At 40.7% G+C, this 63,625-nt stretch overlaps 4 protein-coding genes and 1 long non-coding RNA gene across 8 annotated transcripts; 3 read left to right on the forward strand and 2 right to left on the reverse strand.

The window, feature by feature from the left end:
- Positions 1-3,157: 3,157 nt before the first annotated feature.
- On the forward strand, positions 3,158-13,279 carry LOC309692106 (F-box only protein 15-like). 3 transcript variants are annotated; one of them, XM_082510319.1, is made up of 10 exons: positions 3,158-3,718; positions 3,806-3,871; positions 6,308-6,412; positions 6,827-7,048; positions 7,249-7,425; positions 9,773-9,896; positions 10,957-11,039; positions 11,218-11,363; positions 11,810-11,928; positions 12,769-13,279. In XM_082510319.1, exons 1-10 carry the CDS (start codon positions 3,516-3,518, stop codon positions 13,039-13,041), a joined length of 1,518 nt encoding a protein of 505 aa, XP_082366445.1. In that variant the 5' UTR covers positions 3,158-3,515; the 3' UTR covers positions 13,042-13,279. The 3 variants fall into 3 exon arrangements, with proteins under 3 accessions (XP_082366445.1, XP_082366446.1, XP_082366447.1); XM_082510320.1 differs by having other exon boundaries at positions 3,161-3,718; positions 3,809-3,871; XM_082510321.1 differs by lacking the exon at positions 11,810-11,928 and adding an exon at positions 11,647-11,762 and having other exon boundaries at positions 3,164-3,718; positions 12,769-12,858.
- Positions 13,280-17,892: 4,613 nt separating this feature from the next.
- On the reverse strand, positions 17,893-24,862 carry LOC309692620 (putative E3 ubiquitin-protein ligase TRIML1). Its single transcript, XM_082511284.1, has 4 exons — positions 24,737-24,862; positions 21,968-22,220; positions 21,079-21,361; positions 17,893-20,950 (listed from the first exon to the last, which is right to left on the reverse strand). Exons 3-4 carry the CDS (start codon positions 21,350-21,352, stop codon positions 19,887-19,889), a joined length of 1,338 nt encoding a protein of 445 aa, XP_082367410.1. The 5' UTR covers positions 21,353-21,361; positions 21,968-22,220; positions 24,737-24,862; the 3' UTR covers positions 17,893-19,886.
- A 1,369-nt stretch (positions 24,863-26,231) lies between these two features.
- Positions 26,232-41,239, forward strand: LOC309692621 (tetraspanin-8-like). 2 transcript variants are annotated; one of them, XM_082511286.1, is made up of 9 exons: positions 26,232-26,252; positions 27,417-27,524; positions 36,309-36,371; positions 36,905-37,024; positions 37,376-37,450; positions 37,528-37,623; positions 39,244-39,381; positions 39,541-39,624; positions 40,023-41,239. In XM_082511286.1, the coding sequence occupies exons 2-9, from the start codon at positions 27,468-27,470 to the stop codon at positions 40,095-40,097; spliced, it is 708 nt and encodes a 235-aa protein (XP_082367412.1). In that variant the 5' UTR covers positions 26,232-26,252; positions 27,417-27,467; the 3' UTR covers positions 40,098-41,239. The 2 variants fall into 2 exon arrangements, with proteins under 2 accessions (XP_082367412.1, XP_082367411.1); XM_082511285.1 differs by having other exon boundaries at positions 26,250-26,337.
- LOC309691833 lies at positions 29,026-31,023 on the reverse strand. The gene is made up of 3 exons (XR_014272132.1): positions 30,712-31,023; positions 30,425-30,512; positions 29,026-29,732 (listed from the first exon to the last, which is right to left on the reverse strand). It is a non-coding gene; the product is annotated as an uncharacterized lncRNA (long non-coding RNA).
- Positions 41,240-48,588: 7,349 nt separating the features above from the next.
- LOC309691692 (uncharacterized protein) lies at positions 48,589-57,306 on the forward strand. The gene is made up of 9 exons (XM_082509559.1): positions 48,589-48,887; positions 50,438-50,500; positions 52,095-52,220; positions 53,251-53,325; positions 53,550-53,645; positions 53,845-53,945; positions 54,357-54,432; positions 54,859-54,942; positions 55,654-57,306. The coding sequence occupies exons 1-9, from the start codon at positions 48,828-48,830 to the stop codon at positions 55,774-55,776; spliced, it is 804 nt and encodes a 267-aa protein (XP_082365685.1). The 5' UTR covers positions 48,589-48,827; the 3' UTR covers positions 55,777-57,306.
- Positions 57,307-63,625: the final 6,319 nt, after the last annotated feature.

Here is a 63,625-nt window from a genome sequence, read left to right on the forward strand (position 1 = left end):
TAAGGGATTATATTAGATTTTCAAATGATAAATAGTACATTGGTGATGATGAATATTAAACACAGTAATTAATCATGTAAAAAACAAATAAAAATGTAAAAAGATAATGTAAAGACTAAAGAAATATATAAGAAATATAAAATGTGAAATAATATGAGATAATATTGAATATTTCTTCATTATATTCATTTTAAAACATTAATCTAATCTAATCTATTTTAATTTAATTTAACCTCCTAAACCACCCGAACTCTTCCACGGCATGCATTTTTAATTTACCTAATTTAGCTAATTTTTGTTTCTAAGAAAAATGAGAGCCACATATTAGGATATTCATTTAAAATTTCGATAGAACAGTAGTAGTATAATGTCCTCGTAAGCAATGTTCCCTCTAAGCTGCGTGGGTGAGCAATTGCGCACTGCTGACATGGTCTCTGCACAGAAAATCTGCGTTGTCCTTGGAGGACAGGACCAACTTCACACCCGATCAGATTTGCACACTGTTAGACCTCTGCCTCACCACTATATATTTCAAGTACAACGAAGGCTTTTACAGACAAAAACATGGCTGTGCCATGGGCTCCCCCGTGTCACCTATTGTAGCCAACCTTTACATGGAAGAAGTGGAAAGGAAGGCTCTTGGCTCTTTCAAAGGAAGAGTACCCAGCCACTGGTACAGATATGTAGACGACACCTGGGTCCTTCACTGCGCACATTAACTCTGTGGATAAAAACATCAAGTTCACCAGGGAAGACACAAAGGACGACTGTTTGCCTTTCCTGGACTGCGCTGTGCACATTGAAGAGAATGGCAACCTCAACATCGAAGTTTACCGGAAGCCCACACACACGGACCAGTACCTCCTCTTTGACTCCCATCACCCTCTGGAACACAAACTTGGAGTAATTAGGACCCTACACCACCGGGCAGAACATGTTCCCTCTAAGCCTGAAGGAAAAAAGAAGGAACACACACATGTAAAGGAAGCACTCAAAACGTGCGGCTATCCTAAATGGGCGTTCTTAAAGTCAGCAAAGAGGCACAGAAAAGAAGATCAGACACCAGCGAGGGAGGATAAGAAAGACAGACGCAACAACATTGTCATCCCCTATGTAGCCGGTGTATCAGAGAAACTCAGGAGAGTTTTCTCCAAGCACGACATTTCAGACCCAGCAACACACAGACAAAAACTGGTTCACCCGAAAGACAAAACGCCAAAACACAAACTTAACAATGTGGTGTATGCTGTACAGTGCAGCGAGGAATGCTCAGACCTCTACATTGGAGAGACCAAACAGCCACTTCACAAGCGCATGGCACAACACAGAAGAGCCACCTCCACAGGACAAGACTCAGCAGTCCATCTGCATCTAAAGGATAAAGGACACTCTTTCGAGGATGCCAATGTTCACATTTTGGACAGAGAGGACAGATGGTTTGAAAGAGGAGTGAAAGAAGCCATCTATGTCCACTGTGAGCGACCATCTTTGAACAGAGGCGGGGGTTTACGACACCAACTCTCTGCCATCTATAATCCAGTTTTGAGATCCCTTCCCAGACGCCTTAACGCCCACTCACATCCTGGGCCATCTGATCTCAGGAATTCGCATGATAAGGTGGGGCCAGGTTTCACAATGAACTCACCCGAAACTCTGGCTGATTGGGACCCACACCCAGTTTCACACCTTGGCTCAGGCGATTAGAGGATCATCAGGGGGTCCTTTTGTCCCTCTGTGGGGGGTTACTCCCACTAGGTTTATATCTGGGACTCTCCACCATTTGACCTTAGAACTGAAGAAGCTTCTCGGATGAGAGGTGAAACGTCTTCAAGCAACTTAAAGAAGTCCAGACGCTTTTCTTTGCAAGCTCCTTTGACAACAAGAACAGTGAACATTAATAAATGTGATGCCCATGTACTCACCAAGTAATTCTGACCAACTTGTTTTTCTTTGCTGTAAGTCCCAGAAAGCTGTCAGTGATGCTGAGGAGAGCGACGCTCTTCATAAGCCGCAGTCTTCCATATGAGGACATCATCACTTTACAGGCTGTGTGTGTTTATGAAGCTGCTTGGAGACCAAAAACATGTTTATGTGACCGACAAAGAGAGGTTTGTTGCTGCTGCTCCTGGGCAGTGTTGTGTAGATAATAAAGTTTGTTCAGTCACTACGTGAGTGTGTGTGTGCATGTGTGATCTCAGGTTTCATGGCTTTTACTTAAATTACACAGTGTAGCATGCTTGTGTAACACACAGACACACACACAATAGGTCAATTCAGCAGACTGGGACCACACCCAGAATATTCTCAACATCGACTTTACTAATTTTAACCAAGTCTTGCTAATCAGGTCATGATCCCAGACTACAGCTCATTCACCAAAAACAGCCTCCTACAGCAGAGCAGTATCAGTTACCATCAATGAACTGAGCAAAGATGTATCAGAGTGAACTTCCAGAAGAATCGTTTTAAAACACGTTTTTGAAGGAAAGTCAACACTGCTCAACATTAAAAATGGAATTGAATTTGGATCATTCAAAAATAACTGTCCAAATAAGTGCCCGTATTTGTTTCAAGATGGCTGTTGATTCATTGCGTCCAGGTGAAGTGGTTTGATCACATTGAAATGGATCTCCTGATTATCTGCTATACACTTCTAAAATAAATTAAATATGAATCCCTGAGTAATTTGACAAGATTTGCAATAACACAATAGAACTTGTACGGCTTTCTTGAGAATAGAGAATAGAGGTACTTGATTTATTTATTTTGTTTCACACGTGGTACAGCAGTAAAGAGAAATAAGAGAAAGAGTATTAAAAAGCATATCAGGGTGTCAAACTCCAGTCCTCGAGTGCCAGCGTCCTGAAACCTTTCCATCTGTCCCAGCTGCGACACACCTGAATAAAATTAGTAGGTCATTAGGAAGACTACAGAACTTGACTGCATGTTGAGGTGACATGCACTCCCTAATCCTACTCAAGTAAATTTAAATAAATGTAAGTGTTTGCAACAATGTACTTACAAATTACTTTTATTACTCCATGTTCATTCACTGATGAGCTGCTGTAACATGAATCAAATGGCTGAATTGTCACCTCAGCATGCAGTCAAGTTCAAAAGTCTTGCTAATGATTTACTAAATTTATTCAGGTGTGTTGCAGCAGGACCACACGTAAAGGTTTCAGGACACCGGCCCTTGGAGACTGGAGTTTGACACCGGTGGCATAGATATACAGGGACCCAAGTGAAGGATGCCATTGTTAGGGGTAGAACAAACTATTCTTATGGCTGTTAGAGCCACCTCTGTTGGGATAAAACATGTGCACAGGTAATGGTAAATGATTAAAAACGGTAGAATAATGCTAAATATTTAAGAAATGCTGCATGAATCTGTGGAGCTGCTTAGCCAACGCGTGGCTGCCATCTAGTGGTAAGGCTCTTATTGTGAAGGTGAGAGCTGTCCGGAAGCCACGGCCTCATTGTGAACGCGGCCAACAGCTTCAAACGGATCCATCATGGCGGAGAAAGAGAGTGAAATTTCCCGCAGCTTTCCCCAGACTCAGAACAAGTGGAACCAGCCAGTTCTGGAGAGACTGCAGCAGGGTCGCGGAAGAGGACGGCCAGGTCCCAGGCGACCGAGCAGAAGACAGACCGGTGGCCGTAGGTGGCCGACTTCAGAGTCCCCAAACCAGAGGCAGTGTGGCGGGAACGAGCCCCGGTAAATACCCCCCCGTTAAGTTAATGTATTACTGAATTAAAATTTTGATTAAAAATGATTATGATTATTTTTCTCGTCATTTTTAAGTAGATGTCGAGAAGCACCGACAGACAACAAAAAAGCAGAATTTCCCAAAGTGAACTTGGTGGAAAGGTAAGCTAACCAGTGTTGGACAAGTTATTTTGAAAAAGTAGTTATATTTACTTTCATTTCACCTTTAGAAACTATTTATCTTGTCTTGTTTGGTATCGTTCTTTTCAGGACAAACGCACATATCTGAATTTACAGTTAGTTTTTCATTTTGACATACTGTATTAACACAATTTGGTCCAGTCAGACTAACACACAAAATCAGAATAGAGAAAATTAATTTTTACTGTAACAACCACAAACATGTTTTAAGAGTCAATAAGATGCCACAGAAATTATTTGAGTCACTCCAAAAAATAATTTCTGTCCACTATAAGATAGAGGAGCACTTGACAGCAGGTGGTGTATCATTCGTACTGTTTCCCACCTTGAGCCAGCGTTTACACCAGGGGTGGGCGATAAACAAACAAGAGAGACAGGACTTGCGTCAGAAAAGCCGATCAGCTGATCATTGATCAGTTTCATGATTGAAGTAGAAACAGGAGAGGGAGGGGAGAGAATGAGAGAAGACGAAGCAGCATAAAGACACAGAATAACTCCAGCTTTGTCTTTTTTCATTCTAGCTGAAGTCCGGGACAAACTGTATTCCTTTACTCAATATGAAACGCGTAATATTTTCTCTGAATACGAGACAATTCCATTTTTTACGGGACAGTTGGAAACTCTACTAACTAACCTTATGAATAAAATAAAGTTCGCACAACGAAAATAAACTCCACCTAAACTTGTTTTATATCTGACCCAGATAGTCTGCAGTCATAACTTCTTACCTGAAATTCAGTTCACCTGACACTGGGACCGGCGGGCGCCTCGGGTCTCTCCTCCTCCTGCCTCCCCTTTCCCTCATCCACCTGCTGGCCTCTGTGGAAGCTCCGCCATAGCCACCACCAAACAACTGAGTTATTTTTACACATCGACCAGCATCTGGCCAATCCACCACCTTTCAGTGTTTATACTGTTACAAAAAAAATAAAAAATCATCGGCCCATAAAAACGAAAAATCACCATCGGCCTGATGGCCAGTCCAGCTATGGTCGTGTCATCAGTTAACCCTTCGCGTGCCAGCTGTGGCACGTGTGCCTAGGGTTGCCGACCCCTGGTTTACACTGTAATCTGTCTTGGTGGCTTTTTGGCAGCAACAGTGACGTTCAACAGTCACCTCATTGTTCTGACACACAAAACAAAATGATTGTCTTCACAACCCACTAACTACACACTCCGAAGATGCTAAGTGTCACAAATCTCTCACATCTCAAAACACACTCTCTCGCTTTCTTTGTCTTTTCCTTTTTTTTTTTTTTTTTTTTGGTTGCAAGATTTCTTGCAAGCGCTTTTTTTAGTAAACAGTTTTTCCCTTTTCTTCAGTAGACATAACCATAATATTCAGGAAAATACATCACAAATATTTTATTTTAATCATAACTCTTTTTTTTTTTTTTTTTTTTTTTCCCAACACAATTTAAAAACTGGAATGTTGTTTAAAGTCCCCACTTTTAACACAAAAAGACACTCAGGGTTGTCTTGGGTTGACATAGCATCTTGTTGCTATGTCATCTTAAACTGGTCATGTGATTGGTTTGCCATGACTACTTTATTCCTCCTCAGCCAATCAGCAGCACTTGTGTGCTGCCAGGAAGCTGTCTTCAGCTCCTAGTTAGCTGAAGACAGCTTCAATAGTCTGTGTGTTGAAAAATAGTAACTCGTCTGCATCACATTTTCTTGTTAGTAACAGTAACTTCATTATAAGTTACTGTGGCGACCGTGGCTCAGGGGGTTGGGAAGCGTATCTGTAACCGGAAGGTCGCCGGTTCGATCCCTGGGCTCTCTGTCCTGGTCGTTGTGTCCTTGGGCAAGACACTTTACCCTACTGGTGTTGGCCAGAGGGGCCGATGGCGCGAAATGGCAGCCTCGCTTCTGTCAGTTTGCCCCAGGGCAGCGGTGGCTACAACCGTAGCTTGCCTCCACCAGTGTATGAATGCGAGAGTGAATGAATAGTGGCATTGTAAAGCGCTTTGGGTGCCTTGAAAAGCGCTATATAAATCCAATCCATTATTATTATTATTATTATTATTATTATTATTATTATTATTATTATTATTATTATAACAATAGAAATAGTAATTAGTTAAATTACTAGTTTCTGAAAAAAGTAACGCTGTTAGTAACGCCGCTACTGTTAATGCCGTTATTCCTATCACTGAAGTTAACATTGACTCTAATGGCAATAATGGAATCAATACTGTAGATATTTGGATCAATCTGCCCACTCCCAGGCCGCACAAAGCCCAGGATAACATAACTGAGGATATTTGGACTGTGAATCATGCAAAATCATGCACAGTAGGGCTCCTTTAAAAGGTACAGGTAAATTTTTGCGACCGGCACAAAAATCCTAAATTTCTGTGGCCTCACCGTGTTTTCTGCTCATCTTTTCTCCAGGATGCCGTCTGAGATTCTGCACAAGATTCTGTCGTACCTGGACGTGTCCTCGCTGTTCTGCATCAGCCACGTCAGCAAGCTCTTCTACCAGCTCACCAATGACGAGTAAGACGAAGCACACCTGCACAGCCTTGCATCAGATGGGTTCAGCAGTATATCCTGAATTTTACGCGCCCGGATTTCCAGCAGTGCCTGCATCTCAGTTTAGTTTTCATTAAATGTGGACTGTGTTAAATATGCAGGGCTCTATGAAGCAGCTGAAAGTGCATAATACTGTTTAAAAATGTAAATGCAACAAACAGACCTGTGATTGTTTTCTGTCCTAAAAAATTGGGAGGACGTTTTAAATTCACAACATCAAAACCTGCCGAGCTGCAACATGAACACAGCCTAGAAACACTTGGAGTAATACACCCTTGCAGCCAGCAGGTGGAAGGATTCATCTACCCACCAGGTGGTGAGATTAGAAGCTCCTGCACAAACAGCAGAAACATGCAAAAGAAACATTTTTCTCTCCAGCGTCTTGTGGTACAGGATCTACATGTCAGAGTTTGGGTGGAAGCCAAAAGCGGCGGGCAACGTGGCGGTGAAGATGGAGCCAGCGGAGGATCGATTGACGAGCTGCTGGAAGTGGATGTACTTCAGGATGATAACTGGGCGAGAGATGAACAAGTGGAGAGGAGAGCTGAGAGACATCGGCCCATTCACCGGCCTGCCCCAGCAGACTGAGTGGGTGCTCAGGTACAAGCCGCTACCTCTTCAGGTTATTCCAAAAGTGTTTCTGTTTCTTTATTTCAGGCTCGATTAGTCGGTTTCATGAGTTTGTGACCCATAACTGGATAAATGGTTGTTTAAGTCACTAAAATGGTTCCTGGTTGAACTCCGGGGCGGCCCGTGTTTCCTGTATGTGTAATAAAGATTTATTCACTGGATTTTTGCAGGAACCTGAATGTGAGCTGGGAGCTGATGCTGCACACTCACTGGGGTCAGGTGGTCGTGCTGGAGCAGACCCGAGGGCACTACTTCGAGTCCTCCATGATTGTCCACTGGAGCGGAGGCTGCCTTCCATCCTACCAAGACATCAACAGCATCCAGCTCTACGGAGTCAGGAAGGAGAAGTAAGACGGCCACAGAGCTGTATCTCTGTGTTATTCTCTATATTTAAGAATAATAATAAGACAAAACTGGAACCCAGGGCCGCTTTATACAAAAAGTCAAAGGTGTCAGTGAGCAGGCAGCATTCAAGAGCACTGAAGGCTGTCTCTGAAAGACTGCAGTCTGAGGGTTGAATAGTAAGTTTTTATCTGTGGAAGGTAGAATCTGAGATGGGATGTAAGAGAAGATCAGATAAATCCTGGGAGGCAAGAGCATGGAGGGATTTATAGGTGAGGAGAAGGATTTTAACCCTTTAAGACCTACCATAGAACCAAGTCCGCCAGAGCTTATATTATATTTTTACATGCTGTGGAGCCATTTCTGGGAGCATTTCAAGTTGCTATACATCAATACAACCATTATAGCCCAATTTTTAATAATATGTCTGCATTAAGTCCATAGTAACTACATAAATTGCAAAAAAAGTGCAATAAACTACAAAAAATGTGAAAATTGTTGTTTTGTTTTTTTTAAACACATTTTCTACTCTAAATTTAAGAGGTTTATCCCTCAAAATTTTAAATACAAAAAAGTTGCAAAAAATAGTTTACAACAGGAAACTTATTTTGAGTGCTTTCATAGTTTTATTTTTGAGATACACCAATTTTTATATACTGCAGAAAAAACAAAAACCAATCCTATAATGCAAATTTGCAGAGAAAACAGCATGTGCATAAAAATAAAATATTTAAAGCAGTGCAATTCGAGTTCTAAGCATCCTAGAAACTATTCAGAAAAGCATAAAGTCAAACATGACTTTTAAAAACACCAGTAAAGGCTTATAAGGCCTACAAGTAAAAAAACTACATTTTCCACGAAAATGACATCACTTCCGGTTTTGGGGAGGTAATGGCGGACATGCGATAGTTCGCACTGACGTCTATTTCAATGGAGGAAGTGTTCTGAACAGCTAATCGGATCAGCAAAGCCCGTTTCTGGAATATTATGTTTTTGTTCCTGCAAGCGCTTTTTATGCAATTTTTGCAAAGCTTTATGTGGAAGGAAACCGTGGCCTAGCACAAGCTGATGGCATAAGATGTAAGTACAACTCATCTGGTTTCATATGCAAAAAAAATTATTGCGCTAGCTTACGTGGTTCCGGTTCTACCGGGATTTAAAAATTGTTACGCAAAACGGAGCGTGCCTGCTCCGACCGGCTTTAAAGGGTTAAAGGAAATTTGGGAGTTTAATGACAGTAGGGCTGCCACAAACGATTATTGTGATAGTCAACTAATCAGATCATGCATCCATTGGACTTAAAACGTACAGCTCATTGCACCAGCATGCATCTGCTGTTATAACTATCATTAGCTTACAGCTTTAGGTGTTTAAGGTATGTGCTAACTTTAAAAAAAAAGACAATATGATCGTTTATTAAACTTTTAATGAATTTTGCAGATTGTCTCGGTAGAGTTTTAAAGTCAGCCGTCTGCTTCTTGCCCCCTCAAATATAACAGGACACCGGAGTAAATTCGCTACCATCTCACACTTCTGTTTAATCTGTGTTCTGTTTGATTCAGCTATGTGAAAACTATAACTTTATTCTCACCAGACCAATTTACTCAGGAACAAATAAAACACTGAAAAAAAAGCCATACATTAACATTTTTGTGACTTGTATATCATGTTTAACCTGAGTAGTGAAAGACCGCGGGGGGTTTGAAAACGATGTGCCGGGAGTCCGCTGTTCTCGTCAGCGAAGGCATGTAAGACCTCAAAGCAAAGTCCTGAGCTAAGTGCAGCATGTGGAGGGCTTTGATAGGCAGAGCACTCCAGGCTGGAGGTGATGAAGGTGTGATTGAGGGTTTCGTGCCTGAGAGGACGAGCAGAGTCTGGAGATGCTCTGTAGTTGCTAGCAGGAAGTTCTAGACATGAATTTAATGAGGTTCAGACAAACAGGGTTGTGGACCTCTGGTGATGGTTAGATGGAGTATCCACCCATATTAAGGAGCAGATCGACCATGTTCCAGAGTAACGACGCACCATCATTGACCTTTAAAACTGCAACAGTGAGCTGACGTCGTCAACTGATCACAAAAAGTGAAAACTGATACTAAACACCTTCATGGAAAGAATGCTCTGTTAATGTTAAATGCTTTTACTTTTATTTAACTGACTTCATTTTATTTTTAGTGTGTGTGTGTGTGTGTGTGTGTGTGTGTGTGTGTGTGTGTGTAAAAAATATCTGGTAGTATGAAGCCCTCACTCTGGGCCTTTAATACTTTTATGTCATTTATCAAATTCATTCATCCTTTTGAATTCTGTCAGTAATTAAATTTGATGGTCAGGTGTGCTCTCCTCCTCCTCCAGGCTGGCCTGGCGCTCTCTGATTTTAAACCTGGATATGAGGACCCATCCGTATGAGCTCACTGGCAAAGACGGACAGATCAGGCTTGCGTGTCTGTCGCCGGGAGTCGTCATCGGCTTCTGGAGGGTAAATATTTAACAAAACTCTTTAAAGGAACCAAAACGTTTCTGTGGCTCTGGAGTTTTAAATGCAGGTGTTGTAAGTTTAGATGCACATTTTATAATCTGTTTAACATCTCATGTTTATCTGCTGATTATTAAATTACTTTTAAATCAAGGTGGGAATTTAACGTGTCAATTGCAATTAATTTGAAGAAAGGCGTTTTCCAGTTAGGTCCTTTCGAGACGTCAGTCTTTATTCAGTGGCTGATGAGCTGCAACACATCTCAGCTGCGGCTTATGAGGCAGACCTGAAACACAGGAGAAAAAGCTCTCACATGGGGAGAGCCTCTAGAGGTCAGCGACCCTAACAGTCACATAGTAACAAATAGGAGAACTGCACTGAGCTCTGCGAATGTGAACAGTCTAGTTTGTCTAAGTTGACAGTAATTGGCTAAGAGAAGGACCGTAAATGAGAATGGAGGTATTGTGAGTCCAATGGGGTTTTGTTGGTTGTTTGTTTTTGGTTTTTTTTCCACTGAAATGGTCGATGATCACACCGTTTTAACCTAATGTACAAAATAAAGTTGGCTAAGGTTACTCGGAGTTCAAAGGTGAAGCTGGTCAAATACCCTTTTGTTTCTGCGTTTTTTCTTTTTCTTTTTTTTTTTTTTTTCTTTTTTTTTTTTTATTAAGAAGAAAAACTGCACTTTATGTTGAAATTTTTATTATTTAAAGACAATACCATTTTGAAAATGTACTTAAAGTATTTAAAATAAGTCTGCTTAATTTTGGCTAGGGATGTTATATTTTTTTCTGTTTTGCATTGAAATGCAGTTTTTCTTATGTGATGAAATGTGATTGTTCAAGATTAATTACTTAATTATAAAGAGTCCCACCCCTAGTTTTAATTCCTGAGTGAATTTCTGTGCGTTTTTAAATGCAGTTTTTCCTGTTAGTGTTCCTAAAATAACAGAACATCTTTAAGTAGTTCTTCTGCAGTGAAGCCTCTAATTCTGTAACGTTAACTTGTATGTTTTTATTAGAATAAAATGAATTATAAAAGTAAAAGAAGATTCTGTGTGTAGGGTCGGGGCAACATAGCCTTCATCATGATCAACCTGCACTTCCACAAGCTGGTGGAGAAGATTCTGCTGGGATCTCCAGTCTGGTAAGTTTAAGAAGTGGTCCTGCTTTAAAACAGAGGCCAGCATCAGTAGCCTGGCTTTCCTGTGATGCCAAATAATATTAACAATAAATGGGCCGGATTTGTACGTCTGTCATCAGTTTAAGAGAAACTTTGTTTAATATTCAGTTTTGTGTTAATGCTCATTTGTCCCTTCCTGCAGCCCATATTCCGAACCTTTGGACCCGCCCCCCGTGGACGACCGTGACCCTAAATTTGGTCTCCACGGCTACACTCTGCACTTCGTCCTGCACAATACCAGGACCCAGATCATGTCGGGACACTTTTGCCAGCTCTCCTGCAGCACAAGTAATCACGGAGTAATGAGATTACATTCCCTGTTAAGCAGGGAGTCTTTCACAAAAGAGCAGATGTAACTTTTTGTTTGTTTGTTTTTTTTAATTTAAAACGAGCCAAGAAACTGCACTTTAGACTCTGATCTTAGGATTTACACTCATTTCTGTTTCCTTACATTTGTGCTGCGTTGAGTTATACATTGACTTGTTCTTATAATGTCAGGTAAAGACTAGGGGTGGGCGCCATGTTGTCTGTCGAGGGTTGTTGTTTTTTTTTTTTTTTTTTTTTTAAACAGCTGTTTTTCCACCGTATGTAACGACATCGGTAACTTCCATCCTGTCACATGGAGCGCGGATGGTCACACTTGGTGGATTCACATTATGGAAACTCTACAATCAACGAAACTGAGGAGTAAGTGAAAAATTTTAAATCACCAACACTCTCTGGCCTGTGGTCAGTTCAACAGGGACTTGCTGAAATGAAGGTCATCAGCAGGACTAATGTGTCCCAGCACCGATCACTGTCTGGAAGCATCCGTGTGCCCTGGAAGTGGGAGAAGCTGGAAGGCTCGGTAGAGGTACAGCCGTCTGACACACATGATTCAGAGATTTATAGTGCTGTGCAGAGGTCTCAAGCTACCTCTCAACAAGGTGACATAGGATTTTGAAATGCCAGTGTGTATTTTTTATCTATTTATTTTTTAAGGCTTTATCTTCCATTTGTCCAGTTTGCTCTTTATTTTATTTATTTATTTATTTTTTTAGAGACTCACTGCAAATCATGCTGAAAGACATTTTTTTGGCTAACAGCTCTCTGGGAATCACCTTGGTGCAAAAATACAGTTTTATGTCAGTTTGTGTTGTGTGTTTGGCTAAAATGGTTTCCTTGCTGAGTTGGATGTAGACACAGTACAGCTTCATCCTGTGAGCTTGAATGATTCACAGGTCGGTGTGAATTGCCCTAACAACGGAAAAACCTTATAACGCCAAATTACAAAGAAATGAGGGTTGGCTCAAGACTTCTGCACAGTACAGACAAAGAAACCAAATGTTTGAACTCGTGCAGACGTGTTTTACACATGTGATGTCTGAGTTTAAGCTGCAGTTAAAGTGTGGTGTTGCGTGTGTTAACGTCGTTGTGTAGTATAAGATAAGATAACCTTTATTAGTCCCACACGTGGGAAATTTGTTTTGTCACAGCAGGAAGTGGACAGTGCAAAAGTTATGAGGCAAAAATTAGAATACAATAAGAATAAATACAGTACACAACTGTACAGAATAAAATAAAATACTATATACAGTAGAATAAAATAAATATACAATAAGATAAAAATAGAATACAAATGTGTGATAGGTGGTGTGATGTTAGTGTGAATAACTTGGCGCGCCGTGACGTCTCGCTCTGACTCTGTCTTCAGAACTGCTGCGTCATGACGTTGACCCTGCTGGACGAGTTCCAGAAACCCTTCTGGTGCGTCAGCACCCCGGTTACCATCTCCGTGGTGAAGAAGTCGCAGTCGTTGGGCTACAGCGGCACCAACTTCCTGATGGTGTACCGCAGCTCTGAGGGGCAGGTGAAGATGAAACTGGTCCGGCTGAAAGAGCAGCAGCAGTTCTTCCTCGTCGGCCTCACGCTCTACGTCTCCATCCTCAAAGTCAACGCTCACTTCAGCACCAAGTACAAAAGCTGAACTGGTCCAGTTTCACATGTTTGTCTGTTTTGAATTAAAAGATAAAAGTTTTTTATTTTAATTTCAGAGAAGAGATTCTGGTGTTCATTTTATTCATTGAGACTGTGTGAGTGCTTTTGTTCTGGCCTATGGTTTGACGCACAGTCATGTGACAGGATCTCATGTGTAGAATAAACTGCACATTTATTTCATTGGAATTGTGTTTTTTGAGAAGCACTTTGCAGATTAAATATAATTTACATTAAAACCTTCTGTTGTTTGTCCCTTTATTTTATCCTAAATGACTGAAACTGGGAATTATGGATCCCAGTCAGTGGGAGAAAAGCATGGGGGGGGGGGGAAACTCTGGACTGAGGACAGGTCGAGTTCAGCCAGATAATCCAGAGGTCATGTCTGAATCAGTCCAGCTCATCTTCCTTTTGCTTCAGACTTCTTTAAGAGCAATAGACTCAAAGGTTTAGCCAGTAAAGCCAGTCAGATGGATGTATGAGTGTAAATGTGTGAAGAACTCGCTAAAGATCCATACAAAAAGCTGGAGCTTCAGATGTGACATGCTCTCTGACCTCCACGTCTTCATCATTGACTGATTCTCATTGAAGGCTTCCCTCATCTTTGGGGAAGTGCAGTCAATCTGATCTTTATTTCCTCCCTCAGAGGTCAAAGGGTTGGTGTCAGCTGCATTTAAAGAACTACAAAAGGCTCTTTCTGGTTTCACGGTCAGGCATGAGGCTTTCTATGCTTTAGCGTCAGCAGGTGCTCCTATCACATCTTCCTGCTGCCTCAGTTTAATGATCTTAGGAGGCAGAATGGAGTGTGCAGACAAACCCTCAGACTGAGGTCTGCAGTTCAAATAATTTGATGAAGCATGGCGTCTGTACGCCTCAGCAGCCCATCTGTGCAGCAGAGTTAACAACAGAAGGCTGACGAATTATTAATATTTTTAGTTTGATTCGCTCTTCAGTTCCTGATCTTACATGAGAGAAGAAAACTGAAGGAATAAGGGCGTACAACACAACTGCAGCAACTTAAAAGTCAAAATTGACTTTAAAAGAAAATTCAACAAAATAAGAAAAGGGGTTTCCAGTTACATGTTTGGATAAATTTCCTGCAGACGTCTGAATTGAACTTTAGTCACACAACTCGCACATGCTGTTACTGGACAAAAGGTGGCACTGTTCTTAAACCACAGCTCAGCTGGGTTTTTAAACTGTCACACAATCCATGTAGATGTGTAAGAATAGAAAACTGGCTGTGTCAATTTAACAAGTTCAGAGTGTGAAACTTACAGTTTTCTATTTTCTCATTTTTAATGTAAATGCTTTTATTTTCGCAAAACTCAAGTTTTTATTTAATTAAAATATTTTTTTGCATCTCGTTTTGGTTAATGATAACTAGCCTGGTGTTAAACAACAAGCTGGGCTTAAACAATGAATACAGGACAGGAAGTGACTCATATGCATCATTAAATTATTTTTTGGTGAGCAACACTCGATGGTGTTAAATGGAGACCGCTTCGTTTTTGTTGGCAGACGTGAACTTAAAACATCGAAGCAGAAGTTGTAAAAACTCTTTGTGGACAGAGAGAGATGGAGGGGCTGTGAGACTTCACTTATAAACAAACGCTGCTCCAGAGCCCGTTTGTGTACACGAGAGAAAATAATGTACTAAAGCCGAGCTCTGTTTCACTGGCTGCTCAAAATACAGTTTCAGAGACAAGGTTTACCCGCCAAATAAACAAAAATCTCCCTGCATCACTCGATGCTCGTGCTGCAGTCTGCAGCTTGTTTTTCAGAGAGAAACAAAGCTGGAAGAGGCTAAAAAGTAAAAATGTTTCTGAGCTATCACGTGTAATTTAGAGAGTAGCTCTTTATGCAGGGGAAAGTTTAGAAGAATGATTTGTCACATCCACACAGACTCTGTGCAGGTCCAGCGAACTGCAGCACTCTTCATGGCTGTTTTCTCTCACAGGTGATGTGTTTGTTCAAGATGATGAGATATAGATACAACTCATCCAGAAAGTGTTTACAGAGCTTCAGTTTTTCTACATTTTGTTGTATTTAAACCGTATTTTTTATGTTTTATTTTTAATAAAAAGGACGCTCACGCAGACTTTTTTCCGTGTTGTCATTTTGGAGTATTGTCTGGAAAATATTGAGGTGAAATACGGCAAAATGTGGAACAACTGAAGCGCTGTGAGTAGTAGTGAAGGGAAACAGCCATGAAGAGTGCTGCAGTTTGTTAGACCTGATTTCTGTCCCATCACTGAAGTCTGCAGAGTTTTCAGACCTAACACAGAGCAGAGCACACACATGGTCAGTCTTAACGTTCAGCTGTTGTTTTAATGCAACATGAAGTCATTAAAAACATTCAGTGTTTGTTCATTTATGTTTACAACCTCTACTTTTTCAACCTTTTGTAAATACTTGAATCAGGACAAGTGAACTCTGTGTGTTTTCTGGGACTGAGTAGATTTTTAAAGTGACCTTTGAGTGACTCAAAAGTATCTGTAGGATTATTTTGTGTCTGTGTTACAGCCCTAGCAAGGCCTCCTCCTGAAGGTGCCTGTGTGGGCGTGTCCTACAATCTCTTCTGCCTGAGGTGCCACCTTTCTCTTTTACACAGCTGACTCACATCAGTAATTAAAGGTATTTAAGCCCAGGGAAAGGTGAGCTCTGGGCCAGAGTGCCATGTTAGTGGTTGCAGCTGGTGAGCTGTGTTTTTGCTGTTTACTGCTAGTGAGCTGCGTTTGGTGATTGTTTAGTCCTGCCAGTGTTTGGTGACTAAACTCTTTTTTTTTTTTACTTACTCTTCAGTTTATTGACCAACGCCTGAGTTTTGTTTTGTTTCTTTAAATGGTGATAGCGGCTTGACCGTCTCTTTTAGTTAGTATTTGATAGAAACTTTAATAAAACTCTTTAACCAGTTTGCCTCTGTCTCCTTTTTCTGACCCGGACACTTTTTGTTACTTCCCCTTCATCGCCTGGACCCTTTTAGGGGAACGTAACAATCGAATTTCCCAGAGGAGCCCACCCGAGGGATTAATAAAGTTCTATCTTAACATCTGCACTAAATCATTGTGTGTGTTTATTAATAAGCTTAAAAAGTTTGGTGTTGTCTTCTATCTAAGGGCTGCGTGATTCCTTCTTGACAAGCAGAAATGTGAAAAACCTTCAGCTTTTATAGGCTCGAATAAAAACTTTAGATTTAAAATCAGCTTTAAAATCATCTCAGCTCTTTTTGAGAAATTTTCATCGGTGTCGTCCTGCTTCAGAACTACTAGAACGTCTTCAGCTCATCACGTGTCATTTCCTTCAGAGTGTTTGAAAGAAATAGTTTGTAATTTAATTTTCACATTAGTTAAAGTTTACAAGAAAATCCCAAAAGGTTGATTCTGTCCATATGGATGTAGCACAAGTCCATTAATCAAAGACTACTGATCAATGGCTATGAGTACCATTCACACAGTTGGGGAATGGCTGCAATCGCTTCATTGTAAGGTGGCGAAAGATGTACCAGAAGTCATGGCAGAGCCTCCGCCATGTTTAACACATGGCTGCAGACACTCACTGTTGGACCTCCCTCCTGGCCTCCTCCATACATACTGACAATAATGTGAGTCAAAAATTTCAAATATGTTTTCATGACTCCATCAGACCTACTGCCACTGATTTTCAGTCCAGTTCATATATAATTCAGCGAACCTCAGGTCAGAGTGAAGCGGCTTAAACAAACAAAAATAAATAATTCTTCTAAAATGGTCCAGTGTAAGGACTGGAAAGGCAGCTAATGTCTGACAAAAGAAGCTTTGAAAGACCTTCAAAAAGCTGAAGAACTACTGCTCGAAACCACTTTAAGGAATCAGTAGAAAGTCTGGCTCCTCGGACACAAATTATCAAGAGATGAGGGGTGGCTCAAGACTTTTGCACAGCACTGAATACCAAAAATGTGAGTCATCTGCTCAACAGTTGAAGCTTGACTCAAACTGGGTCATGCAGCAGGTGAACAACCCCAAGCAAAGCAGCTGATCTCCAACAGAATGACTGAAATGCTGCAGGACCCTCGAGCAATGCTGTGAACAAGAGGTCCAAAATTCCTTCACAGTGATGTGAGACGAGTCACAAAGGGAAACAGTTTCTGCAGGTAGTTACTGCTACAGCTACTGAATCATTGACTGTGGACTCAGTTTTCCACAGCACTGCAGAGTCCTGTAAGAACAGATTTAATCAAAAATGCAAACGCAGCCCTGCTGAATGACTAAAAGGATTGAAGTCTGCAGTTTGAAACACAAACCAGAGACTTGAATGTCAGTTTGGAGATAAAGTCTCAGATGTGTTAAACTTTCTAATGAGCTTCACTTCAGCTCACACAGGGCTGGTGGGCCAGTAATGGCCGATGTCAAGGACTGCAGGGTGTTTTCATGAAAACGTGTCAGTAAGTCATGGCGGTTAACTGCAATACACAAGACCCAACAGTACTGCTCCGGCATCTAATGATGAAACCACGCTCTATCCTCTGGTTGGTGTTTTCTGATTTTAGTGCTACTCAGTTTACTGAAACATTACATCAGGAAGTGCAGCACAGAGGCTCGTTAGCACAGCTGGTTCCTGTTGATTGAATCATCTATTGCTCCAGCTCAAAGCAGGTAGTTTTTGTTATTACTGTACAGTTTTATGTGTCCTGGTGATTAAGTTATTTTGTAATCAGCTGCCCATCGTGTCTTTATTACTTTAGGAAGTTTGCATACAGGTAACATATCAACGCAGTCACTGAAATGAAAATGAAATACAAAGGGACTCAAATACGAAGGGAAACTGCAGCAATGTGCTAATGTGGGACATAAAAAAAGACTGATGACATTATCCATCTTTATTAAAGTAAAATTCAGTGTGGATCTTTTCTAGTAAACAGTAAAGATGGCTTTCTTGAAGAAGAAGAAAAAAAATGTTTGAAAACAAATCATTTACACCAGGTGTGTCAAAAATAAGGCCCGGGGGCCAGATTAAACTTTTACTGGTCACAGCTTTTCCTACTGATAAAGACCTCACCCACTGCCATTTGTACTCCAAATGAAATGACAGAACACTGCTGTTGTTGATTTTTTTTTAGCATTTATCAGAGAAAAATCTGTATTTAAAAAATTAAAAATCAGAATTTTAACAAAATCTTCACTTTTGAAATTATAGGAGAGTCTGGACAATGAGCTGCCAGATCTTCTGTAAATTTACAAATTTATTTATTCCATCTTAAATCAGCAAACTTTTTAAAATTTTATGTTTGACCATCTCTGATTTGAACAAAAAAATATTATCATCCAAAGTTTTACCGTATATAATGACCACAGAGAAACTTCAGAAACCTTTTTGTCATCCATCAACCCACTTTCATGTGATTTCAGAATGATTTTGTTAAATATGTGTGTCTTTTTTTAGACCACGGTCGTTCAGATTTTAGGATTTTTTTCTGTTGCTCCTGTCGAGCAGAAGATGGAATGACCCAACAGCAATATTTCTTTATCATGCAGAAAAACTGAGGTGTACAGTTAAAACGGCACTTCTTTGCCTTATATTAAGATGTGTTGGTGTAACTGTGTAGTTACACTGACAGAAAGGTCAGTTTCACTGGTCTGATTCACTTAACATCAAAGTAGCTTATGACAAAAGGAGTCTGACATCCCTGCTCAAACACAGAAAGAAAAATGAAAGTAAGCACTAAGTGAGTGGTGGCATTGCACAGTGGACTAGGAAAAATGTCTCTATGAAACACCATCAGAATAAGCATGAGGAACAAGAAGGTGACACTGAAGAAAAATGTTATGGATGAACTGGACAGTCATGATATTTCCTGTAATAATGTATTTAAACTAGTGTAGTGCCATTTTAAAGGCACTACACTGTCTATATTCTTTGATACTATCAGTGGGAAAATTGAAACCATGTCTGCTCCATTTTGCAAAAAGAGGGCATTAGAAAGTATGAGATCGCGGATGGTGAAAGACGCGCCTTTGTGAGACCACAGAGTCTAAATGTAGAAAAACCACACCTGCATTTGAATGAGTTTTTCTCCTGCTAGCTGCATGCAAAGTTAGAATGGTTGCCGTCGCAGTTTGGATCCCCCCACTCGACATGCAAGTAAAACATGATCTGCTGGAGGGAGGAGATGTTTGAAAAATGACTGTCTGTGTGTTAAATAAGACCCTGAAGGCTGAAAACCAGTCTCTCTCTGATTGTGCGGGAAGGTTTTTCTTCTCTAGAGTTTAGACCAAACCCTGAACTTTTAGAGTAAAATATGACACCGAACCTCATGTGCAGTGGTCACCGGCATGGTCTTAAATAAGCTCAGGCCAAAGTTACCTGTTCAACCATGTAACTGAATGCCGAGAATAAATCTGTCAGGGAACACTGTACTGAGCGTAAAACTGTGGCCCTTCTGTGACACCTTCCACAAGATCACAACTAACAACACACAAATCTAAGTTTGAAGGCTGTAAAACTGATGATAAAATAAACAATTCAAACAGCCCCATATGACACCATCTGTTTAACGACTGGAGACCCAATCCTGATGCTGCTGTGTGACATGGGGTCGGTGAAGGGTTGATTACATTTTTGTGCTATTCAGAGGGCCACACTGGACCCTCTGAATACTACAAACTATATTAACCCCTGAACACTCCCATCGGGTTAACAGTGAACCACTCAAATGTTGGCTGAGGGTTTGGTGTGATAAGTCTGTCACAGTCATCTGGACCTTTTGTTTTCAGATGTCCACTTAGGGGTGATAAATAAATAAAGGTGGAGAAGCTGACGACTCTATGACGAGTCTCACGCAGTTGTAAGGATGATTGATCAGATCTGACAGTTGCCGTAGACAGGACAGATGATGAGCGGAGTGGAGTTTTGGCCACCATGAAGAGTCCCGGGGCTGAAGAAAGGGCGGAGTTTCTCTTTGAAGGAGCAGTCAGTGTAGCAATGAATGAGTTGTGCGGATTCAGCATTATAAAAAGAGACCGAATGATTCTCATAATCCACAAACACTCCCACTTTCTTTGGCTGAGAGTCCACACTGAGATGGACACGTGAGGCTTTGTACTCTCCTGCCCTTAAACATATTATCCAGAAGCCGTTCTTGGGGCTCACATGCATTGATCCCTTCCTATTTATTGACTCTTTAACGACACCTAAATCCCAGGAGGTTTTCTCCTTAACCTGAACTTCATAGTAAAAGCTTTCTGAAGAGAAGCTCTGATTTCCCACAACATTAATAACACGGTCAAATCTTTCTGGGTTGTTTGGGAGAGTTTGTGTTATGTCACCACAGCGAACTTGCTTCCCGTCCTCAGACAGGATGAGGTTGGGATGTGCTGTGTCTGGATCCAGTGTCACATCCACTGCAAACTGCCGGAGCCTGTTCAGCTCAGTCACAGCGAGAAACATCTCCATGTCTTTGCTGAGTTTTTCCTTCAGCTGAGTCACAGTTTCTTTGTAAGATGGCTGGGGGAACCTGGCTTCTGTCAGCATCTCATTTGTGAACGAGAAGCTTGGCAGGAAGTCACGTTGGTCTTTGGTAAGCTGCTCCACCTCTGCGCTCCTCTTGGTCAGCTCAGAGATTTCCTGCTCTAGCTGCTGGATTAATCCTTCAGCCTGTTTCTGTGTCATTTTCTGCTTTTCATCGATCTCTCCAATGATTTTATCCAGACTGCTCTGGACAGAGGCCACCAGCGCTTCAAACGCCCTCCTGCTGTCTGAGGTCTGTCGCTCTGCAGACTTCCTGCTGAGCTCTGCTGTGCGTCTGACTTCACAGATCTTCATCTGCTTCTCCTTGATCCTCAGATCAATTTGGGCTTTCATCTCCCTCAGTTTGGCCCTCCTTGTCTCATCATCACGTGGAAGCGCTGCAGAGATCTTGTGGTCTAAAACAAGCCAAAACAGGAAAAGCTGTAAACAACTTTTTTATTGAGGATTTTTCTCGAGCTGTATTAAATGCAATCATTCATGCAACTAATGTGAACCTTTATTTTTCAGCTCTTCATATTTTTACCTTCATTTGACTGGTTTGACAAATCCTGAACCAGATCATTTCTGTTTATCTTCCTTAAGATCTTCATGGTGTTTTGCACAGCTCCTGGACAGCGGTAATTTTGCACCATCAGATCGATCGTATCCAACCTGTCCGCTCCTTCCAGTCGGGCCTCTGGGATGGCTGGAAAACCGTTTTCCATATCCCCCTCCTTCAGGAACCACTTAAATTTCTTGAACTGTTCAGCTGTCAGATGCTCAAGAGTGCGCAAAAGAGCTTCTTTAGTAGACGTCATTGTGGCTTCCTGATAAACCAAAAAGCAGAAATAGATGGGATGTTTGTGTTATTCTTGTATGAATATGAGCATTACGCTGCTGTGATAAAAGCTTCTTCTTGTGAATTTGTCTGCTCGCATACTTTAAATAAATATTAGAGCAATATTAAAGTGCAGTTAAGACCTAAAATGATTCAGTTTGCTTTGATTATGTCCTAAGTTTAGCTTTTGCAGTGTTGATAGCCTTCTGGATTCTTAACAAACGCAGCAGTGACACCAGATCACCGGATGCAAACTCAGTGTTTTTAGTCCTTTTCTCGTTTTAGGGGTCAGTCACTGTGCTGCTGTGTGTGTTTTTGTTCACTCCACACGAGTGAACATTTACATCCATGCATGGACTAATTTGATTGAAATTTCCACTAAATGTAGGAAAAATTGCTGTATAAATCAGGTAAATGAGCAAAAGTTTGGGTGTTTTCTTCTAAAGAAAAGAAGACAATCATCTGTGTCGGGCTCTGTGAGACGAGTCCTGACATGCTGAGTCTCAGAGAATCCAGATTATGTTACAGTTCCTTACATTTTTCTTTAATGCTCCACTGAAATGAATCATTACATTAAATATTTAAGTCTTCTTACCACTTCCAACGTGCCCAGAGAAAGTCACCACAGCTTGCTTTCCTTCCCTGCTTCTTACACGTCACATTCACAGCCTGAAAAATGTCAGTATGACATCACTCCGGACCGTCCTATGAGCTGCGCTTCATTTAAACGGTAACTCAGGTTGTTACACCCCACGTGTAAGACGTGTACGGGCAGACCAGACTGCACTATAAGAGTGCAGGAACAGGAAGGACAGCATGTGAGCACATGGGGAACCAGCAGATATTTCCTAAAAATAAGAAAACACTCAGTGAGAAGACAAAGAATGAAACATTTAATATTTCATTAAAGAATAAAGCTTAAAATGACCCCCAGTTCTTTTGACAACGTATATAATCTCCAGCCAAACTTTGAAGAATAGTTAGACGGACCTTCAGCAAAAGGGAGAAGGTCAGGGTGGATAGAGGGTTCAGAAGACCATTGCTGAATAAATGATGGGAAAAACAAAACTGGCAGAGAAAAACCAGCAACGACTCAGAGACTCGAGAAGGCAAAGAAGTGGAGAGCTGATCCAGAGCGGTTCAAGGATTTTTCAAACACCCCAGTTTTATTTTAAATGCTCACATTATTTTCTTTACACACAGAAACACATCGCACATGTCCCGTGAATCTCTCCAGTTCCTTCAGATTCAATGGCCTTCTGGTACAGACCTTGGTCTTCAGTTCACCTCACACATTTTCAGTGGGAGTGAGGGCTTTGTGGAGGTCAGCCAGTAACGTTCACAGTATTCCCACCAGCGTGGTTCAATGTTGGGACGCTCTACTTCGGGTTGTACTTCTCTCGCTTTTCTCTTTAAAAACAACATAAGCTGCGTTTCTGTGACCAAAGAGCTCCAGTTTGAGCTCATCTGAGTAACGTACTCACTTCTAGCATGAATAATCTGTCTCCAGGTTGCCCTTAACACACTTTAGTCTCTTCTGCAAAAGTGGAGTTTTTCTTGGTCTGCGACCTCACAGTTAATTCCTGTGCAGAGTCTGAGTGATTGTTTTCATTAGCCAACTCCTTCACGAGTGTCTGGGCAGTTACTCTGAAGTCTTTAGATGTCTCTCACTTGTTTTCTTTCCAGGGTCTTTAAATTTTTTTTGCATCCTACATCTGCCAGGCTTGTTCTGTACTGTGTGGCTCTCTTTGAATGACACTTCTCACTCCAGTTCCTGACACTTGGATATCAATCTCCTCCTGTATGAGCATCTATTCTTTTAATTCAAGTCTAAACTGACGTCTTTTGTTTTAGCATTGATGCCTTCTTAGTAACAGCTCAAACCCTCGTGTAATTTTTTTTATTTTAAAAGAATCCTCAGCAGGGGTGGATCTAGAGAAATTTTCTTAGGGTGGCAAAATCAAAGCCTTTTTTTCCCCAAACACATATGTAGGTGTTTACTTATAGTTAAAATGATTCAAATGCAGTAAGTATACACGTTTTTTCTAAAAATATAGTCTAATTCAATTATTTTCTGTAGCCCACATAATTAAACACTTTAGTTACATAAAAAATGTGAGTTTTGATTTTATGTACTGTGTAGCCTGTATGATAAATAAATATGTAGACCAATAAGTATAAAATCCAGAAAGCTACACAACATGGGGCGGTTCATTTACAAACACAAGTTCAACTTCAGTTTCACTGTTTTTTGTTAGAAAAAAATCAAATTGTTACATACTTAAATTACACAAAATGTCAGAAATCTGCACTGTCACGAACAAAAATTTACACTTAATTTTTCATGATTTGTTGGATTAACCCACTGAGGTCCAAAATATAACTGGCCATTGTTGAGGCGACTTGATTTTACATTTGTATTTCACCCTCAAATTGTTTTCATTTTATTTTTTCCCCTTGCCTTATTTGGTTTCATTCTTTGCAGCTCAACCTCACGACTTATCACACCAAATTTAGTTGTTTTTTCATTGAAATACTTAGTATTACTGATCTGAAATCACACAGGAAATTTAAAATCCTGGTAGTATTTTTCTACTGTAAAAAAAAAAAACCCAGACATGTTGAGTCAGTTATTTTTATAACTTGAAATGCAAATATAAATTGTACATTTTGAAAACTTATGCACACATTTTGTAAAAATATACAACTATTTATCTAAAAATGTGTGCTTTTGTGACATTCCCTCAGGGGACATTCGTTAGTCCCCTCACTGACACACAAAACAAAACAACGACTACACGACAGACTAACTATACTAACTTCACACTAAACGTCACAAATCTCCCACATCTAAAAACTGTCTCTCTCTCACTCGCTCACTCTGGCTCTCTCCTTTACTGTCACTCCCAAAACTCTCCCCTCCCTCTTCCGAAACAACCAAATCCTACATGACTTTAAAAAAAATTTGGTCGACATGGTACATTTTTCCACCGATAGGAAAGAAGTGCCTTTTTTTCTTTTCTTTACTGTTTTCGAGCCGTCTTTAGAAAACGCTTTAAATAAACACACACACACACACACACACACACACACACACACACACACACACACACACACACAAAACCGTGTTTAGAAAAAAAGCATGGCTTATATATATTTAACATAACTTCATAACTCCATAACTTTAATTACTGGCCTGTAATTAAAATTTAAAAACCGGTGTATACTTTGAAGTCCGAACTTTCACTATGAGCTGAAAAACCGAGTCAACGTGGCTGCAGCTTGTTGCTGCGTCAGCTTACATCAGTCATGTGATTTGGAGGTGCAGCGTGTCCGTGGACCACAGAGGGTTAATAACACTCACCTTCATTCCATTTCCAGAGTGTAACATCCAACCACCTGTGCGAACTCTGAAATCCCCATGGTGTTGTTCAGAATGTGCTCTGGCACAATCATGAGCATTGCTTACTACTGGAAAAAAAGAAGAAAAAAAAAAAACCGGTCTGCGCGATGGGCTGAACCATTTGTTAATGGTGGAGGGGGGTTACACTATGCAATATATTCAGTTTTAGCATTTATATTCACTGTTAACTGTAACTACGCTCAAAGTGTTAATGCTATCTTATTTTAATAAACAACACTGTTATATGCAAAACTAGGGTGGCACTTGGGATGGTAAGAGATCATTTTGGGGTGGCACTTACCCCATGCCACCCTTCTAGATCAGCCCCTGATACTCAGAACCTTCAGAAACAATGACCAGACACAGGTGTGAGGGTATCTGTGAGCTCACAGACAGTGAAGGGGAAGCTGGAGTTACACAGGTGTGCACTCACTCTGCTGTATTTTCATACAGCTGCCGTTAGATGGCGACTTAAAAGCACATTTTACTGACAGAACTTCTCAACAACTATGTTTAGTTTTTATTTAATTCATTCATACTCTATAAGATTAAAATAGGCTAATGATTCACTACACATTGAATGCCCTTCTTCTAAAGGAATCAGCTGGTTTGATAAAAACTTTAAATATGTTTCGACTGTTGGTGTTTTCATTCTAACACCAACAGTATATACAAATATATGCAAAGTATCTGTTTGCATATATTGAGGAAATTCTTTATTTTTGTGGGTTTTTTTTTCAGTATGTATAGTTATAGTAGTTTATATTATAGTAATATAAAGTGAAAGTGATTGTAGTTAGTTAATTTTTACACTGTCTGCTGGAAATTAATACCAGTCTAAGAGGCCATTAGTTTATCGTTTTCTTCCATTTTCCACTGCTTCCTTTAGGGGATGATCCGCGGGTCACTACCGCGGATCATCTGCCTCCATCTCACCCTGTTGCCAGAATCTTACCCTCTGCATGAACCTCTTCTGGGGTCTTCCTTTTTTCCTCCTGCCTGACAGCTTCATCCTCATCATCCTTTGCCAAGTATATCTACTATCCCTCTTCAACACATGTTCAAACCATGTCAGCCTCACCTCTCTAACTGCTGAAACAGTGACCATGAGGCGGTTTTATCCCAAGTCTCCATTTTTTTGTTTTCATTCTACTTTTAACTTAACCTGATGTTTGGTAAAAGCCCAAACAGGTGCTGAAAATTAAAGGTGAGCTGGGAATGATTTGGACTTTTTAAATTACACTAAAAGGTTAAAATAGTTGTGATGATAATATGTGTAATAATCTACTGACACATAAGGTGGCTGATTCTGAGATGAGTGAGAAAATAAGTTGTACCTCTGTGTGTGGGTGTTAGGTCAAAACCAGAGGGAAAGACTCACTAGGGTAGAACAGAAAATCCAACAGTGACTGGAGAAATCCTGGAGGGGTAATTGGGTACAAGGAGGCAGGTGCACTGATTGGGAAACTGGGAACAGGTGAGGAGTGAAAGCCTGGGGAATAGAGTGTACCTGGGAGAGGCCTGAGTGAGTGAGTGAATAAATGACAGAACGGAAACAGAAGGTAATGTGAATGATTAATCTGCCATCTGCTGGTTTACACTGAGGTGTAATTTGCAGCTCGCTGCTTTGTTCTCATTTATTGTCAGATGTGTGATAGAGGAACCAGGAGGAACACTATGCACAAATTCGGGCACACAAACAAATGAAACAAGAACCTGAAATAAGTTTACTTTTCAGTGTGGTGGCCTGGTGTCTTCAACTATGTATAAAAGAACCGGGGTCTAAATTGTGGTTTGGTGATCTGATTTTACCCTGAAACCAGGCTCCGCTGATGGGGAAATGACTTTGTGAGGGTTCAGGAGTTTATGTTTGAGTGAAAATGTACCAAGCAGCCTCTAAGCTTGGTAAAATGTGGAAACTCCAGAGAAGCTAGGTTGTCGCTTTCCTTACCCACCCACCTAAAAAGAAAAAAAAAGTTCTGCAGCTGGAATCAGAAACACCCACTGTATTATCCCTGCAACTGAAAGCCACCTAATCAGGATTTTCTGGCTTTTGTTACAGGTTATTTAAGACTAAAGAACCTTCTCATGCTTAAACTAATCCCATTAATCTTGCTGGAATTTTGGCTTAGTGGCTTCTTCTTGGGTAAAGTCAGATTTATATTGCTGGTTTTGCTGATGTCGGGCAGAAGATCATTCAGATCATCGGATGCTGCTTTACAAGTATAAAACTGATACAGATGGATGTGAATGTTTGAACACATCTATCCATACAACAGCAGTTGACTTATCAGAAGTCAGAACTTACGGATGAAGTGAAACAGTTTGTTTATCCTCCTTTATCCTAGTTGTTGAAGTATCATTCAGATTCTCGTCTCAGCCGAGCAGTGAGTTTAAACATGAGCTCTTTCCATATGTTGATCTTAATTTTATCTGATTATAGTAAACTGGTGGGGGAAAAAACGAGGGAATCCTGCAGGGAAAATGAAAATATAAAAAAAAAAAAAAAAAGAGGAAAAGAGAGAGGAGATGTGGAAGCAGGAGGAGGAGGGTGCAGTGAGGGACACACCCTGAATGGGTGGAAACAGTAGAGCAGGCTCGTGTGTTTACTGATCTGACAGACTGTGTGTTCACTGTGCAGGAAGCTCGAGTCCTCCGAAGCAGGCGGTCGACGTGAATCGAGGGAAAAACCATGGCTGTTAACAAGTGTATCAAATACCTTCTCTTCTTCTTCAACCTTCTTTTTTGGGTGAGTATTTAAGACAACTTGAGTTCTTACAGTTTATTCACAGGTGATGGATTGGGCAGGTGTTTGCAGGTGGCGTCTGAGTTTTTGAGGCTGTTCAACAGATTTCAACTGAGTCTGATTTAAAAGTTTGCAAACCTGCCGGTTTTATTTGATTTGTGTTTGAAGCATTCAGTTTGTTTAATTTGGGCCTCGTCCCTAAATCAGTTTGACAACTGGCACAGTAGGTGTGGCATGCTGGTTTAGGAAGCTGTGATGCAACTTTCAATACTAAAGTTATTATTTATCTATTTATTTATTTCCAATATATTTCTACTTTTTCTAACTTGATTAAGATTTTTCTTAAATTTGGTCTCTTTAACCCCCAGTCTTTCCCTTTTCTGCATTCTTTGTGTGTCCTGACCTCCCTCTGTCTTTCCATCAATTGAGTAAAACTGGTTGTATCAGATTTTTCTGGCTTCACAAACAGGTATTTGTTCAGTTTCTGGGCATGGCTGTCCCCTCCGCCCCTGAGTTGAGCAATTCAGCATGATGGCGCTCCCTGGATGTTTTTGTTTTTTTGTTTGTTTTTAAACATCGCTGTGTGTAGGTCTTTGGAGGTTCACTGAAGTCTTTCTAAAAAGCACTGTTTGCATATTTTCTAAGCAATGTTTGCTCCATCCCACAGATTCTGTGCTGCTAGGAGCCCAACATGTAGCTTGACTGAGTAATTTTTGTTGTTGCTCAACACCAACCTGGTGGTGGCAGGAAACATACATTATCTCTTTTTTTTGTAGGCGGAACAATGGAAGGCCTTTATCAGCTTTGGAGCTGAAGTATTTGAGTTGCCGCTCCCACTAAAAACTTTAAAGACTTTAAGAGCACGTATTTGTGCAAGGCAAGAGTTTGTTTTCCCCGTCAGAGCCAAAACTACAAACGCTGGTGTGCTGGAAACGTAAATCTTAGTCTGACTTCACATGTAATTGTGAAGTTTTTCCCCAACAAGCGAATTGTGCTGTTAGTCAATGAGAACAGCACAAATAACCATAATTTTTCAACCATGACGTGATCAAGATTTACAAAACAGACTTTTTCTTCAGCATCACCATGCAGATAAACCCAGCAGTAAACTGTTCACAGAAGTCTGGTCAAAAACTCAGGTTTCCTATAAACGTTTTCAGGCCTCGAAGTCTTTTTGAAACCACAGCTGTCACCACCTGGTGGCCTTCAGAGAGAATCCAGATCTAAAAAACTTCTTCAGTGACTTCAATGGCTAAGCCATGTTTTTATTTTTTAAACTGGTCTTTGTTTGACAATGAAAGCCAAGGCTGTTGACAATTTAATTTTATCGTCAGTTTGAAGATCAGGCAGATTAAACTGTGTGAAATAAATGACTGCAAGTCTTATTGTCTTCTGAGTCACTTCAGGTGTGTCAGCAGACCGTAGTTTCAGTGAAATCTGTGGGTTTTTAGATTATGGTGTAAGATGATGAACACTGCTCATAAAGCTGGCTTCATATCAGAGGCGGAGCCAGACATTTGAAACACCCGGGGCTTAGCCCTAAAGGGTAGTATGCATGTGGGATTTTTTTTTTTTTTTTTTTTTTTGGGGGGGTAGAAATGACTGAAAGATTAATTGGCTCTGTTTTGACTTTTGTTCAAAAAAGAATGACTTCATATAGGGAAAAATATTTATCACATGTGCAGGACACCTTAAACTAGTTTTTTAATTAAGCAGCGAGGCAGAACAAAGTCAGGGCTGTATCAAGACACAGGGACTAAACCCCAATTCAACCAGACCCAGAACTGATCCGGAATTAAAACAGGACTACAACAGTTCAAAAGCAGGACTACTGAGGACTTAACCAAGACAGAACCAGAATCAGAACTAGATGATAGTAGCACTAAAAATCATCATAGACCTGCACTATATTTATTTTTTTAATTTTACCAAAGTACAATATTTAGATTGAGAAAAGTTTATATAATTATTTTGGCCTTGTTGTGCAAACAAGCTGCATAACTTAATAAATATAGAATTTGAAAAATAGCAAACCTAAAAAGAAACACTAGGTACTAGATACATGAGGACCTATGATACAGTTATACTTTTGGTAAACAACCATTTGACTAACATGTGTGTCTCACCTGCTCTTGTTCATCTCTGTTCTGTCCTCATTCTCCATCTCCCTCTCTCTCCCTCCCTCTCTGTTCCTCTCTCTCCCTCTTTGTGCTGACAATCATCAAATATACAGATATTTACAAACTCTTCAGATAAAAACACTTTTTTAATTGTAACATCAAATCAGACTAAATGTTTATTTTTTTAGATTGATAAATATAAAAACATATTTGTTAACTTTGAGAGTAAAGAGAGAAACTATCTGTATTTCTTAATTGCAAATGGCACCAAATTGTATTCAAAATTGAGCCACACTTATGGAGCTCCACAGTTCTTTTCCTGGTGTTTTGTTGACATCTCTTGATGTTCCCATGTCACAGAAACAGGCTCTGTGTTTTGCCTTATTTGCATCCACAGCTGTGCCACCAGTTTACTCACATGGACTCTACTAACCTATCAGAAGCTTCTTCAGCTCAGAATGGAATCGTCTGGAGTTTTCTTATTATTTAACAATAAACTTAGTGTACATGTACTCCTAAATTTGATGAAAGTGATAAAATATAGACAGCTCTGTCTCTCTTTATTCTGACATTTAACTAATTCAAAATATATTTCAATATTTATCTAAAACAAAAGTTTAATCTAAATTGATGTTGTACAGTAAAAATGTTTTATGTTTTCTCCCTAAAGTGTAAATATCTGGTTACAAATGTGAATATCCTGCTGTGTACTGAAATCCCTCTTGTTTTGCATAGAAATATACTGAACAACATACAAAGCATAATATATAAAATAACATTTACCTGAGTTTTTTCTTTGAAAGAACCCTCTAATGTCCATTCTTATATTTCAGTACATAACTGAAACCGATTTAGTCGGGGAGGGTAAGAACTGAAAATATGAAATAAACACACGTAAGCTAAGACTATAAAAAAAATAGCATTTGTTCGGATTTTCATTTCGCCATTTGTTGATTCACTTGAAGAGCAAGTAACGTAATATTGGTCAAGTGATCAGTTTCATATCAATCTTTCGTGATACACCGTCATATTTACATTATTTGTACGGTACGAATGATTTGCTTTGGTACCTTGTCAAACTTAAGCTCTCCTTAGTATGGCTGGCTCCGTCTCTCCAACAGCGCACTCACGGGCAGCAGCTGCCCCGCCCCCTCGCTCAGTCGCTTAGTGCCTGAGCTTGGATCATACCAATATCAGGGGGGGATTCACGCACAGTCGTAAATTCCCACAGTGTGCACTATGTGCTTCGAATATTGTGTGTACTTTTTGTTTTATACAGTTGTCAGCCAGGCATCTAACTATGAAAAAATTACACTCCAAAATACCCCGGGCTTCTGACAAAACAACCCGGGCTTAAGCCCCGTAAGCCACCCCCCCGCTCCGCCCCTGCTTCATATGCTGTACATGATCTGCACTTATATCCGTCTGGCCAGCCCGTTCTCACTCCCGGGGCGTACCATACCGAGGTTTTGTTGCGTCCCGCGGTGTTCCTGAGGAACGCAAAGGTTATCTTCCGCGTTCTTATGGTACGCGTCGGGTTGGGGGTGAAATCCAGTGGAAGGACAGTCCCGTGGTAATACATGTTCCAGCCCTATTCTTAACCTTAACCAGCACAGAAATGACATAAAATTGTGTTTTCCAAAGCGTTTTTAAGAAAATGAACGAACATGTGTAGATTGAGTCCAAGCGGTTCTTGTGTTTTCTCATTTTTACAATCTCGTCATTTAGGAACGTGTTGGGTATCCGAAAGCGTAAAATGTTGGCGATTTGTCACCTAGCGTAAAATATTACGCGTAAGGAGTAAGAACGTGTTGGTCTGGCCGAGTGGCCCAGTTATGAAGTCATTTCTGTCGTTACAGCCTGACGAGTCGGATACGTCATTGTCTTTGGAGCACAGCCAGTCAGAACAAGCAGAAGCATGTTATCATGTTCATCTCGTGTGTGTGTGTGTGTGTGTGTGTGTGTGTGTGTGTGTGTGTGTGTGTGTGTGTGTGTTTGCTCGCAGGTTTAAATGTTATTCGGTCATAAACTCATGCATGTAGCTTCTGGCATTTTGTAATCCTCATCAAGCAGTGCGTCCTGTTTGAAAGGTTTCCTCCTGCAGCCTGCTGTGGTTATTTTCAGGTCTTCTCTCAGATTCCCAGAACTGAAGTCAAATCGATCCCAACTTAATTACAGCCACTCAGCGGACGTGATGTGTTTACCTAATGATGGTGGCGAGGGTTGAGCAGGCCTCTTATTTTCTGTGGCGCTCGTTTAATGCTGGTTTTCATATTGTGCTCTGCTGAGAAACATCAAAGAAAGATCCTCTTTCACCACCTATCTGCTCAAACACGACTCCGCCTTGTCCTTCAAGGAACTTTTAAGGTCTTTCTGTACAGCACTCAGCCACAGAAACCACTGCAGACCAGCCCTCAGGAAGCATTACTGCAGCACTCAGCACCGACCAGAGGCACAGAGCCGAGTGGCATTAGTGTTGAGCTTTATCAATGTTTTATGTATTTTTCATAACAAAGAGGACGCTTGTATACATTATTATTAAAGCAGCTGTCAGTAAACCTGCTGCTAGAACTGAATATTTCAAAGGAAATCTAATAAGCCAGCCGTGGATAATGGTGAAGTGAGGCACAGATATGGTACCACAAAATGGGTGACCACTCTCCTTTGGGTTTTTTTTTTTTTCCATCTTATAGATTGAATAAGGTAAAAAAAATGATTAGATGATGATGATGAGATTTAGAACATCCTGAATGACCACAGAGACGAACTAGAGGAAGATCCAAATGCAAAACGGCCACACAGCTGGCTCTCCCCTGGGTTCTGTGTCTGTGAGGCCTGTTTTGTGTCCTTCCTCTATTATCCTTGCCACCAATCCAGCTGATTCTCTGTGAGCACTTTCTGAATTTAATTTAATTGAGTTCAGAGACAACATTTGTACAAATCAGTCCAAGTGTCACCTTTTGTTGGGATGTTTGAACAAGTAAAAAAGAGGAACTGTACTGTGTCATTTTAAAATGTTGCTTCCTTGTTTATGTGAAGAGCTTCATTATTTCCTGAATAATAATAATAATAATAATAATAAAAAAACTTAAATAACTGGAAGTTTGGGTGGGATACCATCGGATATGACTTGACAGTCCACTTGAAGCAGTGTCTCGGAGACCTCACTGAGGGAGGCGTTTACAGTTTCGGTGGTCACATGGCATTGCAAAGCTCTGTGGTTACTAGTAGCCACACTGCAGTGTGTGTGTGTTGTGAAATGACGATGAGTCTCCAACTGTGAATCAGTGCTAAGGAATTAACCACCCTCATTCCTTGCTTTTGGGAACATGCCCAATCATGACGTACTCACTGGTTTTACTCCTGATTTAACCATCTAAATTCTTTTAGTCGGAGTCGATTAAATACCAAACGATTACTGTAGACTAAATCTAAAGTGTAGAAGTCTGTCATGTTTTTACTGATGAGTTGCTCCACATGGTTTATTCTTCTTGTCTTTGACATTGAGAAATGTGTTCACATGTCTCTCTTCTCTTCCTCCCACGCGTTGACATTTTGTCATGCTTTTATGAGAAACAACTTCTGATTTGCGGACTTCCAAATTCCTCTCACCTTTCTGCGTAACATAATTACTCTAGGTGGATCTTGTTTGTCTAGAATATGTTTGACTCGTTTTTCTTCAGTGACAAAAATGTCAGTACATAGATCCAGCACGTATCAATTTGATATGATACCGACGTTTGTATTTGTTTTTTCTATAATATTCAGCACTAATAGTCTGAGGTCAAGATTAACCTGTGTGCATGCGCCCTGTCACTGGGATCTCTAATCTTAATCTTTGTTGGGTTTTTCCCGTTGTGGTGGAGTAATGGTAAATAATTAACAGGCAACGTTACCCTTGAAAGGCACTTAAAGGTTAAGTTGTGCATGTCGTGAAATTACTCATAAAAAGGACAAAACTGTGTGACGACAACAACACGTGAACAGACTTCAGTGGTTTCCCATTACATTAACAGAGCTAAGAGGGCCCCACGTGTCTGCCTCTGTGGGTTGTGGTTAAAAAGGTTTTAAATCAGAATCTGAGTACTTTATTAATCCCTGAGGAAATCGTGTGGTAAATGTGAGAAAGAATAAGTTGGGATGAATTCCTGACGTAGTTTATAGTTCATATAGGCTTCGGCCTTTATTTCCGCTGCTCCCTGGGGCGGGTTCGTCTCTGATAGCATGTTGCTCTGCAGGTTTTCTCCTAACAGAAAGTCTCCTTGCGTGTATGTGCTGTGATGATCCCCTGCAACCGTCGCCAACGCCTCCCAAAGAAAACAATGACTTTGTTTGGGTGTGTTGTTCCACTGATAAAGCAGGTGAAACACTCCTGTGCTGCACGCCCACTCACCTGACAAAGGACGGTTCCCAGTTATCGGTACTGATTTGCACACACTCTCCTGGAAGTTGTGAGACCCAGAACCAAATGTCTGACTCTGCAGGTGGGACACGTCTGTGTTTTTGGCCTCTATTCGTTCTTTACTACATGAGGGCAGATGTCTCAACAGCAAATGTAGAGTCCAAAAACTGAGTTTTGTTATGTTTCACCTCGGGCAGTATCGCCATCAGCAGGGTTTTGTTTGTTGTTAAACCAGACTGAACGTCACTTTGCTGTCATCTGCCCAAAAGATGTCTACGACTTGTTTGTGTGTGATATCGAGGACGATTGAAAGCACGGGAAATGACACAGGAGGAGGAGGAGCTCCGACTTGTTTTAATTCTGCATATGTTATGAGTTTGTCATTTTTGTTAATCTCATAATGATCTGTACAGCTTTCCTCTGTGCACTTGGTCAAGACTTCTCCCGTCACAGATTTTCAAACAAAATGATTTTAAAAGGGGAAAGCAGCAGCCCAAATATGACAAAACTGTAAACCTTCTCAAGCTTTCACTGCTTCTAATCACCAGTTTTACTTTTTAAGTGAATTAAATGACTTTGTGTGTCAATATGCAGGGGTTACAGCTAAAATGCTTTATGAGTGGGAATATGAGAATATTTTAAATGCTCAAACACTTTTCAGTATAGAAAATGTTTGTGCAGAAAAGGTTTCCCCATAAAGAACTTGAAGTGTGTGTCCTTCCTGCCGTTATGACCTTTTAATGACTTTGTTCTTAGAAATGAGCACGTCCCTCCGACTTCATCTGAAAGTCCATCTTTTGTCTTTTAAATCTAATTGTAGCCACAAGGAGAAAACAACCTCAATGTGTTTTTCAGTGTACAAAATGTACTATAGGAAACAGACGATCTAGGAAGTCAATGCTATGCTGCTGCTTAACATTCCTGTGATTGACTAGGAACCTGACCCTGCTGTATATCTGTGACCTTTTTAATCACGGAAATCTACTTTCCCCCAGCTGGGCATGTTTTCGAGGAACTGACCCAGAACACGTGCACAGGGAAAGAGCTGACTGTAACTTTAAATCACTAATTGTGACCTTTTTAAAGTTAACCAGGGTTTTACTTTTAGAGATATTTGAGCAATGTTTGTTCCAGCCGCCTAAATCCTAGACACAGTCCACACAGATCAGTACCAGGGAGATAACACTACTAGCTGTTATCTCAGGTGCAGTTTGAGGTGTTGCATCCTGGAAAAAAAAAAAAAAATACACACACACACACACACACACACACACACACACACACACCCCTTTTGTTGGAGTGTAAAAGGGTTTTTTCATTCCTTTTTGCTCAGTCCCATCTCCCTGTTCTTCAGTTAGAAATATGTGGTTGGCGGCGAACGTTATCAAACTAACCAGACAGATGTGGCTTAATTTGGTTCACAGCTGTGACAATCTCTGCTTACTTATGCACATGTGATCAGGACCTCACATAAAAAACTCTGGAAACATGAGAAGTGTCAGATTTATTTATTTATTTGGGGGGGGGCGGCAGCTCAAAGTAAGCTGGATGTGACAAAGGATCTTATGGTAACTGGTAGATGTTTTGGTAACCCTAGTCAAACCATTTATTGATTTTTATTTATTTGGACTCTGTCCCTCTATTCCTTCTGTAAGTGTTCTCTTATGATTTTTATCAAATGTATTAATCTTATTCTAATCAGTATGATTGATGAAAATAAAGGACAATGTTGTAATTTTTACTTTAACATGATTAGGCAGTGCTGTGTCATGTCTAAATGTGATGCTGCTGCATAGCTTTGACTCTCATTACTGGAGGACATTGATAATGGCAGAATCAGAAAATCAAAATTAAAACATTAAAAGGTAGATATAAAAAAAAAAAAATTTTTTTTTCGTCATTTGCACCAAAATAAGCAATTTCAGCAACACTACACAAACAATCTTGTATTTACAAGAAAGTCACCTTTGAGTAGATGTGTCCATTTTATTCCTGCTGGTAATTGTCTGCCCCATGTTAAATATTATCATGTGTATATACCTGGAAATATTGCCATGCATTACAAATTCTGAAAACTTTTCTTTCCCCTGACTTGGATGTTAAAGGTAAGTTTTAGAGCTTTTTCCTCCAGGGAGGATTGAAGTGCTTGTTAAATGTCACAATGTCTATTTTGTTATTGCGCTGCTGCAGAGTTTCACCACCAGATGTCGCCAGATTCTGTAAAATTGGCTCATTCGGTTAATCTCCATCTTCTTCTCCCTCCAGCTGAGCGGTTGCCTCATCCTAGCCGTCTCCATCTACCTGAGAGTCAGCAAGGGTGGAAACCAGGTGAGCCAGTGATGGACTTTAAAGAGACTGCAGTATTGCATAGATGAGCACAGAAGTGCATGTTCTAAGGCTTTGTGCAGGCGATGGTGTAGTATAGTGGTGTGACAGTGGGTCTCTTCAATGGATTCCAGATGATGTGTGGACCTCTCATACAAGAATAAGTCTTTACTGTGTTTATATCATCTGTGGTAACACTCAAAAGGTGACTTTGTTTCATTCTTCAGGGAGAATATGTGGTAAATAAAACTTACTGTGATTCCAGCTTTGCCTTCAGAGCTTTATGTATCGCATCAGAGCTACTCTCATGGTCAGCAACCAGGACCAGTCATCTGAAACGTGCACTCACTTCACATTGACTTTATCCTTGTGTATTTTTCCATCTGTCACTCAGACATTCATCACATTTTCTCTGATCACACGTAAACTATTCCATAAAGACAAACTTCAACATCCTCTCTAACACATATAGGTGCTTTTAAAACTTTAGATCAACCTTTGACTTTGCCTTTGACTTCCACCTCATCTGTCCACAGATCACCGATCAGTACTTCCCTGCAGTCAACCTGATGATTGCCATCGGCACGATCATCATGGTTCTCGGCTTCCTGGGCTGCTGTGGAGCCTACAGAGAGAGCCGCTGCATGTTGCTGCTGGTGAGCATCACATTTTGATTATTTTGGGAATGTTTTTGGAGGGAGGCGAAGCAAAACACATTACTTAGTTAATGAAACCTACACTGAGGGATTGTACCGACACACATACCTGATGTTCAGTAACTGAAACTTTTGCCAACTGCTGGTGGGTTTCTATCTATGTTGAAGTTATTTCAGCTAAGTTGTAAGATTAAAAAACTGAAATATGTTGGTTTGTTACTATGACACAAATGTTTTTGTCGATTAAAAAGATGTGTGAACTTTAGGTGGACAGAACACACATTTTGCTTAACTTTTCGCCTCAGCAAGTCTTACAAAAATTGTTGATCTATATCATGTGTGTTCCCTCAGTTCTTCATCTTCCTTCTCATCATCTTCATCCTCCTGGTGGCAGCAGGCATCGCAGGAGCTGTGAGCCAGAATAAGGTAAAAATAGCGACTATGTGACTACTTAATTTTATTTTTGATGAGGCTCAAACGTCAAGTTGCGTTTCTGTTTGCAGATGGAAGACTGGGTGAACAAGCAGTTGAAAGATATGTTGCCACTTGCAAAACAACCTGACACGGTGAAAAGTGACCTGAAGAATCTGCAGAAAGATGTAACTAACACACACAGTTTTTCTTCAGTAATACAGAAAGACTTTCCTAGACGCAGTCAATCAGATACACGAGTTAACCTAAATCTTGAAACACACTTGTGGTATTTGAATGTGCTGGTATTATACAGGGTATCTCATTGTATTTACATTTCCTGAAGCCCAACATGTAACCCAAAAATGAATAACCAGTTGCCTGCTGCTCACACATGACCAGGGGGAATAAACTAAAATGCTGGGACATCAAATTTAAGATGAACTGCGCCTGAATACAGATCTACACGTCATGAGATTGACTGTGCATACTGCACACATCCACCAGAGGGCACTGTGCATTCAACTGCCTGCAAGTCTGTCAGTGGTATGATGCAATGTAAATACATGGTGACAAATGTCAGTTTCCCAACCCTGAGGCATCTCTATGAGGTCTTGAACATCCCACGGAGCACTATTCAAGTGATCATTCAGAAATGGAAGGAGTATGGCACAACTGTAAACCTACCAAGACAAGGCCGTCCACCTAAACTCACAGGCCGAACAAGGAGCGCGCTGATCAGAAATGCAGCCAAGAGGCCCATGGTGACTCTGGATGAGCTGCAGAGATCTACAGCTCAGATGGGGGAATCTGTCCATAGGACAACTATTAGTCGTGCACTGCACAAAGTTGGCCTTTATGGAAGAGTGGCAAGAAGAAAGCCATTGTTAACAGAAAACCATAAGAAGTCCCGTTTGCAGTTTACCACAAGCCATGTGGGGACACGGCAAACATGTGGAAGAAGGTGCTCTGGTCAGATGAGACCAAAATGGAACGTTTTGGCCAAAATGCAAAACGCTATGTGTGGCAGAAAACTAACACTGCACATCACTCTGAACACACCATCCCCACTGTCATATATGGTGGTGGCAGCATCATGCTCTGGGGGTGCTTCTCTTCAGCAGGGACAGGGAAGCTGGTCAGAGTTGATGGGAAGATGGATGGAGCCAAAAAAAGGGCAATCTTGGGAGAAAACCTCTTGGAGTCTGCAAAAGACTTGAGACTGACCCTAAACATAAAGCCAGGGCAACAATGGAATGGTTTAAAACAAAACATATCCATGTGTTAGAATGGCCCAGTCAAAGTTCAGATCTAAATCCAATCGAGAATCTGTGGCAAGATCTGAAAACTGCTGTTCACAAACGCTGTCCATCTAATCTTGACTGAGCTGGAGCTGTTTTGCAAAGAAGAATGGGCAAAGATTTCAGTCTCTACATGTGCAAAGCTGGTAGAGACATACCCTAAAAGACTGGCAGCTGTAATTGCAGCAAAAGGTGGTTCTAGTATTGACTCAGGGGGCTGAATAATTACGCACACCCCACTTTTCAGTTATTTATTTGTAAAAAATGTTTGGACTCATGTATGATTTTTGTTCCACTTCTCACGTGTACACCACTTTGTGTTGGTCTTTCACGTGGAATTCCAATAAAATTGATTCTTGTTTGTGGCTGTAATGTGACAAAATGTGGAAAAGATCAAGGGGGCCAAATACTTTTGGAAAGCCTCTGTATTGTGACAGGCTGAACAGCAATAAGGGCTTTACTAGAACTATTACACTAGTTCCAATCCTATTTGTATTTTCTTCCCAGCTCAAGTGTTGTGGTCTTGTGAACGGAAAGACAGACTGGTCTCCAGATCCATTCCCAGAATCCTGTCGCTGCAACGTCACCAAAAGTCCCACCCCTGTCCCCGGTGCTGAGTGTGGCTCAGAAGGTTACTACAGCACGGTAAGGCTGTGACTGCTGAACACTGGATTGAGCATCCCAGCAGGAATCTGATTTCACTTTATATCTGAACAAGAAATCCACACTCTTACTTTACTCTCATCGCTGAGACACAGTTAAATGAACCATAATAACCCACGCTGCTCTGCTCTCACCCTGCAGCCCTGCTCCACCCGAATCGTCAACCTGATGAAGGAGAATATGGTGATAGTGCTGGGAATTGCCTTCGGCATCGCCGTCCTGCTGGTGAGCTGACACATACAGTCACCACATCACTTCAGGGGACATTTGAGTTCACTCGATAAAAAGTCATACTCTAATTTTTAAGTTTTTTTTTTCTCTTGATAGAAAAATTGTAGAACATGCAAAAAGCAGATTAATTAATTAATTGGCATTAAGTCAATTTTATTTATATAGCGCCAAATCACAAAAACAGTTGCCTGGGGGTGCCTGATTCCTCTTGTAGAACCAGGTTTAGGGAGCGCCAGCTGTCTGCTGCGACCAGCTGGGGGTGAGGGGGAAGGGGATGGGGCAAAAGACCCGCCATGTGGAAGAGACCCAAAGATTAACAATTACCATTTTTATATTTTCTTTTGTCTTATTTTATTAAAGTTTTAATAATGAGTCATTTGTTGTTCCTGCAGATTTTCGGCTTGGCTTTCTCCATGGCTCTCTACTGTCAGATCAGCAAGAAGGACGGACCTACCACCAACGCCTGAGGCACCATCATCTCTGCCCAAATGTAACCACAATATATCCTCTGCTAATCTAACTCATCCTGTGCTTTCACTGTGAAGAAGCGCACTGAGATTAAAGCCTCTTATACACTAGTATGGAGTCCCAATGGTTACCAAAAAATACACTCTATATAATCTGTATTTTGTGTAAAAGGCATTATGTTACCTGAAATGATAAAATAGTTTGTGTCTGAGAAGCGGGCAGCTTTAGAAATTACCCAGTAAATGCAAAGTAAATAACTGTAATATAATTAACTGGTGTTGATTTAGAATTTCCCAAACCTTTAACTGTTATGAGTATGTTGGTTATGATTTGATTGTGTATTTGACGATGTACGGAAGCCAATTTAAGCCAAAAATATTTAGTCAATAGCCAAGTTGGTGCACAAAATAAAAATTAGTTTCTCATGTTCCCTTAAAAGTGACTTTTTGCTTGTTTGTCACGTTTCCTTTTTTTTTTTTTTTTTTTTAACTTTTGAAAATGTCAATCTGGTTTATATGGTTTATTTTATTTTTTTTAAGGTAAGTGTATAGTCTGGATTTTTCATTTTAGTTTTTGTCTGTTTTTTTTATAATCATATTTCTGGTTGTAACTGGCTTCCATATTATTTATATTCTTTTGTGTGTGTTTGTTTGTTTTTGTTTTTTTGTTTTTTTGTTTTTTGAAAATTATTGCAAAGACAATCCTCAGGAAGTTGAAATTGTTCTAACATAACACTCTCAGTAAATCTCGCACTCAATCATGGTTATTATTGATATAAAAGTTGTTTCTTCTTTCTCCTGTTAAAAAACTTTCACTGGGTAATAAGGCATGGTGGGATTTAGGTTTGGTTTTTTTTTTTTTTTTTTTTGCGCGGGGGGTGTCTTGTTTGTTTTTATATCAAATGTCAAGCTTCTCAAGTGTTCCAACATTTGCTTAATTTGCTTCATTTATTTTGTAGTCCATTTTAGGAAAGACGTTTAAAAAAACAAAACAAAAATAAATTCAGCCAACTAAATAAAACTTTCACGTATCCCATAATTATTAAGAAAAACTGAATCCCGAGAATTTACAAGTTTTTGTTTTGTTTTCCCATGGAAGCATGAACGTCAAAAAAAAATGTGTTTTTTTTTTTTTTTTTTTTTTTAAACCAAAGATTAATGTCCTCAGGCCTGAGGATGCTCAGTGTTTGCCTGGATGAATCTGCTTTGTTCCTGATGCTGTTTAAAGTGGTTTTAATCACTATATCACCTGTCAAACACAATTTAAAATAAATAACAATTTAAACAAATCAAGAAGGGAAATTCAGATTGAAGATAAATGTTCTTCTCATGGGCCATATACAATCTAACCAAAGGTAAGTTTGTTTGTTTTTTGTTTTATTTTTTATTTTTGTCATGAGTTTGAGTTTTATGGTAGTACCAGCTGATTTGCTTTAATTGTATTCAAGAAATGCAGAACATTTTACTGTGACAGGAAGTGGCCTGTTTCCGCACACTGCTCACATTTCCTTCCTTCACTTCCTTCTCATTATAATTGCAAGGAACAGAAACCTTCCTAATGTGTTTTTACTTTTACTCACTCTAATCAACTATCAGATGGGGAGATCAAAGTGAGTTAATGATGGACTTGATCTGAGAAAGAAAATTCTAATATATTAAACCATTTTTATTAATATCATTATGGAGTTGTCACATTTTTGTGTTTATAAACACAATTTATAAAAAATGTAACAATAGAAATGACATTTAGAATTCCAAGTGGATATCACACAGATTCTGGTTACTCCCAATAATTCTGAAATCGGATAAAGAAAAATCTACCTTTGTACATGGACAGAAACAGGACTTTTAAACCCAAAATAAATTAAGTTGTGGAATGCATTTCCAAAGCTTGATGCCTTAACTATTTACCCAATAAAGACAAAATCTGACAACCTTCCCTGTGAGTTCTGACACCTCAGTATATAGAAACATTTGTTTATTTAGCTGCATGTTCCATGCGAAATGATGTGATAGCTCTGTTTAGCTTAGCAATTCAGTTATACTTGTATAGTGGCAAATCACAACAGCAGTCGCTTCAATGTGCTGTGTTGTAAGTTAAAGACTAGGAATGGGAATCGACGAGAACCGTTCCTAGTAGTCAAATTCCTTGGAATCGTTAGTCTGTTTGCCTATCGGTACTGCTTATTGGTTCTTGTACTTGCGCTGCTATCAGCTGATTTCAGTTATCGAGGGAGGAAAATAGCAGGATAGTTTATAGCTGTAGCTCAGGTGGCAGAGCAGGTCAGCCACTAATCAGAAGGTCGGTGGTTCAATCCCAGGCTACCTCCTGGCTGCATGCCAATTATCCTTGGGCAAGATACTAACCCCGTGTTTGCCTACTGGTGGTGGTCAGAGGGCCCGGTGGCGCCAGTGTCCGGCAGCCTCGCCTCTGTCAGTGCGCCCCAGGGCAGCTTTGGCTACAACGTAGCTTGCCATCGCCAGTGTGTGAATGGGTGAATGACTGAATGTAGTGTGAAGCGCTTTGGGGTCCTTAGGGACTAGAAAAGCGCTATACAAATGCAGGTCATTTACCATAGCATGGATGTGGACCTTACTTTTATTTTTATTGCACAAAAGGACAAGAGCATAATGTTGAACTGCAAACTGCATCCAATGACAGAAACAACGGCATTATTCTGCTAACTAACACTTTCAACTATTTTTCTCCCTGGAGTAATTAAATAGCGTAGTGCATTACTTTTAATAAATGTGTTCTGTGTAATATCTGTAACCGGAAGGTCGCCGGTTCGATCCCTGGGCTCTCTGTCCTGGTCGTTGTGTCCTTGGGCAAGACACTTTACCCTACCGCCTACTGGTGTTGGCCAGAGGGGCCGATGGCGCGATATGACAGCCTTGCTTCTGTCAGTCTGCCCCAGGGCAGCTGTGGCTACAACTGTAGCTGCCTCCACCAGTGTGTGAATGTGAGAGTGAATGAATAGTGGTATTGTGAAGCGCTTTGGGTGCCTTGAAAAGCGCTATATAAATCCAATCCATTATTATTATTATTATTATTATTATTATTATTACATTACTTTTTTGAGTAATGACCCAACACTGAGGAAATGCATCCAAATGACAATGACAATGTGCAATGACAATAAAGTTGAATTCTAATTCTAATTCTAATCCTAATTTGCACAAATGTAATGTTTGATATGCTGCTTAGTAATGGTGGTAACGCTCAAAGCGGAGCGGGCAAGAACCCAATGAGAATCAATAAGAGAACTGATAAGGAATCGAATCCTTAAGTGATATCGGTAAAAAGGTATCAGAGTCGTTAAATTCATCTAAATTCCCATCCCTAGTAAAGTAATAACAATAATACATAGAAAATCCCGACAAATATATGATGCCCTGTGAGCAAGTGTTTTTTGAGAATTAAAGTACCATCAAGAAGAAACTTCCAGCAGAACTAGGCACCTTAAATAACTTAACTCGTACCTCGGGAAGGATGGGGTTTGTGGGTGCCTTTTTAGGTGATGAAGTTTAAAGTTAAATATTGGATTAACTTCATACAGCATTTGGTTACTGTTTAAATTACGGAACTTACTTTTCAGGCAGATCTTCAGTAGGATTATGTTAACATAACTTAAAGATAACGAGTTAAAATTTTGTTTTCATGTTACTTCAGCTCATTACTGTTTTCTGGAGACCCGTGAAGGTTTTACTTTAACTTAACTGTAGAGAGCAGAGGTGATGCTCGAGTCTGTTGGAAGCTCTGGACACATCACATATAGCAGAGCTGGACACACTGGCTTTATGCTAGCTAATTTAACTAATGTTAACCTTCAAAATATATGATGCTAGTGGACCATTTAACGCTCATGCACCTCCTGAAGCTCCATTGTTCCACTGAAGGAAAAAGCACCCCAGATTAGTGATGTGCAAATCATGAAAAGTTAAGTGATTCTCAATACTCGAGAATCACTTTACTGACTCGTGAATCATGTTTCACACCCCAACTGACTCACTGACTCATCCCTGTTGCTGACTAATTTTATTAGTAGAAATATATCTAGCTTACCATTAAAATTGTGGGGAAAAAACAACAGCAAGTTTCTTAACAAAAACATTTCTGCTCTGAACTGGAAGAAAAAACCCTCCTTTCCTGAGCTAAATCGTAGCATAAACAAATAACTCACTTACTCACTCACTCACTCCTAGGGTTGCCAACCGTCCCTTAAAAAACGGAATCGTCCCGTATTTAGAAACAAAAGTACACGTCCCGTATTGAGCTAATAAGGGACGCACTTTGTCCCATAATACAGTGAGAATCAAAAGTAGTCTATAACTTTTAATGGAATTAACGCTTTGTTTTAAAACATAATTCCCAGCCCCTCTCCTGCTTTGTGACCAATGAGCTGGCAGCACACTTATGACAATTCGAGTATGACAATTCAGATTACCGCTCATCTCATTGGTCGAGGAAAGGTCGCTTGCGGAGAAAATACCGGAAGACAAAAGATGACCACAACAAGAAGCATGGCCAACAGGGAAACAAACGCCGACACTGCGGTGCAAGTCTCGGATGACAGTACACCTAATGCTGGGCAGACACTCGCTTGTGTCCAGATCACGCCGTCTTTTTCACCGACGTTTACGTGTTTGCGCGTGAGCAGTGTGAGCGCCTGTGGTGACACCCTCACGAGCGATTGATGATCGGGAGCTGGTCGTGAGGTGTTAATCACTTCTCGTTACCCCACGTATACTACACGACGCACGATGAAGGCCAAAATCGGTCCAATCACTCAAAAATCGGCTCAAAATGGGCCTAAAACCGCACAGTGTAAGCCCAGCATTAGAGCAGCAATGTTTGTTTCCCTCAGAGAAAGGGAAGAATGGGAAAAGGAAAACACCTGGCTGGAAAAAGTTAATATGGGCATGTGCAGTGAATATCAGCGCTATGTGGCCAGAAGTGTGATAATATAATTTATTTTGTGTAATAAACAACTGCAAGGATAGATGATTACAACAAATTGATGACTAATACATAAAAGTAATACATAGATGAATAATGATGATGAGTTAAGATGCGTAATCATGGGAACAAGCGGGTTTACAAACAGGAGCAGCTGATTAGCATTAGAAAAGCTGAAATAATACCTCAACTGAAGCCAATTGTACTAAATGCACTAAATGTGCACTGTTACAAGAATGTTTTTCTTTCTATTGTTTTCTATTATTTTAAGTTAAGCAGGACAGAGTTCTTTTAAAGAAAGATTTACTTATATTCTCAAAAGTTAAGCATGACAGGCTTCTGTTTAAGAAAGAGACCTGTTTTACTGTGTTAATGTTGTCATTTTGAGCTAAAAATAAATGGCTAAATGATCATTTGTTTCACATGTGTTCATATCACAAAGAATAGAATATGCATCTACTTAAATCAACTTCAAGTCAAATGGTTAAAAAAATAATTTCACACACAAAAAAAGAGCTAGAAAATTCACCACACTGGGAAGGGTGAAGACAACTGGGTCGCCCGGCCCTGGCCACGAGGTGTCCCTTATTTATTTTTCAGGGAGTTGGCAACCCTACTCACTCCCTTCTGTGATGAATCGTAGCATAAACGAATCACTCAGGACTCACTCAACGTCAGTCCTGGCTCACAGCTCCTTCTTCTTCTTGGTTGGCAACCAATGTTAAGGCGCATTACTGCCCCCTGGCTCACAGCTCAGTGGACATTTAAAAATATATATATATTTGACACATTTGAGGAAAATACAAATAAAAATAAATAAAAATAAATAAAATAAATGTTCCCTTTAGAAATCTTTTTTTGTGCTTTTTTTTACTCTATAAAAATAGTTGTTTTTCTTTTTCAATCACTCATCTTAGCAGTAGGATATACATGAAAAGAGAAATAAATTAAGTTTGAGTGAAAATGTACATTTTTTGCACTCTCTGGGCAACTGCCTCAGTGACTCAAATGACTCAAAAGAACCCGATTCACTTTGGTGAGTGACTCATTGAAACTCAATTCAGTAAAAAGAATCAAATTTACCACCATTACCCCAGATCATTATGGCGCCCCCGTGCAGGATGGTGCGTAGAAAACATCTCACGTTGGATCTGCTTGTCTTGCCATGTTGGAAACCATCAGGACCATCAAGGTTGCATTTTTTCTCATCAGAGAATAAAACTTTCTTCCACCTTTCAATGTCCCATGTTTGGTGCTTTCTTGCAAAGTCCAAACGGTCAGTTCTGTGGTGTTCAAGGAGACAAGGCCTTTGGCGTTTTTTGTTTTTGAAGCCCTTCAGTCTCAGATGCCATCTGATGTTAAGGGGCTGCAGTCAGCACCAGTAACAACCTTAATTTGGGTCAAGGATTGCCCAGAGTCTTGACAGACAGCCAAATGGATCCTCCGACTCAGTGCTGTGGAAACTTTTTTGTCTTCCACTTGACTCTTATATTCCATAACCCATTAAAAAAATTCCAAATGACTGTCTTACTGCTTTCCACCTCAGATGCGATGGCATGCTGCCAGAGACCCTGCTTATGCAGTTCAACAACCCGACCACGTTCAAAAAGGGAACTTAATTTTGTTTTTGCCATCAGAACATCATAACAGTGTGACTATCAGACAGAAAATGAAAATGAATCCATATTTTTGCACAGATTTGTCGAAATGGAAAATCTGTAATTGATGTTATATAAAAATGCTATCATTAGTCTCATTATATATGAGCTTATTAATCAAGGCTAAACCATTTAGATCTGTATCTATAAATTACATAATAATAAGGCATAATGCTTTATAAATGAAGTATTCACCATTATCTCACTAATGCTTAATACAGTGCGGTTATGTGTATGTTTCAGTGTATAACTACCATCGGGTTAGATATTTAGCGAGGGATTGCAGATGAAAAGAAATAACAGTGTTTATTAATCTACACTGTGCCTGTTAAAAATAAACAAATAAAAATCAAAATGGAATTTTTTTTAAATATTCATTTTATACTTTACACTTTCAATCTGAGTACTTCGGGTGTTTAAATTGACAGTGAAGTTTTTATCTATTTCTTGACATCCATAATTAAAGAAAATAAGATAGCTGACTACCAAACACAAATGACAGGACAAGCAACACCACTGTTCTTAGTGAGTCAAAGCCAAACTGTGTGATGGCGTGAAATTTGGAAACTAAACCTGGCCCCTCCCCTTCTGCATAAAATTTAAATTCCTCAGAAAGAAAACCACCTGCGTTCAGCAAAAACAATCAGGAAGATGTTGCAGAAACAGCTTGGAACAGTCAGAATAACAAAGCAGCCAAGCCTTATGGTATTAATTGCTCATAGAACAAGAGTTACGTCTGGTATCTCACAGCCGCAATGGATGTTTACACTGCACACGTCATTACCACTGTTTTGGCTAATGTGGCTGATTCCAGAGATATTTTTATATTTCTGCCCAAATCTGTAAATGTCTGCTGGGAAACAACCAGGGACACTGTTTATGACTGTTTCTCTAACACACATAAGTTTGGCCATAAACACACTCTGCTGGTCCATCCCCTGCAGCTATTTTTAACCTAAAGTCAACACAGCACCCAGTTTAATGACTCTGCTGGATTCCAGTCTATTTTACTCCCGTCCTGGTACAGCACTTACTACAAAATAACACTGATATGAAATTGAAATATTATTTTGATAAGTCCAAGCAAATAACTTGATCACAAATATACAAATCAAACTGAAGCCAAATTAACATCTTATTGTAGCTGACTTTGTGCATCAAGATCATGGAATCCAGTTTTCCATAGCAAAACTGCATCAATCACAGCTAGAAGATGTTCCTGGTATCAAAACATAGGTAAAAATAATGGAAAATGTCCAATTTAACTTCGGCTAAAACATCCTTCCAAAAAAATCCTGGAAGCAGTGGTCTAAATCAGTTCAAAAAGATAATCACTTTTGGAGGTCGTATGTGCAATGGCCCATAACAGTATTTCTTAAAGACACACACAAACTGATCCACTAATATAACAACCTTCTGGTGTGTGCTGAGAGTTTGTTATGTGTGAACACATAATGACAATAAAGGATACTTCTTCTTCTTCTTCTTCTTCTTCTTCTGGGTAACGATAATTGCAAGAAATTTAAGTTTGCAGCTCACCTCTCCAGGTAGAACGATGATTTATGCTCAGTTGAGATGCTTTTGGCCCATCACATGCTGTTCTGAACAGTGCTGAAAGGACAGAAGGAAAAGGTGAAGGAAGGAGTTGTGGAGCAGGATTGTTGGGTCTGCAGTTGCCATGCAACAATGAAGTTGGGCTGTTGCTGCTGTGTTTGTTTATGGTGTAAAAATAAACACGTTTTCACATTAGAAATGCTATTTGTCTTCCCTGTGTCCTTTCATCACACTTGTTACTTATTTTCCTCCCTTTCCTCCTGTCACTTTCACTTTCTTTTTCATACTTCTTTGTCATTTACCTTCCTGTTTTCTTACTGACATTCATATCTCTATTTCAATCACCCTCCACGCTTAATTAGTTGTTATTGTTACCTGGAATAACCTCTCCTCTCCTCTTCTCCCCTTCTCTCTTTTCCTCTCAGCCAATCTTCCAAACTTGGTCATGTTATTCGTTCTGCCGCCAAACACGGAGCTTTAAACAACATCCATCACACAGGAGTGGGCTCTGGACTTTACTCTGTTTCTATTTTAACTGGACTCGCTCAGACAGCAGCCATGGCTCGCTGCAGGAGCTACTTGCGAGGACTTGCTATCTGTGTTACTGTGTTGCTACTGGTAAGCACACTGCTAATTGTTAACTGCATGTTTGTGTGGGCTGTCGGAGGTGATTGGATCTTTAAAAAATGAAAAATTTAAAAAGGTAATCTTAAAAAATTCTAATGGTCTAAAATCTTAATCTACTATTTTTGAAATACACAGTGTGTCATTCAGGTGTTGATTACATGTGCTAATTAATGAAGTTCAATGTAACTACAGTCTTGTAAACAGAAGGTGAAAAGCAGAAACAGTATGTTTGTTTTTAACTTTTTTTCTTTTACTTATAATTTTGTAGACATGTAATTATTTTGCGTTGAGCACGTACAAAATTTAGTTTCATTCTGGGTTCAAATACATATTTGTGATAATTGTGGTAATAACTAGCAACTGCTTTCTGGTAGCAGGTGCAAGATTATATTTGTCTAATTTTTGGCAACTATTATATGTTGCGTTTAAATCCAATCAATCTTTATTTATAAAGCACTTTAAAATACCCAGCACAGGACCAAAGTGCTGTACATTAAATATGTTAAGAACAATAAAATAAAACAAAACAATAAAAATAAAACACATAATACATAAAAACTTAAAGCAGCCCTATATTTAAAACGAGAGAAAACAGCATAGAATCAACTTTTTTTCTTGTTTTTTTGGGTGAAGTATTTGTTTTCATGTATTCTTAATACTTATCTAAACATTAAAATATTTTAGGTGGTGTGTTATGTTGCCAAAATCTTGCACTGTGTGGTACTCAAAAAGATTTTCTTTTATTTAAAGTAAACATTTAGTCTTGATTTAATCTTTTTACTAATAAATCTCTCTTCACTACACTAAAACACTAAAATAATGTGGAGGTCTTTTAGCAACAATTTTAGAACCTTCACTTTTTAAGTTCATAAGAGGAAGGAAGGAGGCAGGGGACTAGGGAGTGTCATAACCACGGTCTAGGACGAAACAACAAAGATCCATGAGTACATCAGGAAGATGGCCTCACAACTGATAGTGTGCTTAGTGAATACCTCAGGCAGCAGAAACCAGAGAAAGGAGAGGAGCAAGAAGAGGAACCATCATGGGAGGACAAGCCCCTGCATGGTACATTTTGCATCTCTGTGGTTGTGAATGCTGGGGCTCAAACTCAGGAGCTTACTTGGTGCTCCACTAAGTTTAAGCAACATCTAGAAATAATAGAAATAAATGTGTGAGTGTTTTTATTGTTTTTTTTCTGTTCATTTAAACTGCGTAAGACAAGTTGCAGAGAGAATATTCACTAAGTAAGCCAACAGAGGCTGGGAATGTGGAAGTCAAAGAATGAGACAACCATGAGTGTTTAAGGTGTAGTTGGACTGTTTTGGAAAGTTTCAACTTGCTGACTGTGAGACAGATTACATTTGTGATATAAAGCTGTCAGAGTTCCCAGTCTCTCTGGGGAAGAGAAGGCATTTCACAGGAATGTTTCTGCTGTTAAAGACTTCCTGATCTGTGAACCCAACCAACAGCCACTTTTGTGTAAACCAGTTTGAGTCATTGCCTTTTACTATTTTTATTCTTTATTCATTTTTATTATGCAGGTGTCTGGGTTTGTGATGATTGGTGCTGCTTTTTCCCCCATTGATGATATACCTGTTGCAGAGGTAAAATGGGATTTTTTTCACCACACTTTTTTATACAAGAATCAACTATGTAGTGAAACAGCTCTAATTTCACATTATATTTCCTCAGACTCATAGTTGACATTTTATAACACAACTTCTACTTTCTTGTAAGATTCTGGTGCATACATTATCCACAATGCAACTGTGAGCCTGCCACTTGTAATGTAGCTTGGACTCTAGCACTGATAGATAGATAGATAGATAGATAGATAGATAGATAGATAGATAGATAGATAGATAGATAGATAGATAGATAGATAGATAGATAGATAGATAGATAGATAGATAGATAGATAGATAGATAGATAGATAGATAGATAGATAGATAGATAGATAGATAGATAGATAGATAGATAGATAGATAGATAGATAGATAGATACATACATACATACATACATACATACATACATACATACATACATACATACATACTAATCAACGTGTATGATTTCCAAAGTTCTTTCTATTTTTTGCTAAAAACAGACTATGGTTAAATAAAGGCATATTTGAATATATATAATAATTATAATAATATAATTGTGTATTGCTGTGCTGTTATTAGTTACTGCATTTAGTAGTTATTTTATACATTTTCATTTTTACATATTTTATCTTTTATATTATTGCTAAATAGTACCCATCCCCCGTCATTTGGTTATAGTTTGCTTCCAAGTAGCCAGACCTTCTTGAAGTCTTTAGAGTGGTCTTTAATATAGTTTCCCAGGATTTCTGAGGGTCTTTCAAAGTTTTCTTTGGACACTGGCTGCTTTATCCTCACTTTCATTCCAGCCAGTATACTTGACAATTTTAGAGGATTGATTTCTTTTTTTAGCCACAGAAAACCAACTTAAGAATAAGTCAAGCACAAAAAGGCACCTAACTCGAACAATGAATCAGTGTTATGTGACAATCAACTTCACCAATAAATTAATTTTCAGTAGCATCTTCAAGCACTTCATTACCGGAAGTGTGTCACAAACATGTCACTTTTTCCTATTTCTTTTGTTGAATCTATAAAAATGCCAAAGATGGCACAGTTTTACAGACATAAAATGATATTTTTGCACCAACAAGGTGATTCCCAGAGAGCTAGCAGCTGAAAACTTGGCATATCTCAACATGGTGTGCTATGTGTCCTTAAAATATCTGAGGAACCTGGACAAGGAGTGGGCAAAAGAAGTGCCAGGCCTAAAGACTAACAACAGCAGATGAGTGGTATCTCAAAGTCATGTCCTAAATAGGAAAAGGACTTGCAAGGATCTGGCACATAATCTAAAAGATGCATCTGGACCTTCTGCTCCACACTGCATCACAAGTGTGTGATTGTGTGTGAATGGGTGAATGACTCTATGTCGTGTAAAACACTTTGGGGTCCTTAGCGACTAAGTAAAGCGCTATACAAATGCAGGCTATACCATTTACCATTTCTGCTGATCCTGTTCATTGCCTCATTAGAAATGGTCTCAGATACTGTTCTGCATATTCAATAGTTGTTATTATAAATATTTGTTATTCATTCCTTTTGTTTAGGTTAAATAAAATATATTTGTTATCTGACGTTCTCTCTTTCAGTTGTTTGACCAGCTGTCCATTAGTAATGGCTTACTGGTCCTGCAGGTGTTTGGTCCACTCACAATGGTTTTGTCTGTTCTGGGCATATCTGCTGCCTCTTTGGACTACAAATCTTTGCTGTTGGTGGTGAGTAACACAAATTCATACATGTGTTTGTTAAAATAAGATAAGATGAGATAAGATAAGATAAAATAAAATAAACTTTATTAGTCCCACGCATGGAAAATTAGTTTTGTTAAAGCAGTAAAGCAGATAAGATAACATAAAATAAATTTGTACATTTTTTCTATGTACAAAGTTGCATAGAAAAAAATAGAGAACAAACACTGGAATAAGATATCCATAAGATACTGTACACAATAAAATAGAATAAAATAAAATACTATATGCAATCGAATAAAATAGAATACAAATGCTATATACAATTGAGTATAATACAACGATGCCAGAAAAAGAGTAATGCACTTAGTGTTGTTGCTATTGCACATGTGTGGATGTGTGTGTTTGTTCAGTTGAAGTCTTTGTTGTGGAGTCTGACAACAGTGGTGAGGAAAGACCTGCAAAATCTCTCCGTCCCACACCGTGGGTGACGCAGCCTGCCACTGAAGGAGCTGCTCAGTGCTGTCAGAGTCTCCTGCATGGGGTGAGAGATGTTGTCCAACAGGGATGACAGCTTAGCCACCATTCTCCTGTCACTCTCCACCTCCACTGGGTCCAGAGCGCATCCTAGAACAGAGCTGGCCCTTCTGATCAGCCTGTTCAGTCTCTTCCTGTCCCCAGCAGAGATGTTGCCGCCCCAGCAGACCACACCATAAAAGATAGCTGAGGCCACCACAGAGTCATAGAAGGTCTTCAGGAGTGGGCTCTTCACTCCACAAGTTCAAATGTAGCATCTTTGTGAGGATCCTAGCTGATACAAGTATTCCCAACCCCTAATCCCTAATTGCATATATACGAAAACATAATTTTAACCCAAATTCTAAAGCTAAGTTTGAAGCTGCTGTCCCTAAATGAGGCTGACCCCCAAATGCCCCTGTGTTCCAAAAATGTCCTCACTACAAAGGTTATTGGTCCAAAGTGGTCCCCCAAAACATACACATACAAGTACAAACACACACACTAGAGTAGTGGCATTAACCTGTAATCTTTTTTCCAGTTTTCTGCTCTGACATTTGTGGAGTTTGTGGCACTAATGATCGTTGCCTCACCCCTGGTTCAGGTTCAAGCTCAGGTAACTACCTGTTCGTTTCACTTACTGTATTTTTAGACAGTCCTTGCTTTCTTGTCACCAGTGCCCCCTGGAGGTATGCAATGACTATGAAATATGAAACCGTTATCTTTGGGCTGTAAACTGACTAAATAAGTAATAAAGTAATACAGATGAAAGTTAATTACTCTTAAAACTCTGCTTGTGTTTGTGTATCACTCTTCAAACGTTTATATTATTTACTGTAGATGGACTTTGCCGTGGATGAATTGTTTCTCAATGTGACACCCCTACACAAAGCAGCAGCTGACATCCAGAAAGAATTAAATAAGCTTCAGACGTCGGTAAGTGAAACAAAGAAAAAAAATAAGGATAAAGAAATGAAAAAGTGATATAACTTTTTAGTTTTTCCTGTTGTCCTGTTGTCATAGCAACAACTATGACCTAATTTTATAGACATATATGACCTGAATGAGTAATTCAACACCAAGACTAATGATAACCTTGAGCTTTAACTGATGATAATATTTGTGTGTTTTCAAGGACTCCTGTTGTGGTTTGAGGAAATTTGAAGACTGGGATAATCAGCTTCCTTTTTCCTGTATCTGTACACCTCCTACAACCACCTATACCAGTGAGTCAAGGTATGTTAAGACTGGATTTTAGATAGATTAGCTGAATATTGAATTGTAGAGTCATTTTTTATCTAATTTTTAAAAATAATTTCTATTTCATACGTTTAGAAAATGTGTAATTTGCTTGAGTTTTTAGCTGTTTTTCAGAATAAGGTAGGGTACACCCTACAATATAGGGTCACAACAACAGAGGCGACTGTTGTTGTGATTTGCCACTGTATAAATAAAATTGAAATGAACTGAATATTTAAGTTTAATACATTTTTAAATTATTTAGCTGTCGATCAACGTCCCTACCCTTACCTATGGTAAAGAGCTGTGGGTAGTGACCACTCCCCCTGCGGCCCGGCCCCAGCGGAAGAAGATGGATGGATGGGTTGTCTTGGCTCTTAAATTTTGGCTTTCTGTTTTTGCCCACAGATCTCAGCCTGGTAATTCCAGCTCATATGAGCCTTGTGTGATGGTGGGAAGTAACCAGCAGTTTGTGCACTCCAAGGTAAATATTTGCTTCAGGGTTTTGTTCTTCTTCTATCATTAATTTTCACACAGTTCTACTATTTCCTCAGCATCTTTCTTTCTACAATTCTCCAGTGTTTTCTCCCTTTCTCTGGTTATTTTTTTCTTTTTTCTTGCTCTCCTTTACTAGTTTCCCTGATTATCCTTTTTTCTTATGTTTTGTTCTATTTTACTATTTTCTATTATACTTTTAAATTTACATTTTCCATCTTCCCACTGTACATCTTCGATCCAGTGGCAGTCTGGTTTAGTCTTTCTATTCTTTAGTTCAGTTAATCTTTTATAATGTTGTTTAGTTATAAAGACAAACAGAAGCAAATAAACGCAAAGGGAAATTTGACTTATGTACGCCAAAAACAGACGTTTTTTTAATCATGTTGATTCTTCACCTTTATATTTTTGGCAGCCCTGTGGTCCCATCCTAAAGAGCTACCTGAGTTTCCCAGTCAAGCTCAGAATAGGAATCATTTCAGCTTTCGCCACCATTGCAGTAAGAAAAAAAACACTCAGCTTTTTTTTTTATCTTACTTTAAAACCAAGATCCATATCTTTTTTTTTAATATATAAAGAGTTGAAAAGAGAACAAACTCCAGCTGCTTGAAGAAATTAACAAATGCATGAATGCAAAAATTCTAAAATCTAAAAGTTATGATTGTAGATATGTTTGCATGATTGAGGAAGAGGCTATATGGTTGTTCTATACCCATATAAACGTGGTTTATATGGGTATAAAAGGATTAGAGGAGAAATTTAAGTTCATAGAAGTTCCCAAGACATGAATTTTAATTTCTGGAAATGTCTAGTTTATATATGTGCTTGTCTAGAATTTCTGGAAGAGTTTCTCTGATAGTGTCCATCCATTCTAAAACACTGGAAGTTTCAAGAAAAGCTTTTACTCTATGATTTCATTGCAAAATTGATTGTTTGGAAACAGGTTGACCCTAATGGTCCACCTGTGCAATCGCCTTGCAATCAAAATCGTTTGCTCAGATTCAGGGTGTTACACAGAAATTTGATTTCAGTCTCAACCAGCCAAAAGTGCAACAAGAAAAAGTCACCAGGCAACCACTGATTTTTCCCTTTTGCAAGGCAATTGCAGTGCAATTTTTACTGTGATGAATAATGATGTATAAAATATTATACACAGTGTGTGTGTGTGTGTGTGTGTGTGTGTGTGTGTGTGTGTGTGTGTGTGTTGCAGATAACAGCCATTGCTCTGTGTCTTGCTTTGGGTCTGGAGAAATACTGGAAGAAGCCTCCAGTTGAAACTACAGTCGACGACTACGACAGAGTGAAATACCAACCTAAACCTTCCCTCACCTGACCTCTGACCCCCTTTCACCCAAAATTAAGACAACGATACTAATGCGCTTCCACTCTCTGGGCTTCTGGTGCTGATGAGATGGTCCAGAATGAACACATGGTGCTTTATGGAGCTGTTGCCTGAAAATGCTAATTTGGTGTATATGGTGTAAAACATTTCCTTCTTGAAATGTTCATCTTGTGTTTAATGGAAGGGGATCAAAACAATAGATACTTAAACTTTTCATTGTAGCAAAATACCTTCATGTATTCAGTAGCAGAAGCAAATTTCTAACAGCAGCATCCTGATGGCATCAGCTTTAACCACTACAGCTGCTTCCCATATCAACATGGAAATTTCTGTTACTGTTTAAACATGCTTCTGGTATCTAGTTAGCACAAAGCAGGTGCCATCATTAATCATTAATCTTTAGCAGCTAACTTGTGTTTTTGCAGAATGACAGTCTTTTATGGGCATAATCATTGTTTTTTGGAGGAAAATCTAAAGGATGTTAGTCTGTTTTAGACATTTTTTAAAAATAAATTGGCAATCGCTCTATTTGCAAAAACTAAAATAGGAAGTCTGGGTTTTTGGGTCTAGAATCAGTTATAAATAATTATTTTAGTCTTTTAACTCCATTCAGAGGACTGCTTTAGGACTGTTTTGCAAATGCCTCTGGACAAATTGCCACCATTTTCAGAACAATCACAGTAACAGAGGGTGTAACGGCTCTCCTGGATCTGCTCCATATTAATTCTGATTGGTTGTAAAACTACATTTTTGGGGTAGGCAAATGTTATTACAGGAGCATATTTAAACAGTGGCTTATTTGTCTTGTCTCACAACTATTTAACGGAACTTGTGACCAGTTGTGATGGCATGCCACACATGGTAAGCTCCACACCTCATCACCCGTTGATTCACTTTAGTTTAATTTACAGTCACTACTTTAAAATATTCTATTTATTGTTCAATATCGTTTCTTTATTAAATATATTCATTTTTCCATCACACCTTCCAATGTTTATATGGCGTGCACACATATTAACCTTGCAAGGTCAAAGTTCTGTTTTATGTTATATTAATACATCTTTCTTTGTTTGAGTTACCTGGGGGTTGGTGTCTCCTCCTGTCTGGCAAAAGGTGTGGCAAAGGGCTGGGAGACCTGAAGTACTGCTGACAGCCTAATTGGATTGCACCACATGCTTCATTGCCTGGGGGGTGTTTCATGTTTGTTTAAATGTTTTGTATTAGTTGGTTATATGGCAGCCATCTTGTTTTCCCCCGTGTGTGTCATTTGGTTTAGCTAAACCAGTATTTAAGTCCCCCTGTGTGTCATTTCAGCAGGTCAGTTTACCATATGTTTGTTTGAGGTTTTGTTAATTATTATCTTGAGTTTAGTCTGTTGAGTTGACCTCTTTTATTGGTCTGCCTGTTTAAGTTTTGGCTTTGTTAAATATATTTTCATATTTTTGGGTCAATAAAACCCGTTTTTTGAATTAAAACCACCGGTGTCCTTTATGCTTTACTGCTTGGTCCCTGACACCAGTGTTGGTCAAGTTACCTGAAAAAAGTAATCAGTAACTAATTACTGATTACTTCCCCCCAAAAGTAATCCCGTTACTTTACTGATTACTTATTTTCAAAAGTAATTAATTACTTAGTTACTTTTTAAAAACACAATTTACAACCTGAATAGGTAATAAAGTGATAGATCTTTCAGCCCAATTCTACTTTTTCTACATAATCCATCATACAAAATGTAATCAAATGGAAAAGTCTCCTTTTTTTAACTTGTGAATTTCCCATTACGTCGTAGCGCACTCGGTGCTTGCTTGGAAGTTTAGGGTTTTTTTCGCTATAAAAAGAAGTTTTCTTCCCACTCACAACGGACACTAATGTTTTTGTCACTTTTTACGGAATCAAACTCAAAGTAAGGTCAGTACTTCCACGCTTTAAACGCTGCATGCTCATACTCTCTCCCGTACTCGATATATTATCCATTGTTGATCTGCACACAGCTGTTGTCACGAACGTCGCACTCGCTTACGTCATTGTCATGAGACATTATCGCAAAAAAATCACGGTTTTAGTAACGCAGTAATGCAGCGTTCCTACAGGAAAGTAACGGTAATCTAATTACCGTTTTTGCGAGAGTAATCCCTTACTTTACTCGTTGCTTTAAAACAGTAACGGGTTACTGCCCATCTCTGCTTGTGACACATTAATAAGTCTCTAACAGACTATAATATTTTTGCTGTCATTTAACGGTATGCGCTAGGTGTAAGTTTCTTTTCTCTGTATTTCAGCATGTTTGAAAACTTTCTCCACTTGTGGTATTTATGTGATGTTTGCAAAATCAGTGCCAGTAACACAATCAGCTGTACTGAAAGACTACTGGGGCACAAACATACCTCTAAATAAGGAGGCAGATGCTAAAAACAGCTTTTATTTTCAATATTTGAAGAGTGATTATTATTATTATTATTATTATTTCCAGTATACAGGAGTTCTCTCCTACTCGCCTGATAGCCTGCATCATCTGCGTTTGTTTGGCATTTCAAGCTGCAACCTGAAGATGGCAGCGATGGACATTTTGCAGCAAGTCAATGTGTGGGTGGTGTGCTTTGTAAAATTAAATTCTTAAATCTGAACTTGTTTCTAATCATCTTCAGTGACTAAAACCCTCAAGGAAAAAAGTTTGAAAGTAAAATGTTAATTCCACATTGAAACATTTCTTTATAAAGAACATTACCACAAACAGACATTTACTATTTTATCCAACTGGAAGCCTCTCCTTTTATATACAGGGCTCAAAGAAAATGGGAACACTTTTTAATCAGAGTTCAGCATTGAGCCAATTAAACTTGTGGATTATTGACCTGGTTGGTTAGGTAGTAGAAGTTTTTTTTTTTTTAATCTGTTTAAGCTGCTTTGGTGCAATAGAGAGACAACAGTGAGACAACCACCAGAACAGGAATGGTTTTACAGGCGGAGGCCAATGAGTCTTTTTTCCTCCTCATCTTTTCTGACTGCTTTTTGTTTTTACTAGTTTTGCATTTGGTTAGGCTCAATGTCACTGCTGGGGTTATGAGATGATACCTGGAGTTTATATAAGTAGTCCAACTCCTCCAGGATGGCACATCAACAATACTTGCCATTGCCAGAAGGTTTGCTGTGTCTCAGCACAGTCTCAAGAGCTTAGAGGAGATTCCAGGTGACAGGCAGTTAGTCTAGGAATGTCATGGATCGCTGTGTGGCAGGCAGGATGAGGACCCAATCGCAAAACTCACACACACGGGGATGAACTCAAAAAACACAGCTTTATTGCTGGCCACGAGAAACAATACAAAATAAACTAAACTGGGAAAACTAAAGCACAAGGAGAGAGAAACAGGGAAATCCACACAGCATGAGGGAGAACGCGACGCCGAACAGAGGGAGATGCAGACAGAAATACACAGAGGGTTAACGAGGAAAGTGGGAACACACGGGGAACACAGGTGACACTGATAATCATAACGAGACAGGGCGGGGTGAACTGAACATGACATGTACAGGCGTGAGAGTCACAAAGTAAACAGGAAGTGCACAGAGGTTCAGACAGGAGGAGAGAGAGCACGGGGAAAACACAGACATAACGGGCTGGGGAAACATGAAACAACCACAAAGGGAGACGAGGGCTCATAAATACATAGAGGGCACACAGGGGGAAGAGAGAGCACGGGGAGAACTTAGACATAATGGGCAGGGGAAACATGGAATAAAACATAAGGAGAGACGAGGGCTCACAGATACACAGAGGGGCACACAGGGGGTAAAAGCCATGAAGGGAAAACACTTAGGGAACAACACAACAGGGCAACTCAGAAAACATGGCCTAAGCAAGGAACAAAATACAAAAATACAAGGAACTAAGAATACTGGGCCCACATGGCCCAGGACCATGACATCACCCCCCCCCCCCCCTAAAGGGCTGGCTCCCGACAGCCCAAACCCGAGAAACAAAACAAAAACAGAAAACAACCCACCCAGGGCGGGAGGCGGGGGATCAGGACGGAGGGACCAGAACGGGAAACAAAACAAACAACAGAAAACACAGGAGCACATGACCATAGTCCAAATAAAGTTCAGGGGGCCGACCCAGAGCCCACAGGCACAAGAGTTCACGGGTCACACCAGGCGGGTGGCACAGGTGACAGAGCTGGTCCGGAGGCCGGCCGCGCGGAAGGCAGCGGCGGCGGCGAAGGAGACGACGGAGCAGTTCAGGGGGACGACCGCGCGGAAGGCAGCGGCGGCGGCGAAGGAGACGACGGAGCAGTTCAGGGGGCCGACCGCGCGGAAGGCAGCGGCGGCGGCGAAGGAGACGACGACGGAGCAGTTCAGGAGGCTGGCCGCGCGGAAGGCGGCGGCGGCGGCGAAGGAGACGACGACGGAGCAGTTCAGGAGGCCGGCCGCACGGAAGGCGGCGGCGGCTCTCCAGTCTCAGGCGTGCTGGCCATGGCCTGGTGGGCACAGGACCAGTCGAGGCATGACCAGACGAGGCAGGACCAGGCGATGACGGGGCCGGACCAGGCGAAGCACAGGCCGGAGCCGCAGCAGGCAAAGCAGAAGCCGGAGCCGCAGCAGGCAGAGCAGAAGCAGAGACCGAAGCCGGACCGGGCGACGTTGAAGGCGATGCAGAGGCCGGACCGGGCGTGGGTGCAGCTGATGCAGAGGCCGGACCGGGCGTGGGTGCAGCTGATGCAGAGGCCGGACCAGACCACGTCTGAACGGGCCCCTCGGACCCTCCAGCGGAGACGAGGAGGTGCTGGCCGGGCTGACCTGAGCCGCCAGCGGAGACGAGGAGCGGCTGGAGAGGTTCCCCTGAACCCCCAGCGGAGACGAGGAGCGGCTGGAGGGGTTCCCCTGAACCCCCAGCGGAGACGAGGAGCGGCTGGAGGGGTTCCCCTGAACCCCCAGCGGAGACGGATGCAGAGCCAGCAGGTGCAGAGACTTTTGGCTGAGGGGACGCTAACTGTAGCTGCACAGGGCACGCAGTTGGCTTAGGATGCAACGGCTGGGGCTGTGCAGGGCAAACAGTCTGTCCAAAGTTTGTCAGCACCACGCAGTCCTCAGCTGGCGGAGAAAGCTCACAAAGGCTTCCAGCTGAGGTTGGCAGTGTCTGAGCGGGTTGCTGTGCTATGAACTGAGCTGGTGACAGAGGTAATGACAGAGCTAATAATGACTGAGCCGTTAACTGAACAGGCAATGGAGTAAGACACTGAGGTGGTAACAGAGCGGATGACCGAGTGGGTAATGGAGCCGTTAACTGTGCTAAAGACTGAACTGGTGACAAAACAGGAAACTGTGCTAATAACTGAGCCACTGACTGAGTTATGGACAGCAATGCCAGTTGTAGTGGGAGTTGCGCTTGTGGTAGATTAGGTGTCTGGCTCTGGGCTGCTCTCCTCCGGGGAACAGGAATGGGTGCTGGGCCTGGCCGAACACCAGCCATCCCCACCCGAGGAACAGATACGGGTGCAGGGACGAGCTGGGCTCTGGCTGCCTTTACCCTGGGGGCCAGTGTAGGTGCAGGAGCTAGCTGGACCTCTGTCGCTCCCACCCGAGGAACTGAGACGGGTGCAGGAGTCGGCAGGGTCATGGCTGACCTCACCCGGGGAACCGGAACAGGAGCAGGCAAAGGCTGGGTGTCCATCAACCCCACCCGAGGAGCAGGTACGGGTGCCGGGATGAACTGCGCCTCTGCCAGGCTGGGGACAGAAGCAGGGACCAGCTGGACCTCAGCCACCCACTCCCGAGGAACTGGTACGGGAGCAAGGGAAAGCTGGGCCCGCACTGCCCTGGTTACAGGAACAGGAGGCGGAGAGTGAAGCACAGGAACAGAAACAGACACAGGGAAAATCGAGTTAGTGGAGCTAGAAGCAGTGTTAGTGAACAGAGATTCATGGCGAGTCACTCCTGGCAACTCTGTAGGCCTTAAGCTGTCCATGTTAGGAGTAGCAGTCTCTAAAACAGTCATAGCACAGGAAGATCCAGGTTTAGCAGAGTCAGAGTCAGTAATACCGAGCACAAAGGGATCCGTTGCGGACACAGGAGCATTCACACAAACGGTTTCTAAATATATAGGTTGGAGAGCAGCATAGTCCAGGAGTGAAGAAACACCATTCACAGTCTTATACTCAGCAGGTACAGGGACCTCAGAACTGTTAACTTCACGGTGTTGTTCATGAGTATGCAGCTCAACAATAGTCTTTTGCTTCTCTAAGGTGAGATTATCAGTCTGTGTGTTAATTGCTGCTGACCTGGGAGGAGCACAGGAAAAATAGTCACTCTGAAACATGGGCGTGAGGGTAGGTAATGCAGGTTCAGGATTAACCGACCCAGAATTACCAGACACGGAGTTAATGGCCTCTGGGATGACGCGCATGGAGCTTACAGTGCCAGGATTCTTTAATTCAGCATGAACAGCAGTCTCTAGGGGGGTAATGAACTCAGTCTCGTGCTTAATAGGTGCGGAGGTGAACTTAGAAACATTATGAGCCCTGGAAACACAGTCATATTCAAACTCACTATTCATTTCTGATGTGTTACGGACCTGAAAAACAGCGGACTCAGGAGCAGAATATTGTCCGAGTCGGTCCGACTTGGAAGTGGCATGGAAAAAACTGTCAGAGTCACTCACCACCGGAGTTTGCTCAGTAACTTTAGGGTGGCGACGGCGTGAGCGCCGTTTATTCCTGGGAACTGTGCCGTGAGTTCCCGAGGCAGTGGGCGCAGGCACTTCGGTGATGTCGGCTGGCTGAGCCGATGACGAACCGGGCTGCGCCGGAGAGACGGGGAGCTTGTGCAGCTCTGAGCGTGGAAGTCCCAGGAAGAGCGCAAAGGACTGCAGCGGAGATAGGCTGCTTGTCGGAGGCACGAAATCTCTCCTCGGCCGCCGAGTAACCCTCTTCTTTGCGCAGGACGTGGGCGGCGACTGGGGAGGTGAACCGGAAGTTGAGAAGGCCGGAGGAGTTGTGGCAGGCGATAGGCTGAATCCTCCAACTCTTATCACCGTGGGACGATGTGGGGAAAAGGCAGCAGCGTTTGCAGTTTGGAGGCTGCGCGGCCCACCTAGAGCCAATCGAGTCCCATAGAAGGCAGACTCGCGCTCCCGGGCATGCCGAGCCTCCTGCCTTCTCTCGTTAGGGAAGGCGGAGTCTGCACGCTGCCGGTTCCGTACAGAGTTTGCTGGGTCCATTACTGGTCGCGTTCTTCTGTCATGGATCGCTGTGTGGCAGGCAGGATGAGGACCCAATCGCAAAACTCACACACACGGGGATGAACTCAAAAAACACAGCTTTATTGCTGGCCACGAGAAACAATACAAAATAAACTAAACTGGGAAAACTAAAGCACAAGGAGAGAGAAACAGGGAAATCCACACAGCATGAGGGAGAACGCGACGCCGAACAGAGGGAGATGCAGACAGAAATACACAGAGGGTTAACGAGGAAAGTGGGAACACACGGGGAACACAGGTGACACTGATAATCATAACGAGACAGGGCGGGGTGAACTGAACATGACATGTACAGGCGTGAGAGTCACAAAGTAAACAGGAAGTGCACAGAGGTTCAGACAGGAGGAGAGAGAGCACGGGGAAAACACAGACATAACGGGCTGGGGAAACATGAAACAACCACAAAGGGAGACGAGGGCTCATAAATACATAGAGGGCACACAGGGGGAAGAGAGAGCACGGGGAGAACTTAGACATAATGGGCAGGGGAAACATGGAATAAAACATAAGGAGAGACGAGGGCTCACAGATACACAGAGGGGCACACAGGGGGTAAAAGCCATGAAGGGAAAACACTTAGGGAAC

The sequence above is a fragment of the Aulonocara stuartgranti genome (assembly GCF_965226115.1).
Source record: "Aulonocara stuartgranti genome assembly, chromosome: 17".
In the NCBI taxonomy this organism is placed as follows: Eukaryota; Metazoa; Chordata; class Actinopteri; order Cichliformes; family Cichlidae; genus Aulonocara; species Aulonocara stuartgranti.

Excerpts from the sequence above, each read along its gene's own strand:
- LOC309692106 (XM_082510319.1), top strand. The coding sequence starts at position 3,516 with ATGGCGGAGAAAGAGAGTGAAATTTCCCGCAGCTTTCCCCAGACTCAG. Across the intron at positions 3,872-6,307 it reads AAAGTGAACTTGGTGGAAAG|GATGCCGTCTGAGATTCTGC; the intron begins GTAAGCTAACCA and ends TCTTTTCTCCAG. Across the intron at positions 6,413-6,826 it reads TACCAGCTCACCAATGACGA|CGTCTTGTGGTACAGGATCT; the intron begins GTAAGACGAAGC and ends TTTTCTCTCCAG.
- LOC309692620 (XM_082511284.1), bottom strand. The coding sequence starts at position 21,352 with ATGACGTCTACTAAAGAAGCTCTTTTGCGCACTCTTGAGCATCTGACA. Across the intron at positions 20,951-21,078 it reads GTCAAACCAGTCAAATGAAG|ACCACAAGATCTCTGCAGCG; the intron begins GTAAAAATATGA and ends GGCTTGTTTTAG.
- LOC309692621 (XM_082511286.1), top strand. The coding sequence starts at position 27,468 with ATGGCTGTTAACAAGTGTATCAAATACCTTCTCTTCTTCTTCAACCTT. Across the intron at positions 36,372-36,904 it reads TCAGCAAGGGTGGAAACCAG|ATCACCGATCAGTACTTCCC; the intron begins GTGAGCCAGTGA and ends ATCTGTCCACAG. Across the intron at positions 37,025-37,375 it reads GCCGCTGCATGTTGCTGCTG|TTCTTCATCTTCCTTCTCAT; the intron begins GTGAGCATCACA and ends GTGTTCCCTCAG.
- LOC309691692 (XM_082509559.1), top strand. The coding sequence starts at position 48,828 with ATGGCTCGCTGCAGGAGCTACTTGCGAGGACTTGCTATCTGTGTTACT. Across the intron at positions 52,221-53,250 it reads ACAAATCTTTGCTGTTGGTG|TTTTCTGCTCTGACATTTGT; the intron begins GTGAGTAACACA and ends TCTTTTTTCCAG. Across the intron at positions 54,943-55,653 it reads CAGCTTTCGCCACCATTGCA|ATAACAGCCATTGCTCTGTG; the intron begins GTAAGAAAAAAA and ends TGTGTGTTGCAG.